The sequence below is a fragment of the Chinchilla lanigera genome, unplaced genomic scaffold (assembly GCF_000276665.1).
Source record: "Chinchilla lanigera isolate Chin_1 unplaced genomic scaffold, ChiLan1.0 scaffold00009, whole genome shotgun sequence".
Classification (NCBI taxonomy): Eukaryota; Metazoa; Chordata; class Mammalia; order Rodentia; family Chinchillidae; genus Chinchilla; species Chinchilla lanigera.
Window position 1 is genome coordinate 27,014,713 of NW_004955410.1, and position 72,089 is coordinate 27,086,801.

The window sequence follows — 72,089 nt, forward strand, 5'->3', positions numbered from 1 at the left end:
GTGTTATAAAAAGCTTCAGGTATAATCAATGTTGCCCATGAACTCCTAGCTCTATCACATGATGATGAATGAATGTTACAACAGAATAGAGAAAGAAGCAAATTGACAAAAGATTTAGAGAGCAAAATAGGAAAGAGCTGAGGAAGGTGAAGCTGTTTGGAGTCCCAAAATTGAGGTTTCAAGAGATTTTTCTTTCTGTTCTGTCATTTGTGCTTCACAAGGTCTACCTACATGGTAGGTGCTAAGGAATAGACAGGGTTTGAAGGTGTGCTGGAAGCTTGGTCAACAGAGTGTGGTGGGAAGTGGCAGAAACTTTGATTGGAATGAAAGGTGATTACATCACTGGGGCCATGACCCTTGGAAGGGATTCATGTAGTTCCTACAGGACCCAGTTAGTTCTCATGAGAGTGGATTTTTACATTGGGGTGCCTGTGGCCATTTCCCATTTACTTCTCTGCCATATTGTGACCTAGCCAGTGGAGCCATCACCAGACGCAGAATAAATGGGTTTGAACTGAGTTTGGATTTTCCTCTTTCAAAACTGTGAGTTAAATAAGACATTTTCATTACAAGTATCTTGTATCCAATGTTTTGTTATAACAAGATAACATAGACTAATATGGTATGAATATTTCACATTCCTACCACATTAGCTTTTGGCCTACTTCATGCTTCCCATGCTGGCCATGACCCAGACTAATTTAGCCACTATGGGTCTGTCCTATAAAATAAGAGCACCTGATGCTCTGACCACTGGGCGTAAAGGAAGAGGAAGAGAAAATGTGGGTAGATTCACTAAAGTCTGGGACTGATTTGGAAAAAGAACTCAGAAATCGGGGCTGGGGATTTAGCTCAGCGGCAAAAGCGCCTGCCTGGCAAGCGCAAGGTCGTGAGTTCGGTTCCTGGTACCGGAGAAAAAACAAAAAAACCAAACAAACAAACAACAGAAAAAAAAAGAACTCAGAAATCATGTTTGGTCTTTCATTTCCCATACCCAGTATCCACTTTCTCATTTCTTTGCCATCCATCCATCAATCTTTCTTTCCTCCTTCCCTTCCTCAATTAACCTGTTGCTATTTCTCTGCATCTACTTATTCCTGTGTCTGCAGCTGTCACATCAAATGTTTATTTAGTGTTTATTATGTCAGGCAGTGACCCAAGTGCTTTACATATGTTGACTTACTTAATGTGGTCCTCACAACAATCCTGTGATCTAGGTGTTATTTTAATCTGCATTTTACAGATGAGAGAATTAGAACAGAAGTTAAGTAACTTTCCCAAAGTCATACATCTTATATCTATATCTAAGTAACTTTGTCTTTACTGCCCTCTCTTTCTCAAAGGAGGACTCATTTTATCAATTACCCAGTTTGTTGGCACTATTTTCTGGATATCTCTCAATATTCCCCCTTTGTTTTGCATTCTGAGTGAGTGCACTTTATTCAGTATAGGTTTCCTCCCCAGCCGCCAGCCACCCAGTTTGGGAGGACTGAAAGTCTCTCAGATGTTAACCTCCCCGTCCTCTTCCTGCACTCATGACAACTAAACTCTGGTGAGTAGGGTGATCTTTCTAGAGCGGTTTTCTCAGAGCACTGTCCAGAGCACTAAGAGGGTGCTAATACCTGGCCTCAGGACACTAAGGGCAATAGCACCTTTCAGTCATTGTGAGAAACAGAAAGGCCCAAGACACTTTCAAGTATCTTCTTTGAGGAATCTCTACAGGAAACACATAGGAACACATGACGTATCTCTTCAACTTTCTTACAACTCTGGAATAAGCTTATTCTTTGAAGTATTTGTTGATCACTTGCCGTGTCAGGCACAGAGCTAGGCAGCAGGAAGCAGTGGTGAACAGGTTGGGCATGGCCACCATTCTCTTGATAAATGCTATCTAAAAGGGCTGACGGAAGCTGGGGACCGTGTCAAGGGTACTGGACTTCATCCAAAGATAAGGAAAGGTGTAAAAATCAAATTCACTGGGGTATAATTCAAATGTAATAAAATGCCTCTATGTTCCATGAGCAGCTCAGTGAGTAGCCAAGATATAGCCCATTGTCATCACTCAAAAATTTCCTTTTGTGTGTACTGCTACTAAGTGGCCTCTCTCCCTATCAGGATAAGCCTGATCCTTTTCTATCACCCAGGATAAAATTCACCTCTCCTGGAGAATATGTCCCACCTATGCCTGCCAGACTGAAGCATTGCTTTCTCTACTTCCTGCAATCTGATTAGTACATGTACAATTATTTGTGTGTCTTAATTCCCCACAGAGTGGGAGCTCTTTAGTGGTAATAAAGCCTGTGTCCTTAACATAATAGGAGCCTGTCCAGAACTCTAGTTAGTGGTCTTACTTCTCTGTTAAATAGATCACTGCCCAACCAAATGATCCCCATCCCAGGCTGCTGTGAAATCATGAAACATTTGGAGGTAACCTTAAGAAAACAGGTATAAATTTATTCTTATTTCCAACCAGTTTGAAAAACAGTGGTGATTCAAGTGAACATGCTTAGGCCTTATCTGCCTGTGACAGGCCTCTGTGCTGACGAGAAGAGCAGCACCTTTTTGCCTGTCATGGGATTGGCTCCATACAGAAGAGACCCCAGAAAAAGACTCTGGAAAGTTTGCTTGATGTGCATCCAGTCCTTTAGGAGTTTACTCAGTTCTGGCCCAGACTGTGTTCTAGATTAAAGCTCCAAAAGCCAAGAGGACTCAGTCCTTGGGAGACTGGCTCACAGGATACACACACCCATGCTTGGGTCACCTCCGGCTCCAGTTCCTGATAACAATAGCAGATCTGTGATCTTGTGCAGGGTCCCAGGTACTTTCTGGGTATGTAAAATCCATAAGAGTTTATTTGTGATCCCTTAATGGTGATTGCCAAAGGAAATGACACTTCCTTTTGTTTATTCCCTGCCCCCCGCCCACTTATGCTTGCTTTTCTACCCAATTCCATTACTCACCTTTGTTTTCTTAGAACAGAGTCACCAGGCTGAGTAAGGAGGTAGCCAGAAAAGGGTATCAGCAATACACACCTCTGCAAGTATTTGAGATTATTCCAAGTCATGTTCTGAGTAACCAATTACTTCTTGCTTCTCATTACTTGAAAGAAGAAAATCCCAAAAGCTGATGAATTTGTGGTATGAAGAAATCCTCAAGTGTATTATATTTCAGACATTTGGACCTTAATGTGGTTGTTTTAACCAAAACCAGATAAAGCTTTTAGCACTCACAGTATCTGAAAACACTGTTCCACATTTTTCACTTAAATTAATACTCTGTGCTCTGTAGCTAAAGGTTACAGATGAGATATGTTTTTAAATTTCTTCTTCATCACAATGTACAAATTTAATTTGGGATTTAAGTTTTTTAAATATATCATCTTGATTAGTTGGACCTGGATATCTTTAATAAAGGGATAGGCCAACTGATATTTTCATGTAAATAGTTTTTTTATGTAAGAACAGCTGCTATACTTTGTATCTGAAATGTCCCCAAAACACCTATGGTGGATTGACAACTGGTGGTCAACTTGTAACACCCAGCTGAACTGAACCAGCCTAGTGCTGCATGTGGGAGGCCCACCTGAGGATTGTTGCCAGCAGTATAAGAGGCAGAACCGGAGAAGAAGAAGAGAAGTTGTTAGGTGCTGTTAGAAGCTGTAAGGAACTATTGGTTTTCCTGGAGGAGCTTGTCATGCTGGCTTTCCTGATGGGAACTTGGCTGTTCTTATCATCGGAGAAGCTCGGGACCTCACTGTTGCTGAGGATGGCTGTGATACTTTTCAGGGTAGCTCTGGTTCTTACTTTGAGCATTGCTTCCTAGCTCCAGCACAGATCCCTCAGCCTGATAGCACAGATCTTTTGTCCCGCTGGCATAGACTTTCTAGCTTCTACCACCAACCTTTGGGCCTTCCCAGAGCATTTCTGTGAAATAAGCCCACATGAGACACTGTTGTGGGCTCTAGGCCTCCAGTTGGACTAGTGCGAGGCATTGTTCTGGGCTCTAGGTCTTCATTTGTACTCATGCAGGACATTTTCGTGGGATCCAGGCCCTTAGCTGGATTCTTTGGTCTTAATGTGTGGACAGATTTCCTGCACTCTCTTGTATATGATTTTTTGGGTGACTATTATAAAATAATCTCACAATTAGATGTCATGTATTGTACTGTTTCCCCCTGCAAACCCCCAAACTACAACCAGACTCATGTGTTAAAGACTTGGTCCCTAGTGTGGGATTCAGTAGAACCTTCAGGAGGTGGGGCCTAATGGAAGGAAGATAGGTAATGGGCACACACACTTGGAGGGATATTGGAACCCCTTCCCTCTCTCTCTATCTCTTTCTTTCTCTCCTAGCTTACTAGTTTCCTCTCCACAGTGTCCCACCACAATGTGTTACCTCCCCACTGGCCTAAAAGCAATGAGGCCAAGTGGCCAGACTGAAACTTCAAAAACTGTGAACCAGTGTAAACTGTTCCTTTCTTTAAATTGGTTATCTCAGGTATTTTGTTATAATAACAGAAATCTAATACAACAGTTTTAGATTTATAGAGTAAAGATAATACAGAGTTCCTACATATTCAATGTCCAGCTTTCTTTACTATTCACATTTCTTACTTAGTAACATTATACTAATTAGTACTATTAGTATATTTGTTATAAGCAATAAGTTAGTATTTCTAATTGTTACCAAAAATCCATATTTTATTCACATTTCCTTCGTTTTTCATCTACTGTCCTGGGGCGGGGGATATAGCTCAGCAGCACATGTCTAACAAGCATAAGGTCCTGAAATCTATTCTGGGTACCAAAAAAACCCCCAAAATCTACTGTCCTTTTTGTGTTCCAGAATTCCACAGGAAATCATATTATGTTTACTCCTCATATCACCTTAAGCTCCTGTTCACTGTGGCAGTTTTCCCCATTTTGATAATCTTTTTTTTTTTAAAGAGAAAAATCTATAACAAAATAACAACAATGAAGACAAAAACAAGATTATCAAAATAACAAAATAACAGCAATGAAGACAAAAACAAGATTATCTCCCTAGGTCCTGGAAACAACCACTGCAATTTGTCTCTACGGATTTGACTATACCAGGTACTTTACATGAATGGAAACATAATATTTGTCCTTTTGTATCTGGCTTATTTCACTTAATATAATGTCATATACACATGTCAGATATATTAATATTTATTTTATTTATACAATACATGGTTGCAGTAATGATTACATTCCTCAAGGGGAGTTGGTCCATTCCCATAATGTATCTTAATTCTTTCTTCATTCTCTTCTCCTTACCCACTCCCTCCATCTTTTGGTCCCTTTCTCATTTGCAAAAGAGCTCTATATTTCCTACTACTCTTTATTTATATTGCAAGTTTCTCATATGAGAGAAATCATGTGATATTTAAGTTTGTGTGTCTGATTTATTTAATGTAATATTATTTACTTCATGTATTACTTTCCTACAAATGGATTATTTATCCTTCTAAATGACAAAGTAATACTCCAGAGGCCAACTGCTAGGGCTGAACACACTGGGACATGGCTCTCCATGGTGTGGCTGTCCTCACAGTGTATATGCTATAGCATATATCAGAATTTCATTACCTTTCAAGGATAGATTATATTGTATTGATTGTATACATCACATTTTGCTCATCTATCCATTTGTTGAAGAATATTAGGACTGTTTATACTTTCAACCTTTGTGATTAATTGATTTTAAAATTTCAGACATATATTATTGTCAAATTACCTCTTGGAAAAATATAAAAAACAAAGATACTAAAACCTACATAGGAAACTTATCCTTTCAGTTAAAATATTTTTAATGTGATATATTTGACACCCTTTTAGTATCTGGGAAATAAGACCATTAATATGTCCAAAACAACTGGGATAAGAGAAAAGAAAAAAGAAAGAAGGGAAAATGGTGTGTGTATGTATATACAGGATAGCTAACATAGTTGTATTACTGACTTCTATCACTTTACTGAAAGGAACAGTTAATGATTACTTATTTGGTCAGTCTTGCATGTCTCTACTTGTTTTCCTGAGAAACCACTTTGAAGATATCAGTACGTAATACAACAACCATTGTTAATTTCCTATCACTTTGTCTGTAATTCAGTATTGCTTGTATTGTTCTTATGCTATTTTGTAAATGGATGTCTGTTTGTTAATGTTTTCCTTCTTTTATTTTTAAAATAAATTTAAAAAATAATATGTCCAAAACAAAGGTAAGACAGAAAAGTAAACAATTTTAGCATTGTGCAATGTGTGTGTGTGTGAGTGTGTCTGTGTGCACACAACCACACGAGGAGGTACGTTTTTAAAGAATCAGGTCAGAACAAGAAGATGCTATATTACACAAGATTTTGAAGGTTGAGTAGGAGTTCCTTGGGTAAACAAGCGGAAGAAATATGTGCCAGGAGGGGAAAACAACGCATGCAAAGTTATTAAACAGTATTTTGTGTGTGTGCACAACCATCCTTCAGGATTTCTGATGTGCGCATGTCCAGGTTCATGAATAGGGAACTTGATGCCAGAATATCTTTACCACTTGAAGTCTGTGTACATTTGAACACAATTTTTCTCTTCACTTTCATTATCTGTAAAAGAGGATATAAGAAAAACAATACCTCTGTTAAAGTACTTTTATGACTATTAAATGAGATAACGCATATAAAACAATTGCCGTAGCATTATATACCATCTAGATGAGAGGAGCTCTCAATAACAATTCTTTTTTTTTTTTTTCTTTTTTTTTGGTTTTTCTCCGGTACCAGGAACCGAACTCACGACCTTGTGCTTGCCAGGCAGGCGCTTTTGCCGCTGAGCTAAATCCCCAGCTCTCAATAATAATTCTTAAGGAGAGAGGAAATGAGGATTTGAGACTGGCAAAGGCCAAGTCAAGAACAACCACGCCAGCCACATTTAGGGAAACCCTAAAATGTTTTATTCCAGGGGATGAGGAGGCACATTTGCTCCTGGACAGCCACATGGAGGACAGATGGAAGAAGGGGCGAGAGAAGAGGTGAAGGGTAGGGGGTCAGCTCTTTCAATAATTCAGGCAAAAGGATGGGAACCTGAATCCAGAGGGTGGGTAACAGCTGATGGGAAAGAATGGATTTGAAAGATATCAAGGGGGTTGGCTGGGCCTGTAATCCCAGCACCCAGGAGGCTGAGTTGGGAGGATTGCCGTGAGTTTGAGGACAGCCTGGGCTACATAGTGAGTTCAAGGCCCAATCTCTAAACAACAACAACAAAAAAAAATATTAAGGGGACAAAATTGGTGGAAAATGATAACCACTTAGATATGAAAAGAAACACAAGCAAGAGTCTGGAACTGATCTCTGGTCTTGCTTGGGTGATTTAGCGGATTCAGGTGCCACTAATCCAGATCATGATGTAAAAGGAAACTGGTTTTTGAGAGGGTGTTGTTTGTTTGTTCATGAGTGTGGAATTTTTGTGTTAGGCTCAATAACTGTGAGGCACCAAAACTATAAGGAGGAAAGGAGATGTGTGAAGGAGTGGCTCTACATGGGCAAAAGCCCAAAGGAGAACTAATTTTATTTATGCATTTATTTACAGACTTTACTTACTTGTTTTGGCAGAGAAAATGGGTTTATTTTTTAGTGCTTCCACTCACCTGCCTTTTGTTCCAGGAGGACAGAATTAAGTTCAGCTGTGTTCAGGCAGTGAGGGAGGGAGACCAGACATGTTCATAGTATTAAGGAAGGAGCCAGAAAGTGGTAGAAAATACAGGATTGAGGGGCATACTTGCAAATATGTGAGATGGAAGACAAAGCAGCAATCCTCTGCAGGGCCTTTGGTCCCTATAGTCTTCCGGGAACAGAAATGGCAGGAAATTCTTGCTGGGAAAGTGAATTGCACCAATTATTATTCAAATACCTGCAGTTGTGGAAAAAAAGGCATGGTAGCTGGTATCTTACTTGGGAGCTGCTTGTTAGAACTGGGGTGAATTAGTTGAACTCTTTGATGAGAATCTGGTTGACCTCTCCCAGCATTAAGCTGAGCTTTGGTCAGCCCTTAACTCTTCTTGTAGGAGAATTGATTTAAATAGCATCAGAAGACGCTGAACAGCAAAATCACAGTCTGTAATTATGCAGGTTATGTAGATGTATTAGATGCTGAATTCTTTTTAAGTAGGGAAAAAGAGCAGCTTTTCTATATCCCACAGCCCTTCCTTCATCTCCCTGTTGGGAAGCTTATCATATTACACTGATTTTCTCATTCATGCCGATTAGTCCCACGATTCTGAAAATTTTCAAGAGCAGAGACCAAATGCTCTCTATTTTCATGTCTTCTAATGCTTATCATAAGACCATTTATATGTAGTACTTGCTACCAGTAGTTAGTCAAATTATTCAATACTGAATGAAATTATGCTAAGGGAAGAGAAGAACATCAGTATATACATACTGATTTTAGTTATATATTGAAATAAGTGTATTTTGGCAAAATGTCAGCAAAGCATTTAGAGTTAAGCGATGAAAAAAGAAATATGTTTTGTGGGGGGGTTTCCCCAATTAGGTTGTGTTCATTACAATTTTTTTAACTTTTTATTTATCTCTTTTTCTAGTACCAGGAATCAAACTCAGGACCTTGCACTAGAGAGGCAGGCACTTGTGCCACTGGGCTATATCCCTGGCCCTAACTTTTTATTTGGAAATAATTTTAGGCACATAGAAAAGTTGTGAAAACAATGCAGGAAGTTGCCATGTATATTCAACCTGTTTCCACACAACCATAGTGCTATTATTGTTTTAAAAGAGGAAATTTATGTATGTATAATTCTAGTAACTACATATCCATAGTATTTAAATTCTACCTATTTAACCTGCTTGTATCCTTTTTCTGCCCCAGGATCCAGTGCAGAATCCCACAGTGTACTTGGTTTTCACATCTCTTTCATTTTTTTTGTTTGGTTGTTTTTTTTTTTTTTTTTTTTTCAGTCTATATCAGTTCCTCAGTTGTTTCCTTGTCTTATGATCTTGACATTTTTGAAGAGGAGTGGTCAGTGATTTTCTAGTGTCCCTCTTTTGGGGTTATCTGATGCTTAATGTTATTAGATTGAGCTATGTTTTGGGGATACCACGGATGTGGTGTACTCCATGCAGTGGACAGGATCAGGATGCACGTGATTTCTGTATTTCTTTTGAGAGATGTTGTTAGTCTTGATCATTAAGGTGATGTCTGTTAATATCAGCGTGTGAGGAACTACCCAGAGACTGAAGCTGTAGGGAAGATCAGATTTTATTCCTCTATCTACAGGCGGCTGGCATCGGAGTGAATCAGCAAATACAGCAAGTTGCCATGTATATTCAATTTGTTTCCACATAACCATAGTTCTATCATTGTTTTAAAAAGAGGAAATTTACATGTGTAGAATACTATTAACTAAGTGTCCATAGTGTTTGAATTCTACTTGTTTAACTTCCTCATATCCTTTTTCTGCCACAGGATCCAGTTCAGAATCCCACACTGAGGACTGAGCATGTATAGGTGTTAAGGTTGGGGTATAATTTTAAGAAATCTCAAAAAATCTGGATAAAATGTTTGAGTTTAAGGTTGTAGCAGCAATCAGCACAAGTTGGTACACAGAGCTTGATTCAGGGGACTGCAAGGTGACCTTAATCTTACACTAAACTTTTTTTGCCCTCGTTTCTTGTTTACCAAGGGCAAGTTATTGCCAGTAATGGAGAGTCCACTGTTTGTACTGGGCAGCTCAATGTCTCTCTCAGGTCTCTCTTAGGCCACTCCTGACAATGCCTGCTGGGTTTTGCAATCATTAATCCATTATCTGAGATGAGATATTTTGTGGCTGTACAATTTTTCTTGTTAAGATCTTTTCCCACTGACTTTAGCATACACTGGTGTATCTTGCCTGCAACAATTATTACTGTAGTAGTTGCCTAGTGGTATTTTCCCCTATTTTCTTCTGTCCTGGAATCAATCTCTTCTCCAAGAAATTCTTGTGCTTTACATTGGAAAATAGTTATTAAGAAAGTAAGATCTGAATGCTAAGTTTTGATGGAGGTCTTTTGTATGCCCTTTGAACCATGAAGGGTGACTAAGGGTAGATTAAAGTTTGACCTTTTCCTGATGATCCAGGATCACTATTTCTTACATCAATTATTGGCATGATACCATGATGATGTCAAGAACTGTTGAGATATATAAGGAGTTGGGGCTGTAGCTCAGTGGTAGAGTGCTTGCCTAGTATGCATGAGGTTATGAGTTCGATCATCAGTACCACTGTCTCTAGTATATACCCAAGGCCCTCCACTGTAGGCAGTGTGGCCATGACATACAAGGTGAAATTTTTAAAATCGTGATAAAATATAACATGAAATTTACCACCTTAGCCATTTTTAAATGTAAATTTCAATAGTGTTAAAGAAATTCACACTGTGAAATAGACTTCTACATCTTTTTCCTCTTCTAAAACTGAAATTCTGTACATATTGATCAATAACTCCCCATTTCCTCCACCCCTCAGCCCCTCATAACCCTGTTCTACTTTCTGACTCCGTGAATTTACTACTTTAAATTCTTCATATAAAGTGCAATCATACAGTATTTGTCTTTCTGTGACTAGACATACTTAGTCTAGTATCTCCAAGTTCATCCATGTTGTAGTATATTTCTTTTTTAAGAGTGAATAATATTCCATTACATGGATAAACCACCCTTCTTTATCCATGCATGCATAGATTTTGGGTTGCTTCTACCTCTTGACTGTTATAAATAGTGCCACAGTGAACATGACAGTGCAGATATCTTTTTGAGAACCCTGCTTCCATTTCTTTTGGATGTATACCCAGAAGTGGGATTGAAGATCTGTGGTAATTCTATTTTTGATGTTTTGAGGAAATGCCACCCTATTTTCCATAATGAAATTCTTGAATCTTCTCTTCCTCTTGTTTTTCGGATCCCATCAGCAACCAAATGCTCTGAATTTTATCCCTCTTATCTGCGCCTTAATGCCATGGCAACACTCTGTGTCTTTCACACAAAACTTTTCATTCATAAAAGTCACTTGTTCATTATGATTTAAAAAATACATGAACTTTATCATCAACATCTGCACTTATGTGCTTACATCAGAAGCACTTACACATTCTTTGCCCTTTCAAACCTTTGCTTCATTCAGGTTCCAAGTTCACTGCTTGGAATCCCATTAGCCCCAGGGTAGATTTTAAGTCACTTACCAGAGCCAGCTTAGCCAAAGCTCCTTTGTGAACCTTCTCCATACCCAACCACAATGTACTTCTTTCTCTATTTTTTTCTATATAGCAGCACCAAACACAGCCTATTCTATTATTTATTGGTGTATTGAAAAGGACAAAATGTTTTAAATCCGTTCCTGAACACCATTAGGGAAAGAACTGTTTATATGTCCTCTTTTGTGAGCCATTTTTATTCAGATACTGGAGGCACGGTGAGTCCACAACATTAGAAGATTTGGAGATAGGATACATTTTTATTTCCTGAAGGACTGTGAGTTCCCTAAGAGACTATGTCCCCTCCCTCCTCAGTACCTAGCAGTCATGTGGTGGGCTCTTAACACCATTTAAATAGACCCTGCACTCACTGTACTTATACTGTTAATGTCAACTCGAATCCCACTGGTTGGTGACAGTAGATGTCAAATGGCACAAAAGAAACAAAATATTAAAAACAGTTTGAAAGAAAATTCCTTCTCCAAAAGCTCAGACCTGTACAGAATGAAAGCCCACTGTGAACTTAGTAGTGGAAACTTGTGGTAGGAGAACAGGTCTGAAAGCCAAGAGATAGTAAGGCACATCAACATTTTGTTGGTTGATGTGCTCGCTCTCCCTAGCAGAGGCAGAGCATGCTGAGGTGAAAGGCTTTTGAGGCTTAGGAAAATCACCACTGAGCTGCTTTCAGTGGAATTCTTAAGATCCAAAATACATGCCTTGGAGGGAGGAAAAAGCTAACAGCTAGCCATTCTGTTTCCTGGGAAGGCACTGTTGGGTGGGGCCTGGGGGGAATCTCATCAACGCTCCTCACCCTATTCCTGTAAACCTGTAAAGGAATCTAATCCCATTTAAATTCCTGACGCAGAACAAAGAACGCAGGAGCTGCTAGCTCACTCTTCTTGCTCTCCTGACCTGTCAACTCTCTCAGTTACTCTGAGAAGGGAGCAGGACAAAGGAGGCCACCATGTGGTGATAGCAGTGGGATGGAAGTAAAAGATTCCACAAAGTACGAAAACTGCAGATGAAAGAATCTCCTTGAATACTCATGCAGCCTTTGCTTACAGAGACTTTTCTATGAGACTGTCTTCTCTGCTTGTTTCTTGAAGAGTTCCACAAAGCAGTCAGAAAACTCATGGTAGGGTCGTGAAGGTCATGTGCGCACCCAGGTAAGGTTTTGTGTGATGGCATTTCTCAGGTAGTGGCCCTCAAATATGAAACTCTTGGGTCTGTAGGCTCAGATACCTAACAGGTTAGTGCACTAAGAGAAAAATCTATCTTTTGGGGACAGATTCACATTAGTCAAATTCACAGACACGGAAGTGTACAAATTCAAGCACCTATGTATTTAATTATATGAGAAACTGAGCTCTTAGGGCGGCAGAGCCTGTTTTATGTGTCACTGAAAGCAACTGGGTGGTTTCAAGCAGAAGAGTGACTCTATATGTGAATATGTAAAACATTTTACATAAGTGATATTTCACATGTAGAGATTATATAAATATTAATTATAGTAAGATTATATACTATTTCTAGCTACTTGTGTTTCAGAGAAAGAGTGAGAGAGAGGGAGGGAGAAAGAGAGAGTCAGGACACCAGTTAGGAAACCACTGCTGTGGTCCAGTGGGGGATGGTGGGAGTCGGAGTAAGAATGACAGAAACGTTAGAGAGATTCAAAGGATTTTAAAGGAGCTGATGGGGCTCCTTCCTTGAATGCAGAGGAAAGGAAAGGACAGGGTTTGCTTCCTGGTTTAGGGTAATTAAAAAAGATATTCGTGTTGCAAAGTTGGAACTGTTAGATATCTGGGTGATGGCTTGCTGAATCCTTCTCTGTCCCCAACTCCAAGTACAGAGACATGGGTCAAGACACTTCTCCCCCGGGCACGTTAGGGATGGAGGGCGCTGCTGAAGCTCCTTTTGTGACTTTCTCTACGCATTTGTTCAAAGGATTTAACTGGCATTTATTAAGCACCTCCTGTATGGCTCACACTGTTTTAGTCTGGGAGTGTAGACAGCAGTGCAGAAATGGCAGCTTCAGATAGCCACAGTTCTTGGAAAGTTTGTGCTCTGTGGAAGACCGCCAGACCCAATCTCTTCCTTCTCCTCTGGTCTCCCAGGTTCCCCTCACCTTCCTTCCCATTCAGTCTAAAGCTTCCTTCAGGTCACCTCTCTCTCAATCCTAACCCCCTAATCTTTCACAATCAATTTCCCCAGGCACTTTCTGTGGTTTTTCCCTCACTGGCATTGGAGCTGTCTTGAGTCCTTTCCAACCTGGCCTGGTAAACCAAAGGTCAGTCACTTCGCTTGTGGGAGCTGAGCTGAGAGACTATAGGAAGCAGCAGAAATGTGGAAGAGTTCGTAGTAACCCAGAAAATTCTTCTAAAACATTATTATATAGCTGTCTCCAAAAAGTCATGCTCTGTCTCATCATCTCTTGTATCTTTCAGCCACCAGGGTCATTCACAAAGGGGCTTCTCTCTCCAGATATTGGTACTGATGAGTCCCCAACTCTTGTTTGTAGGCTGGTTCCCTCCTAGACATCTGTCTCTCACTAAGAACAAACCACTGTATGTTCGTATGACATTCTGCAAGTTAAAACATAATTTTGCCTGTTTGACAAGATCTCATTTTGCCTTTAAACAACCCTGGGAAAGCTGACCATGCAGACAGACAGATGTGCTATCTGATCATATCAGTGGTTTGTCCGAGGTCATGGTCTATATGACCAGTGGCATTTGTGTCGTGTTACATTGCCCTTTTCCCCCAAGATTGATAAAGATCATGTTCTTAGGAACTCCCATATCTCTGTGAATACACACATATCTGCTCCATCTGAATATGGAAAATGTCTGCAATTTGAATTTATGCAGCATGTACTTGCGTTTCTCTACAATGTATTCCTAGAAACTATCTGATAAAAAGGATCCAAGTTTCCTATAGGAAGATATAATCTTTGAGAATTATGTTGCTCACCAGGGACCAGTGTAAATTGAATTATAGATTAAAATCAATATGTGTTGGAAAAACCATGCTGTATCAACTAGGAACTTCTAACATTATTTGATTTACCACTTATGTGGCTGATAATGGAATTTTAGAGCAGGAAGGAAACTTTGAAGGCATCTAATGCAGCACATTTATCTTCTTGTTGGGGACCCCATGACCTTCATTCACAGGATGAAGCAAATCCTGTGAGGTTGTGAGTATTGGGAAGTTTGTAAAGGAAGAAAGCCCCTGGCTCACCACCTGGCTCTCTATACCACGCTGCTCACCTGCTTAATGAAAATCCTAATTTGAGACTGACCACTTAGCATGTGTGAGGCCCTGGGTTTGATTCTGGTGCTGAAAAAAGTCCTAATTTGATGCGCATTGATTATCTGAAAGACCCTAATAAGCTATCCTTCCCCCCTCTTCAACTACTAGCTCTTTATTCAAAACTTCAGAAGTAAATTTTATGCAGACATCTAAGTGAAGGATTTGATGAGGTTTCACAAAAGTATATACTTACGTGACTATTACCTTAATAAAGACAGAGATATCACCTTAGAAAATTCCCTCACAGCTCCTTTCCATTCATTCCCACTTCCCTGCCTAAGCGAGGACAACAATTGACATGCTTTCTACCACTTTAAATGAGTTTTTCCCAATGTAGTAGAAATGGAATCATACAGTATGCAAGCTGTCAAGTGTTGCTTTCTTTCCCTCAACAAAATGACTTTGAGATTTATCTGTGTTATTGAATCTATCAGTAGTTTATCTGTCTTTTTTTTGTAAATTAGTTCCTTTCTGTTGCTGAGTAGTATTCCACTGTATGGATTGTATCAATTTACCTGTTGATAAACATCCAGGTTTTTCTGATTTGGTTATTACTATTGTTGTATAGATTGCTTTATGGAAACATACTTCATTTCTCTTGGGTAAATATCTGTGAGTGGATTTGAGGGTAATATGGTAGGTGTATTTTTAATTTTTTTAAGAAACTGAAAACTAGTTTTTCAAAGCAGCTGTGTTCTTTTACATCCCACCAGCAATTCATGAGAATTCCAGTTTCTCCACACATCTTCACCAACAATTTATACTTGGTCTTTCTAATTTTAACCATTTCAGTTGGTATAAAGTGCTATTTTGTTGTGGTTGTACTTTGTACTTCCCTAGTGATTAATGAATTTGTGTGTCTTTCCATGATTGGTGTTTTATCAAGTGCATACACATAATTTACAGATAATTTATAAATCCAACCAAATGAATAATAAACTGAGAAGAAATGATTTTATTAGCCTCCTTAGATTAAAGTGATTCTATAAGGACATTTGGATATTCTGGTTTTCTTTTTTATAACTCTCCAGGTAAGATTCAACTGATACTTTCCTTTTTCAAAACAAATTACTTGTGGCAAGAAGAGATACTCAGAAGTATACCATTAGTGATTCTTTCTAAAGTAGCTGTTGTGCCAATTAAATATTTAATGATTTCAGTAAGGACATTAGTTATAAAAATTTAAAAGGGGCAGAAATGGAGTGCAGAGAAAAGTATGGGCTTTGAAGTCACAGAAAATTGCATTTGAATCCTGGCTTACAAAAAACTAGCTAGTTCGATTTCTTGCCTGTAAAATGGAGACAAAGATACCTACTGTATTAAGCCTTTATTGTTACTCTAACAAATTACAGCCGTGGTAGAGTCAAACAAATGTATTGTTTTAGAGTTCTAAAGGCCAGAAGTCTGAAAAGGGTCCCATGGGGCTAAATTCAAAATGGCACCTAGGCTGCATTCTTTCTGTTTCCTTGGCTTTTCCAGCTTGTAGAGGTCATGCAGATTCTGTGGCTTCCTTCTGTCTTCAAAGGTGGTAATGGCAGGTCAATTCTTTTTTACATCCCATTATATTGACCAGGCATCTGTTGTTCAAGTTCCTTCTCTCGTTGTGACTGATCTGCCTCCTACTTTCATTGATAAGTGTCCTTGTAATTGCATTGGGCCCACCAGGATGATACAGGGTATCTTCCCATCTTGAGTTCCCTAATTTAACCACATCTGTAAAATTGCATTTGCCATGTAAAGTAATTTACTCACAGAATCTGAGGCTTGGGATGTGAATACCTTTGGGGGATGATTCTGAAATAATTCTGTGAACCACATGCACTATATAAGATTGTTATAAGGATTAAAAGTAAAGATATATAAAGTACCTGGCTCATAGAGACTATGCAAGAGATGAAAGTTGAATGAGCAAAGCACAAGGCTTAAAGCATTGTAGAACTTAACAGTTGTTCTCTCCCCTCCTTCCTCAGAAGGGTCAGCGCAAAGAATAGGACTCTCTTGAATCTTGTTCTTTTGTCAGTCTTTTCTGTTTTTAGCACTAAGGAGCCTTGGCCAGAAGAAAGAAGAGGTCCAGGTGGAGAGTTCAGTAGTGTTCTGGAAAACAGGAAGAAAAGTGATCGAACTATTTTGGTTTAGAGATAATAAGGTACATTTAAAGGTATTTATGACTTCATAGGTCAGAATCTTAGGAGTACAATTGACCACAGCAATAGCAACCAAACAACATTTCTCTGATGGCAGCCCCAACCCACAGAATCACACAGCCTCTCACCCTCATCTCATCCCTACAAGAGCCTCCTGGTTCCACAAGTTGCACACTTCATATTTCAAAGTGCTGCTCCCCAAGTGGGGGCCCCACCTCTGTTCTCCATTGCTGGGTACCTTCTTTCCTCTATGAATATGTTGGCAGCCTCTGAGAAGCCTATGATGCGGGAGTTAAATCCTGACCAGGCCTGCGCACATTTAATTTTTCCAGGTCACCACCATTTTTACCTACTCCGGGCCCCATCTGACACCTTTACTGCCACTGCCCACACCCCAGCTTTGATGGTTGATTGATTGTACCAACTTGAGTAAGAGAAGTTTAACTAACCTGGCTCAGCAATTCCACACTCTAGGGTGTAGAAGATCCACCCTAAACTGGCTTGTCACCTGGATGATATAAAGGGGAATAAATGCTGGGAATGGTGGTGCATACCTGTAATCCCAGAACTCGGGAGGCTGAGGCAGGAGGATCATTGCAAGTTTGAGACCAACCTGAACTGCATAGCAAGACCCTGTCTCAAAAAGGTAATCAATCAATCAATCAATAAATGAGAATGAAGGATGGATCTACATGTGTTTCTCTGGATGAGCTCCAGTCTTCGCCTTTACCTTGATCATCATCTTCTGGCTTCCAGTGCAGATCCTTCAGCTTCCATCACAGACCCATTGGCCTCCTGATATGGACTCACATGGGGCACTGCAGTGAGCTTCAGGCTTCATTTGACTCTGTGGCTGGCTATTGTAAGCCAATCTTGTGAATTCACACATTTTGTATTGATGGGTTTCTGCCCATGTGAAACTCTGCCAGGGCCGTCATAGTGGCGATCCAACATGGTGTTTGATCCCAAAAGTGACAATGTGTCCCTTCAAGCTTAACTTCCTTGTTCTTCCTCTAGTCCCAACAACCCTCCAATCCCCTCCCAACAGGACACATCACCTGCTCATATTAACTCCACCCCTAGTCTGACCTAATGAAAACCGTTCTCCAGCTCCCTCCTCTGAGGGTCCTTGCAATCTCCTGAAACCCTCCCATGCCAGCAACAAAGGCTTGTTTTCATCTCCATCAACATCCCTCAATAGCGCCAAAACCTAACTTGTATATCTTGTGTTATACCTGTTTCTCTAGTAAACACTGACTGAGACAGAATTTGGTACCAGAGAACTGAGTCTTTGCTGTGACATTACCTGACCATGTGGCTCAAGAGCCTTTGGAACTGGCTTCTAAGAAGGGGAAGAGTTAGGAAAGGTTCAGAGATGCTGGCTGAAAAAGTAGAGCTGTACTTGATGGGAAATTCCAGTCAGAGCTCAGAAGACCAAAATGCTGATAGAAACTCTGCCAGTAAAGAGTGGGCTCAGGCAGATTTGCTGGAAAGAAGGACTGCATTGGCTATTGGATTCCAGATGATGTATGTTATATCTTGGCAGAAAGTTTGTCTGCATTTTGCTCATGTCCAGAGACTTTGCCTGAGACTAAGATTAAGGGCGGCAGACTAATTAATCTTGCAGAAGAAATTTCAAGGCAGTCTAATGTTGAGGTGATGGCATAGCTATGGGGGCTTTTAGCCAGATTTATGTTGAGAATCAAGAGCAAAGAGCACAACAGAATGATTCAAAACATTGTGAGTTGGCCAGAAAGGGAGTAAAGTTGTGGTCTGCAAAGATGGAACAGAAGAGAAATTGGTCAAATTGAAAAGGCTAGAAGGAAAAGCCAAACAGAAGCCAGACATGGTGGTGAACACCTATAATCCCAGCACTTGGAAGGATTATTGCAAGTTTAAGACCAGCCTGTGCTACAAAGTGAGCACAAGGCCAGCCCGAACTGCATAGCAAAATCTTGTCTCAAAAAAAAAAAAAAAAAAAAAAAAAAAAAAAAGCCAAACAGAATAGATAGCATGAGGACATCACAAGAACCAGCAAGATTCTAGCCTTTATGGTCTCTGAGTTGCAAAGGTGAAAGATTTTGCTGTGAGAAGAGAGCATCATGTTCCAGAATGGCAGCAGCCTAGAAAATTTGTTCCTCAGGATTGTGTTCAGAGTGTTCAGCTATTCAGGTAGTAGGCCCCTACAGCCAAGAGAAAGGGAAGCCTGGCTACTGCTCCAGCTAGCGGTAGATCTTGGCATCATCCACGTGGCACTGTTTTTAGGTACATGAAGAATGCAAGAGTTGTGAATTGAGGAGGGCTTCCACCCAGATTTCAGGGAGGCCAGGCAGTGTGCTCCTGAGAAGGCGGTGTGTAAAGCTGTAAGTGTGAAGCCAAAGGTGCACTGAAGGCCCTAGAAGTTTGGAGAAGCCAGGAACATGGATCATTTGAAGAAAACTGAAACGGGGGAGTAGAGCAAAGCCAAGAGAGAAGCCATGGGAGCTAAACCACCAGAAGTGCTGTAGAGGTGGAGCCACCCAAGCCACTTGGAGTTTACTTCTTGATACAGATTGTCTCCAGTGCTGGACATAGAACTGCAGGACTTACTGTTTGCACTGTTGGATTTGGGACTTGCTTTGGTCCTATTCCTTTGTACTCCCCTATTTATAATTTTTGGAATTGTAATCTCTATCTTATGTCATTGAATGTTGGAAGTGTTTAACTTTCTTTTCATTGTTCAGGGGCTTGCAGATAAGAATTTGCTGTAACTCTCCGAGGAGACTTTGGATTTAGACTTTCCAGCAGTGCTGAAACTGTTAGGACTTTGGTAACTCTTGGAGATGGACTAAATGTCTTTTGCATAAAGGAATGTGCATGTGTCTTTAGGGGATCAGAATGCTGTGGTTTGTGTCTAGATGTTCCTCCAAAGCCTCATGCAGTCATAGGTTGGGCTTTTTCAGAGGTGGCTGAATCTTGAGTGTGTGATAGACTTGTGATGAAATACCAGGACTAAGGGTGGGTGATTACCAAATCAGCACCCTGATTGGTTTATTACTGGCCTAATCCCAGTATCCTGGATACAGTATAAGGGACAGAAAGAGCCTTGTCTTTTTCCACCCTTGTTGTTTTTGCTACCTTCTGCTATCATGAACTGTTCTTCTCTGTGATGACACCCTGCCTTGGAGCCAGTCAGTTATGGACTGAAACCCCAAAAACTGAACTAAATAGACCTTTCCTCCCTTAACTTGTGGGTGTTGGGTATTTTGTCACAGCAATGAGAGAAAAGTAACTAAGATACCAGCTCTGCCACATTGTGTGGTCTCCTGAACTCACTGAAATCATACCTCACCATCTTCCACTCTTCCACCTCTTCCAACCACACTGCACAATTCTCACAGGCACCATTCACAGCCTTGTCACTGCATGTGCATGTTTACTACAACAATCTAACAGGTGGCAGCAAAGAGCCTTGAGGGAGGGTCACTGTTTCCAACTCACTAAAATGAACCACAGGGCTAACAGCAGTGTCCCAACCAAGAGGCCTTGATAACTTATTACCTGTCTTTGATGTTCATGAAGCAGATTTACCCCTGCAGACCCTAAGATCTTTTACTTGATATCAAGCACAAAGGATCCAGAGAGAAAGTCCTCACTGATGAGCACACAGAGGTCCAGCATCTGCTCTCACATGGGCTAAAAGTGAAGTGTTCTTTCTGTGCTTATCCCCCCTCATAAATCACAATATCTCTTTCTTGTCCCTTCCACCTACTTGGGAGTTGAAGGTCTCTCTCGCTGGAATGCTTGAGGAACGAAGCTCCCCGTACCGCTTCGGCACTCCTTCGTCATTAGAGGTGCTACCGCACAGCTAAATGCAGGTCAGGGGTTGGCTCCAGGTAGCAGCAGTTTCTCCTTTTCTGGTTCCATAGGGCATTGCTTGCACAGGCCCAGAAGAACACCTTGCACACGTCCTTGGATGGCCTTGAATATGCACAGAGAAACAGGCATGAGAATACTCGGGCTGCCTGTTATGGAATAAGTCACGTGGAGCAGAGGCTGTGAAATATTAAACAACAGAGCCCAGAGCACTCTGGCAGTTTAACTAGCAGTCACTGCCTGGGGAGGTGTGCCAGGAAGCCACAGACCACAGGGCTCGGCTGCAGGTGCATGGTGAGAGCATTAGCACAGGGAGAATAAGCTGGCAGCCACCAATTACATTAATTAGTGTCTATGTGGATCCGTGGAACAGGTGACAGCAGAGAGATGATTTCTGAAAACCTTGGTCTGTAGGGAATGAGCTGGTTAGTGACTGTCAAGGAAATTAATGATGAAGTTTCCAATAGGCCATGAGTGGCAACTCGGTTAACATCAGCAGAGATTGCTACAATGGCAAAAACTTCCAGACACTCTTCCTCCTTCCTCCATAGACTACAGACTAATGGAGGGGTGTGTGTGTGTGTGTGTGTGTGTGTGTGTGTGTGTGCCTGCACGTGCATGCACATGTGTACATGCTTATGGGTGCAAACACACACAAAAGCTCAGAGAAAATGGAGACCCTATGAGATTGCTTAATTTTCTTTTATCATGGACATTGTTGTCAGAAAGCAGTTTTAGAGAGAAGCCTCTGTTCTCCATTTCTTGACTATTTCTCTGAAACAGTATGCCTCAGTTATGATTTGCCTTCCAACCATTGCTCTCTGGGAAAATTAATAGCTCTAAAGGTACACAGAAAAGAATAGAGGTATAATACAATGGTACAATAATATCATCTGACTTTAAGTACTTTAAAATTTCTCTCAAACATTATCCCATCTGCAGTTATCAATATGAGGGTACTGTGAAGAAAAACAAATAAGAAGTAATGGCCAAGTACTTTGTAAATAATTAAATACCAGGCATTCATCCTGGTAGAGTTCCAAAGGAAACAGCCTGAGTGGTTTTAAGAGCTTGCACCGTAACTGAGCCACCATAAAATCTGTTAACATCAGTCTCCTCCACCCTTAAATTGTGGTTCTGTCTCCCAAAAACATTGACTATGCTGAGCTGAAAGGAACAGAATAAAGATTTCACAGCAAGTGGGTAGGAAAGGCTTATAACAGGTTCCGAAGGCAGGGACGAAGTGCAGTGCATCATTTAATAGCACAGACTCCTTCACAAAGTCATTTTACGATATTAGCTTTTCCTTGGCTTTTTAGCAGACTCATGCCTCTCCTGGGAAGAATCTCTATATCACCTCACTTCTTGGTAGGAAACTATTGCCAAGAAATCCTATCCCCCTAGCCTCTTAACAACTATGATGATTAGCACATAATTTAAAAGGTTGAAAACCACCTACATTTTGATGGACTTGTTTTCCAAAAGAACAAGTCAGACTTATTAATTAAATTTTGCTCTTTGCCTCTTTACCTTACAGTTAGAAAAACAAGTTTGAGCTTGACTTTAAATAAGTAGAGGCATTCTATACTTTTTGTCACCTTGTTCTTTTAGCTCACTTCATACTACTTGAAAACAACTGGTGATTATATAACAAGGGGCAAATTCTTCCTCCCACAGCAAAGGACATCTACTGTTGACCCCAAGATGCATAGGTCAAGGAAGAGGCCTGGTTCCTCAGGACTCTCTAGAAAGTTCTTGTGGATAAGTGCCCTGGCTCTGATGGGCTTGGTTGAAATGACCATCTTTACATGGATTTATACCAAAAGATTTGTATCATTAAAGGGCTACAGTGTTGGCATGGAGCACCCATACCTGAGCCAACAACAGATTTCCTTTCCTGAGTGACCCAAGACCCACAGGAATTAAGGCAGACCAGAGACTGTGATCTTGGCAGTGATTCCAGGTCATCAAAACCTTTGGTGTGAGGGGGCAGAGATCTTATCAGACTGCAGGATTTTCAGATGCCCTGGAATCACCACAGCTGTTATGACATTGAGTGGAAAGAGGACACCAGGTAGCCCATATTGTAACAAGGTTCTGTGAGGATCCTGGGGGAATGGTTGAAAATCTCTTGTAAGGTTCAATTTGTCCCTGAAAGCAAACTTTTTAAATGGCTGGGGTAATAGTTCAAAGAAATTATTAGTGATCTTGGAAATTGTAAGAACACTGTTTTGAATTTTGAAGAAAATAAGTCTGAATTATTTGCAATAAACTATTAACAAGAACTAAATATTGAAATTAATGAATCTAATTGACTTTTTTGAGAATGCTTTTGTAAGACGATGCCATAACCACTGGTTCTGAGTTCTTATTGGAAGTGTCAGCCTGCAAGAGGATTAAAATGTTAGACAGTGTTCCTCAGCTTTCCATTGCTGTGCAAAAAATACCTGAGACGATCAGCTTACAAGGACGAATGGCTCTTTTTGACATATGGTTTCAGAGGTTTCATCCCATGGTTGCTCATCTCTCTTGCCTTGGGCCTGTGGCAGCGAAGTACCTTATGAGAAAGACTGTTCACCTCACGGTGGCCAAACACCAAAAAGAGAGAAGAAGGAGCCAAGGTCCCAACACCCCCTTCAAAGACACACCCCTGACCATGACCAAACTTTCTTCCACTGGGCCCCACTTCTAAAGGTTCTACCACCTCCCAACAGTGCTACAAGCTGGTAACCAAGTTTTAACACATGAGCCTTTAGGGAATGTAGGACCTAAATCACAACTGAACCATCTGTGTGTTGATGCTAAGATAGTACACGGAAATACATGAAAGCAAGTGGCCAGCTTTACAGGCCCAGGATCAACACTGGTCACTGTCAGCTAATGCTCTGTTTACTATGCCAAACACCAAAAGCAGACCCAAATGTCCTGCCAAACTCTTTCATTCCAGCTCCAGTGACTGAACCATTGTTCAGTCAACTGTCTCTAAAAGTTGAAGCATTGGGGGACACCACATATGCAAACCGCAGCACACGTCCACAGCAGTCTCACAACTGGCACTGACCCCTCTGCTTTGACATTGTGTTCGTCGAAGGGTAAACAAAGTAGATCTTAACAAAGAATATCAGATCAAATCATTCCTCCTTCTCAAAACTTTCCAATGGATTTTATTGCTGTGCCATGAAAATTATATCCAAATGTATCATCCACTTGTTCATGCAGTAAATATTTACTGACTGACCTTCAAATCCCTGCTGTTGGTCTAAGTAAGTGATAGTGGTATAGTCCTCATGAAACTTATTTGTAGCAGAAGAAAATAAAGTGTTAACATATGACTTAATATCAGGTGGTGATAGGTGCTATAAAGTTAAAGCAGGGAAATGGAGAGGTGAGGGCATCTTAGTATGGTTGGAGGTGGCCTGGCCTTTATGGTAAAGCTACCTATGAATTAGACACAAAAGAAGGAGAGGATTCTAATCACGGGAAGTCGTCACTGAAAGCTCATAATGGTCCATTTAGGAAGCCAGTATAGTCACAGTTGGAGTGAATGGGCTAACGAATCAAAATGATGAAGTAGGAGAGACCAGCAGAACCTGGGTCAGAAGAACTAGATGGGCCATGATGATACATTAGGATATAACTTTCATAACACAGGAATAAAATCTATTGAAGAGTTTTGAGAAGGGGGAATGATTTGATCTGATATTCTTTGTTAAAACAACACTCTGTTGAGAAATTAAGGCAACCACACCTTTCACAATAGCATCCAAGAAATTGAAATATTTAGGAATCAGTCTAACAAAAGAAGTAAAAGTTCTATTCAATGACAACTATAGTACTCTGAAAAAAGAAATCAAAGAGGACTTCAATAAATGGAAAAACATTCCTTGCTCATGGATAGAAAGAACCAACATTGTGAAAATGGCCATACTACCAAAATCGTTGTACAGATTCAATGCAATTCCCATTAACCTACCATTAGAATTCCTCACAGATCTAAAGAAAACATTCCTTAAATTCATCTGGAAGCAGAAGAGATCCAGAATAGCAAAAGCAATCCTGGGCAACAAGGACAAGTCAGGTGGAATTACAATCCCTGGCCTGAAATTATACTACAAAGCCACTGTAATAAAATCAACATGGTACTGGCTAAAAAACAGACCAGAAGATCAATGGAACAGACTGGATGACACAGACACAACTACAAACACACTCAGCAACCTAGTCTTTGATAAACAGACCAAACAAACTCACTGGAAGAATGATAGCATCTTTAATAAATGGTGCTGGAAAAATTGGCTTGTCACCTGCCAAAGACTGAAAATAGACCCAAGTTATCAGCATGCACCAAACTCAAGTCAAAATGGATCACAGATCTCAATATTAAAACAGAAACACTAAATCGGCTGAAAGAGAAAGTAGGAGAAAAACCTTGAAGACACAGGGGTAGGCAGAGAGTTCATGAACAAAAACCAAACTGCCTGTGAAATATTTCAAAGAATCAACAACTGTGATCTCATCCTACTGAAAAGTTTCTGCACATCTAAAGAAATAACCAGCAGAGTAAAAAGAAAACCCACAAATTGGGAAACAAAATTTAGCTGACTGTCCCTCGGACAAAGGTCTTCTATCTAGAACATATAAAGAGTTAAAAAACATCAGTCCTCCCAAATTCAAATATCCAATCCAAAAATGGGCATCTGAAATGAACACACACTTCTCAGATAAAGAAATACAAACGGCAAATAAATACATAAGAAAATGTTCGACATCATTGGTCATTCAAGAAATGCAAATTAAAACAATATTGAGATTTCATCTCAGCCCAGTAAGAATGGCTAGCATTAAGAAATCAACCAATAACAATAGTTGTACTATTGACTTCTATCACTTTACTGGTGAGGCTATGGAGAAATAGGAACTCTTCTCCACTGCTGGTGGGAATGCAGACTGGTGAAACCACTGTGGAAATCAGTTTGGAGATTCCTCAGCAAACTAGATCTAGAGGTCCCGTTCAACCCAGCTATTCCCCTTCTGGGTATTTCCCCAGAGGATCTAAAACATTATATCACAGTGATATATGTGCACCCATGTTTGTAGCTGTACAATTTGTAATTGCTAAATTGTGGAAGCAACCCAAATACCCATCCACTGAGGACTGGATAAAAAAATTGTGCTACTTTTATATAATGGAATCCTACTCAGCTATAAAGAAAGATAAACTTGAGGTTTTTACAGGTAAATGGTCACAACTAGAGACCATATTCATAAATGATATAAACCAGACCTCCATGTATAAGCCACATACTGTCTCATTTCTGTAGGAATCTAAAAGAGTGAATAAAAATTAGGCAGTATGATAGACATTGTGAAATGAAAGGAAAATGCTCAACTGGGGTGAGGGAAAAGAGAAAAGAAAGGAGGGGAAATTAGGTTTGTATGTATATACAGGATAGCTAACATAGTTGTACTGCTGACTTCTATCACTTTACTGAAAGGAACAATTAATGATTACTTATTTGATCAATCTTGCATGTCTCTATTTGTTTTCCTGAGAAATCACTTTGAAGATATCAATATGTAATACAACAACCATTGTTAATTTTCTACCACTTTGTAACTCTGTATTGCTTATGTTGTTCTTATGCTGTTTTGTAAATGGATGTCTGTTTGTTAATGTTGGTTTTTTTTTTTTTTTTTGGTACCGGGAATCGAACTCAGGACCTTGCACTTGCCAGGCAGGCTTTTATGCCACTGAGCTATATCCCTGGCCCTGCTTGTTAATATGTTTTCCTTCCTTTATTATTAAAATAATTTTTTTTAAAAAAACCAGTAAAACAAAAAAGTCTGGTCTGTTTACCCTTTGGCAGATTGTGAAGGCAGAGGGGCCAGTGCCAGTGGTGAGGCTGTGCTGTGGACGTGTGCTGTGGTTTGTGTGTGTGGTGCCCTCCATGTTCACAGGCTGGGAATGTGGTCCTCAGAGTAGAGATCCAGCCCTGGAGCAGCCCACAGTGAGATATAGTAGAGGTGAGGAGAATTCTGCCAAGACTAAGGGGAGGCCATGTTGGTCGGAAGTGAATCAGCTGACTGCAACCAGGAGATGAGAGCACCTCAGCAGTTAGGAAGATGCGGTGACCATCAAGGTCGATGAGGACTGGAGGCAACTGGATGGTGGATCTGGCAACATATGATCTCAGGGACCTGGGAACATACTTGTAAATGCCTGACTGGAAAGAAAATGGTAGGAGAGGGTGGTCACAACCAGTGCAATCAACATGCACTTATCTGTGAATGGAAGCAGAGAAGGAAGAAGGCAATGTAGGGTCAAGTGAGGAGTTTATTTATGTATGTATGTATTTTTCTAGATGGGCGATACTGCAGCACGTTTTTTGCTGATGAGAACAATTCAGTACAACCGTGATGATGCAAGAAGGTCAGAGCAAATCCCAAAGCAAATAGCCTAGGGTGTCAGAGCTTTCAGATTCTGGGACACATGCTCCACGGTCTTCTCCATGTGCTCCCCTAGAGTTTTAAAAAACTCACTGGTAACCATCTGATACTTAGAGCAGGCAGGTGGCAGGGACAGGCAATCCATATACTTAAACGTCTGCATTTCTCTTGTAAATTATTGCTTTATTATACCATGACATTTAGCAACAGGATTTTATACTTAGTTTTTATTTATGTTCTTCAACCCTTAAAAAAAAAAAAAAAAAAAAAAAATCCCAAACAGGAAAAAGAGCAGATCACTTAGATTCCAATAGTGACACCTAGTGCCAGAGAATAGCAGTACAGTACCTGAAAAAAATAATTTCCTGACTGAGCCAATTTTTCTTTTTTCTTTTTCTTTCTTTCAGGTGATGGTACCCAGGTCTGACCCCCAGTAATGAATAAACACCCCAAGAGGTTCTTAGAGTTATCTGAGGATGATGGTCCCCAGAGAGATAAGAAAGCCATTTTCTTGGTTGGGAGAATGGAAGGTTGCAATTTAATTTGAATCGTAAGGATAGATTATTCATCTTCATAGTTTAATTGCTCTTCTGGTACTTTAAGGCTTGGGTTCTCTCCTGACGTGAATTTGCTATTATATGCAATTCTTCTGCTGGGTAAACTCAGATGAGGGTCAGAATGGAGTCTGACCAATAGTTTCACCTGATGACTCAAACAATAGGAAAGGGCAGTAGAGGATGCTCAGATTGTGGATTTTGGTTGCCTCTTAATTTATAGCTTCCCCCAAGATACATAACGGAGTATCACAGTCAATTTTGAAGACACCTTTAAATTTCATCTTTTCTGCCAATAACTTGATGCTAGAGAAGGTCTGTAAGAATCTACAATTCTTAGATGCAATAACTCTGCTGATCCCATTATGGCCAGGGACACATCATATTTTTGGTCTTTATTTTAAAACACAAAAAGAATGAACTGTACAAACAGGTAAAAACTTTCAAAATAATAAATGGAAATTCGCACAGTCAAAAAAATGTTTCTGCCTTAGAAGTATTAACCAAAATATCATAAAAGGTCATGAGACATATGGGAATATCACAGGGATTAGAAAATAAATAAGATTTATGGGCTGGGCTTGCAAATCAACTTCCCATTTGGATTCTGAGAAAAATAAAACATGAATTCAAGTGTCAGAACTTGAATTTTCAAATTCTTTGTGAAAATAGAACTCTTTCCAACCTAGCATAATTTTTTTATTAGTTTCATTCTCAGCTTGGTTTAATGTATAGGAAAATATAAACTTTATTAGAAACTGGCTGTTATTTAGACTACAAGACCCCCCTCTAGGGTACCTGATTCTAATGATATGGAAGCCATTTTTTAACTCTGAAAATTATAGATACATGACAGCAAATTTTTTTTACTTTAAAATTTCTGAAATGAAGGGGCTGGGGATTTAGCTCAGCGGCACAGCGCCTGCCTGGCAAGTGTGAGGTCGTGAGTTCAAGTCTCCATACCAGAAAAAAAATAAATAAAAAAATAAAATTTCTGAAATGAGTTAGTATAAAAATGAATAAAAGGAAGTGTATAATAATCAGAATGTTTAGGTGATTGCTAAGCTTCTTCCTGGTGTTGATATTCTGTAGTGTTTTCTACATCTGGGAACAGGAAGGACAGAAGTAAAGCTTCTTGTCTCACATACTTTAAAAATTGTGGTAAAATACACATAAAATGCACCATTTTAATCCTCTTTGAGGCATAAAATGAGAGCTCGGTGAGAAAATACAATTGATGCAGGAAAGAGCAATATCTTAGCTTGTCCCAGTCAAGATGTGACCTGCTTCATTATTAATTTGCTGCTGAATTTTCCTGTTACCAAGCCCATTTTCACAATTTGTAACAAAGAGCATTAATAACCTGCTCCACTTGATTACAAAGCAGGGGCTACCCTACCTCCTACTGCCACTGTTGGAAACCGTAAAACCTTGATTTGAAAAGCAAAATCAGTAATGAAACTCCCTGTCATTTCCCTGCTACCTGTGAGTATAGATAAGCAGGAAGCAAAAATAAAGAGATGCGCAGGAGGCCTGGGACACATGCTGTCTCTGAGAGCCCTTGCTTTGGGCAGTGAGGGGAAAGGATAAGAGCCAGTAGCTTAAAACTGGCCATTTTAGTCATCCGTGTAACTCAAGGCAGAAAAAATGTGGGTGGTTTTATAAGAGAGCTCAGCGAGATTATTTCAATCAAAAGGAATAAAAAGAATGCCTCCTTTCCATATGTTCAGTATTTAAATGGCCCGTGGTGGCAAACACAAGGCTGCTATAGTTGGGAGGCCAACAGGCTGGGAGTTTGGCCATGTGAGGTCTGACCACCCAGGGAGAGCAGAGGACACCCAGTTCTCACCATATCTGTGAGCATTCGCAGCGGGTGAGCCAGGGAATGCTGTCTCCACGATGTAGTGTGGCGGAGAGCGCAGCCTTTAGAGTGTCCAGATTTATGGCACGCTATCGCCATCCTTCTTGCGGCTCACCTGCTAAGCCAATGCACAGTTTTTGGTCTTTCTTGTGGTTGTATCCTTCGTGGTATCAGTTTTTGCATTGTTTGAGTAGTTTCAACTACTGTAATAAACAGAACCGAGATGTGACAGCCCAAATAAACTGTGTTTCTTTCTCATGCCCACATCAGCCCAGCTGTGCATACCAGGATGGCTGTGTTCTTTCCCATGGAGTGACACAATGACCCAAGTTCTTCCAACTTTTGGCACAACCAGATGGGCATGATCAACAGCTCGGTTCTCTGTCCTGTCTTCTGAACAGTTTCAGAGTAAGTGTCCTAAGATATGCTCAGGTCATGGCTTTGTTTATGAACTGTTCCACATAAAGTTTGGCAGAGATTTCTGACAATATGAAGGCTATGCAATCATATAGAAAAATGCTTATGAAATAGGATAAGATTATGAGTGTTTTTTCTTCAAAATGTTCTTTTCTAATCAAATTTTAAAAAATAAAATTAGCAACAAAAGAAAGATCACCTGAAAATACCTTGTGTGTGTTTGTGTGGGCCTGGCAGTTGAACTTAGGGCCTTCTCACTGAGCTACATCCCTAGCCCCATTTTTTTCTTATTTTGAGGCAGAGTCTCACTAAGTTACCAATTTGTCCAGGCAGGATTTGAACTTGCAATCTGCCTGCCTCAGCCTCCCAGAGTGCTAAGATTACAAGCATACTCCACCATACCTAGCTTCTTTAAAAGTCTTCTTTACTCTGTGAGAAGTCGTACATGGGATAATCAAAAAATAAGATGAGTGTGTAATTTTTAAAAAATTTATTACAGTAAAAGACACACTGTCTACTCCTTACACCAGGATCCCAGAAAAAAACAGGGGTAGCTATTCTGTTTGCAGACAATGTGAACTTCAAACCAACAGTGATCAAAAGAGATAAAGATCACTACATACTTGTTAAAGGAAAACTTTAAAAGGAAGAGATAACAATCATAAATATGTATGCACCAAATGTGGGAGTACCCACCTATATAAGACAAATATTGATAGACATGAAAAATCATATAAGCAATAATACAATTATAATAAGAGACTTTAATACCTCACTGTCACAAATAGATCAACCAGACAAAAATTCAGCAAAGAAATATCAAAACCAAACCAAACCTATGAACAAATAGGCTTAGTAGATGTTTACAGAGTGTTCCATCCAGCAACATCAGAACACACATTCTTCTCAGCTGCACATGGAATGGTCTCTAAAATAGACCATATACTAGCCCATAGAGCATGTTTAAGTAAATGCAAAAGAACTGAAATTATCCCATGTATAATACCTGACCACAGTGCAATGAAATTGGAAATTAATGGCAAAAGAAACCTCAAAAATTCCATAAATACATGGAAGTTAAATAATATCCTCCTGAACAACCAATGGGTCACAGATGAAAGGAAAGAAGAAATTAAACAATATCTACAATTAAACAAAAATGTAGATATGACATACTGGAACCTGTGGGACATAATGAAAGAAGTACTAACAGGGAAATATATAGTAGTGAATTATATCAAGAAATTATATCTAAATTATATCAGGAAAACAGAACAAGCACATATAACCTAATGCTGCACCTCAAGCTTCTAGAAAAAAAAGAGTAAGTCAAGCCCAAAGCCCATAGAAGGCAGGAAATTATAAAAAGCAGAGCAGAAATTAACACAATTGAGACTAAGAAAATAATACAGAGAATTAATGAATCAACAAGTTGGGTTTTTGAAAGAATAAATAAAATTCATAAACCTTATCAAAAAAGGAAAGAAAATACTCAGATTCATGCAATAAAGAATGAAAAAGGTGAAATCACTAGAGATCCTATGGAAATTCAGAAGATCATCAATACCCACTTTGAAAATCTTTACTCTCACAGCATGGAAAATGGAGAAAAAAAATCAATAGACTCCTAGATATGTATGAATCACTGCAGCTGAATGAAGAGGATATAAAAATTCTGAAAAACCCAGTATCAGTCAATGAAATTGAAAATATAATGAAAAGCTTACCTACAGAGAAAAGCCCAGGTCCTGATTGATTCACTGCTACATTTTACAAGAAATTTAGAGAAGATTTAATACCAATACTCCTCAAACTCTTTAATAAAATCAAAAGGGAAGCCAGGTGTGGTGGTGCACGCCTGTAATACCAGCACTCGGGAGGCTGAGGCAGGAGGATCGTTGCGAGTTCAAGACCAGCCTGGGCTACAGAATGAGCTCAAGGCCAGCCTGAACTGCATAGCAAGATCCTGTCTCAAAAGACAAACAATAAATAAATAAGTAAAATCAAAAGGGAAGTGATACTGTCTAACTCATTCCTAGTGGCAAGTATTACCCTGATAACAAAACCAGAGAAATACCCAATCAAAAAAGGGAACTACAGACCAATCTACCCTAATGAACACAGATGCAAAAATCCTCAGTAAGATACTAGCAAACAGAATACAGCAAATCATCAAGAAGATAATATACCATGACCAAGTTGTATTCATCCCAGCAATGCAAGGATGGTTCAACATATGCAAATCAATAAATGTAATACACCATATCAACAAAGCCAAAGACAAAAATCACATGATCATCTCAATAGATGCAGAAAAAAACTTGGTAAAGTCCAACATTAGTTCATGATAAAAACCCTACAGAAAATTGGAATAGATGGTCTTTATCTCAATCTCATAAAAGCCATCTATAACAAACCAACAGCCAATATCATACTAAATGGACAAAAACTGAAAGCTTTCACTCCAAAAACAAGAACAAGACAAGGATGTCCACTATCACTGTTTCTATTCAATATCATTCTGGAAACACTAGCCAGAGCAATTAAACAAGAGAGAGCAATAAAAGGAATAAGGATAGGAAAGGAAAAAGTTAAATTATCAGTATTTGCAGATGACATGATACTCTACATAGAAGACCCCAAAAACTCCACCAAAACACTTCTACAGTTAATAACCAAATTCAGTGGCATAACTAAATACAAAGTCAACACTCAAATATCAATAGCATTCCTATTTGTTATACAAACAGCAAACTCACTGAGAGAAAAGTTAGGGAAACCACACCCTTCACAACAGCATCCAAAAAAATAAAATACTTAGGAATCAATCTAACAAAGGAAGTAAAAGATCTATACAGTGAAAATTATAGTACTCTGAAAAAAGGAGATCAAAGAAGATATCAGAAAATAGAAAGATATCCCTTGCTCATGGGTAGGAAGAGCCAACATAGTGTAAATGGTCATATTCCCAAGACTGTTCTACAGATTTAATTCAATCTCAATCAAAATACCATTAGCATACCTCACAGAACTAGAGAAAACATTCCTAAAATTTATCTGAAAACGAAAGAAACCTAGAATAGCAAAGGCAATCCTGGAGAACAAAGGCAAGGCAGGAGGTATCACAATCCCTGACTTGAAATTATACTGCGAAACTACTATGATATCAATTCCTGATACAAAAAAAACCAAAAAAACAAAAAAACTACTATGGTAAAATTACCAAGGTATTGGAAAAAAAAAAAAAAAAAAAAAAAACAGACCTGAGGACCAGAGGAACAGAGTAGAAGATGCAACCACAACTACAAATTCACTCAGCCACCTTATCTTTGAAAAGGGGCCAAACATGTTCACTGGAAGAAAGGTAGCCTCTTTAATAAATGGTGCTAGAAAAACTGGGTCTCTATATGCCAGAGACTAAAACCAGACCCATGTCTATCACCATGCACTAAACTAAAGTCAAAATGGGTCAAGGATCTAAATATTAAAATAGAAACACTAAACGTACTAGAAGAGAAAATATGTAGAAATCTTGAAGACAGAGTAGACAGAAAGTTCATGGACAAAACCTAGACTACATGGGAACAATTTCAAATAATCAACAACTTGGATCTCATTTTATTATAAAGTTTTGCACAGCAAAAGAAATCACCAACAGAGTGAAAAGACAAGCCACAGAATGGGAAAAAATTTGTCCAATTGTCCCTCAGACAAAAGACTTCTATCTTGAACATATAAAGAATTGAAAAAAAATCAGGCTCCACCAATTCAAAGACCCAGTCAAAGAAAGGTATCTGGGATGGATACACATTTCTCAGATGAAGAAATACAAATGACAAATAAATATATGAAAAATGTTCAGCATCACTGGTCATTTGAGAAATGCAAATTAAAACAATACTAAGACTCTATCTCACCCCAGAAAGAATAGTTATCATCAAGATATCAACCCATAGTGAATGCTAGAGTGGCTGTGGGGAAAAAGGAACACTTCTCCACTGTTGGTGGGAGTGTAGACTGGTACAATCACTGTGGAACTCAGTGTGCAGATTCCTCAAAAAACTAGGATTAGACATCCCATTCCACCCAGCTATTCCCCTTCTGAGTATCTTCCCAGAAGATTAAAAACATCATACCACAGTGATATATGTGCACCCATGTTTATAGCAGCACAATTTGTAATAGCTAAACCTTGGAAACAACCCAAATGCCCATCAACCAAGGAATGGATAAAAAAAAGCTGTGGTATATTTATACAATGGAGTACTACTCAGCTATAAAGACAGATAAACTCAAAGATTTATAGGTAAATGGATGCAACTAGAAAACATACTCATAGGTGAAATAAATCAGACTCACATGTATTAACATCGTATTGTCTCCCCGGTGTGAGAAACTGAAAGTGTAAATAAGGTCTAAAATGTCCAATTGATACTGTGAAATGGGAAGAAATTTTTCAAAAGGAAAAAGGAGCTAGGATGGGTGAGAGGGGAAAGGACAGGAGGGAAAAGGAAAAAAATAGCAGTTAGTTATGCTATTAGTGTCTCTTAGTTCATTAAAAGAGAAGTTTTGTGCTAACATCAATTGAAGAAATTTTTATGCCTATATCTTGTACCATGAGCAACTACTTTAAAGATAACATATAATGCAATAACTACTGTTATTCTCCTATTATTTCGTTATGAAATTTTGTTTTACCTTTCTTCCATAAAATAGAAAAAGACACATTGTCATTAATGCCCCTCAAAATGCTCCCTCTCACTTTGAACACACTTCTCCCATCATTCTTGCCACTTCATGAAGCAGCTGAGGAAGTCCTCTTTTATGAGTATCTTTATAAAATGTGTGATAAAAATATGGTGAATGCTCCCGCCAAGTGCCATCCAACGGAAATGCAGACTTGTAAATGCATTATGGTATGTCCTCATCTACCGTATTTACTGAATATGGCACCATGAGACTTCTGGTTCTTCTCCAATTCAAAATAACTGTGAAAGTAAATGTTTTCAATTCATTCAGGACAACAAGGTAGCCACAACAGTGTAACTAAAGACACTAAAGAGACTTCCAGAACTGCTTCAGGAAGTGGAAATAATAAGGGGATAAGTGTGTTTCAAGTGAGGGGGAATTAATGGCAATGTGTCTTTTACTGTAATAAAAGTTTTTATTTAAAGACACACTGTATTTGTTGATCACACCTCACATAGCATTTGGAATTGCTGTGTACTTATTCAATGTTTTTATGCTATACTTGGTGCTATAATGAATGCAGAGGTATAAGAAAGAAGAGGTTCTTGGCCTAAATGAGTTTCATAAGGAAACCTGTTGACTCACAGATGGGGTTCTTCAACTGCGATGAATGAAGAATAATTTCTGTGTGGAGAAAAGGTGTCAAATCTTCGGAGCCCCCTTCTGCTCACCCACTCCCTGATCACCTTTCTCCAGGGTTCTTTCTGTTAGTGGGACTTGCAAGTACTCGGCCTGTTCAGCAGATTTCCTTCCACCAGAGACCAACAGCCTGAGCTGAGAGGGTGTCTTGCTCTGACTCTGCCCTGAGGTGGAAACTGAGGAAAGGGTTTACAGAATATGGTTCGTCTGGAGAAGTGGTTACCACGAAGAGGAGAGGGATTAAGAAGAGTGAAGAAGAAGAGTGCGGCATGCCATGCTAGAGAGCTGAGGCTGGGGGACCCTGCTGAGGCCCCTCAAGAGCTGGGTGAATGCACATCAGAACCGTGTGCTCTGGAGACAGAAGAGGGGGCGTCTACACAGTACCTCCTATTCCCTACGGGGAAGTGTTTGCTCTCCAAGTTAACATTCTGGTTCTTTGAGGTCATTGCAGGTGTCGGATGGCTGAATACTTCCTCCAAGATCAAAGAAGTCCAGGGCCGAAGGCAAGAGGTATAAGGTTCCACCTCCACGAGTTGCTTCAGCACTGGCTGGAGTGAAAGGTGCATGACAGGGCACAAAGCTGTGTGATGTGTGAGAGGAGGGTGGAGCAGCTCTGGGAGGTGTGTTCTGAGTCTTTTCTACTCCGTGGTAGTGTCTCCTCCCCTTCCTACCTCCAGAGTGAGAGCTTCTCATGCCTCCACTGCTTTTCCTGATTTATTCTCATTCCCTTCCCCAGATCTCTTCTTTTAATCTAGTATTCTGAAAGTGAAATTTCGATCCTACAGCTTTCTTTCCAAAAGAGAATCTTTGAGCAGCTATGGGACCCTCTTGAAGAAGTCATTTGATCTCCCCAAACCTTTATCTTCTAATATCTAAATTAAGCAGACTTATTGTCTCATCTAGAAAGATTCTTCTGGGGCTAAAACTATTTGCTGAAGAGGAAGTGGGTGGCTAAAGAAAGGTAGTGCAGCTCAGGTTACCCCAACAGCTCAGACTTAGGGGGACCAGATGAAGATGCATAGGAACCCAGGCACCAGGGCATGGGTGTAGGTCCTGGACTGGATGATGGCCAGGAAAATGGAGGCGGGGAGAAGAGATGTAAGGAACAAGAACAAAAATGTCTTGGTGGTTGGATGGTTATGATGAAGAAAGGATGGAGATAAACCCACACTGGCTTTGAAGTTCTGAGTTTGGATAATTGAAAGATTGTTGTTAGAACAAAGAGCCCCATCAGGAACTTGGAATTTTGAACAAACATAGGGAAAACAGAGAACATTATTTTCATTCATGAAATATGAGAATATAGGAGGAAAAATCAACTGAACATGAAGTAGCAAGGGCTTAAAGCTCAGGATTGGGACATATAAAACAGTCAGTTGATAGAGCTAGAGGTTATTCATTGTTGTGGTCTGTTTTCCCTTACCGATAACGTGATGCCACAAACTGGGTAAATTATAAAGAAAAGAAGTTTATTTGGGCTGACAGTTCTGGTCCTAGGTCAAGGGGCCACTTCTGATTATTCCTTCTTATTAACAGAGTCCTGAGGCTGCACAGGGTTTCACACGGTGAGAGGCAGGGAGCACCCGTATGCATTCTCCCTATTCTCTCTCTTTTTTTAATGGTGTCAGGAATCGAACTCACAACCTCGCGCTTGCTGGGCAGGCACTGTGCCAGTGAGCTACATCCCCAGCCCCTCCCTATTCTCATAAAGGCACCAAAATTCACTCATGGGAACTCTCCCCTGATGACCTCATGTAATCCTAATCGTTTACGAAGACCCCAACTCTACACATCATAACTGGATTAAGTTGCTACCTTAATACCTCACTGTGGGGATTAAATGTCAGTGAGCTTCAGAGCATACAAGCTATTCAAATCATTACATTCATTCACTCAAAGCCTTAGAAGCATCTGCTGTGTGTGAAGCATCAGTTATGTAGGCGATAAAGTTGTCAGGTGAGGAAGATTTGGAATAACAGAGTAAGAAACCAGAGAAGGAGTCTTGGTGATTGCCCTATGCTACAGATTGTGATGAGAAAGAAGGGTCAGTGGAAAAAAACTTGCGGATGATTAATTAAGGAGGAAATAAGAAGCTGAAGGACGAGTTTGAAGAAAAATATCCTTAATGCTAAGGCCACAGAGACTTCAACAGGGGAGGAAGTGTGATTTAAGGGATCCACTGTAGGAGTTGTCATCTTCAAGGCAGACTCGAAGTCCCTCTGCTAAATCTTTCATGATATTTTTGGTAAAATGTGATGCTTTGTGAGAACATTTTACAAGCCGCTGTAATACAGTGTCATGTATGTCAATGGATTAAAAATTTCAGATAAAGGAGAAGTCTATGGTTATCTTAAGAGAGGGAGATCTTAGAAAATGAAACCAGCAACAAAAATTTCAATTCCATACATGCCATATAATGGGTCACTCTTGCTCCTGCCATTGAGAACCAGAAAGGACCAGAGTTAATGGAGGAGCAGCTGCTGAACAAGGACTCAGAGAATGAGAATGCAGACTAATAACGAGGAGTCAGAGGTCCTGTGGACTGGGGTCATGAGAGCCACTCGGAAGCTGAAAACCAGGAGGACCTTGCACAATACCTGTGGAGACTCCCTCGAAGCCATTCTTCCCCTGACAGTACAGGCTGTGGTGGAGCTCCAGAGAAGTCTGTAGCAGGATTCCTGCTGCCTGTGCTGACAGTTGGGGAGAGGACACTAACTGGTTGTGGGGTCCCAATGCAATGGGAGGCTGGAGAGAAAACGCTACAAAAAATGGCTTTCACCCCAGACGGCTCACTTGATCTTTGACAACCCTTAGGCTATAACTACTTGTTAGATCCTTCTTGAGTATCTCTGTCTTCCTGAGAAACCACTTTGAAGATACCACCATGTATTACAGCAGCCATTGATATTTTCCTACTAATCTATCCATAACTCTGCAATGTTTGTATTGTTCTTATCCTATTTCATAAATGGATGCATGTCTATCATTATGTGTTTCCTACAACAACCATTGAGAAAAGTTAATGATTATTCAATAGGTCACTCATGTATAGCTCTATTTATCTTCTTTAGAAGCCACTTTGAAGATACCAAAGTATAGTACAACAACTATTGACAATCTCCTACCTCTTTTGTCTGTAACTCACCGTTGTCTGTCTATTTGTTTTCCTGAGAAACTATCTTGTAGATAACAATATGTAAAACAATAACCATTGATAATTTCTAACCACTTTGTTTGTAATTTGGTAAGCCCCTCCTAATATTATGTTATCCTTCTTTTACTCTTTAAAATAAAAAGAAACATTTCAATTCCAAAATTACTAATAAAAAATCTGTTAAATGCCAGCTGTCATAGTATTTTTGTTATTGCTTTTTTTAAAAATCATCATCTTTCATTCCACAGCAGTCACAGCTGTGGCAAATAAAATTAACTATGTGGAAAGCTGAAACTGCCGCATGACCCTGAGACTCTATTTTGTGATTTGTAAGAAGTGGAGAGGCTTCCTTTTTCCAGGACGGGTCTTTTATCATTGTCATTGTTATTTATGAAATGAAACTGTAGCTTCAGGACACCCCGAGCCACATATTGGCCACAAGAATGCTACTGTCTTGTTCTTCCTGACAAATTGTAGGGCCAAGCATTATTCCAATGGCATCTGCTGGCGCCTGCGCTGTTTCTGCACCTCTGCTTGAAGGTGTGAGTTATAATGGTCCAAATCACCCAGAGCACCAGAACCTGAGTGTGAGGTAGGGGTTAAGTGAGTGAATCCATCCCACTCCAGGCCAGCAAGCCCTTGCCAATGTGAAAATGTGACTGTTTCAAAGAAAAAAAGAGCTTACACATTTTGTTGCTTTTCTTGTTGCAAAAAATTTGAAATGCAAAAGATACACAGTTATAACTTTTAGAGACAGTGATGGCAAGATTTTCTAGTAGAAATATAAAAAATAAGTGGTACAATATTCGTATAGAAAACCTTTCATAGGAAAACTGTAAATATCATAAGTACTCTTCTATGTGATTTTCTATATGAAAATTGTAAATATCATAAGTACTCTTCCTTAGTCTGTATTGCAGGAATACACACAAAAAACAGCAATAGTGCACTGGAGAAAAATAAATCCTCCCAGTCTTATAATATACCAGGCTGGGGATATAGCTCAGCTCACACATACCATATATGCATTAAGTAAAACTGCATATTAATATAACAATTGTATGTATACTAACTATGCCTGTTATTTATATTCAACATAAATAACATTTTCTGCTGTTTAAATTGTATAAAGAATTATATCAATTTAGCATGTTAATTACTGGTATATAATCAGGACCTGTATTTAGGCAGCTTACCAAAAATTCAGTTTAAGGGGAGAAATATTAAAATAGATATAAACATATCTTCAATATTTTATGTTAATGTGTAACATAAAAGAACACTTGCTTTACCAATGGTCTGATGCAGAACTAAACCTCTCCCTGGTCTCTCATCCGTGTATCTGTGTAGTACCATCTTTCTTGCATAAATCACTTTCATATGCATCTTTTGTGGCTTCCAGTTTCCTTTCTTAAAGTAGGACCCAGTACTTAAAGATACCTTAAAACAATCTGACCACAAAAGCTTTGTAAATTTTCTGCCTTCTCCAAAATAGTACAGTCCATTTGATCATCCTCAATATATTCTTAGCCATCCTGTTTTATCATTGTAGGATGGAAATTCTATTCCAAAATAATAATAAACATGGAAGAGTTTGCACAATAAGATGTTGTATGTATTATCATCCATACTGCCAAAAGCAAAATTCACACAGCCTAAGTAAAAAATAGCATACGTGTTTTGGGGGTTTTTTTGTACCAGGAATCAAACTCGGGACCTTGTGCTTGCCAGGCAGGTGCTTGTGCCACTGAGCTATATCCCCAGCCAAAAGTAGTATATGTGTATTTGAGGGAAAACATATAGACATTAAGAGTTTTTACAACTTTATCAATGTCATAGAAAGTGCTTATTATAAAACAAATGAAAAATAGAAAATATACATATATTATTATTTAAATTATTTTATGTTATACACAAAAAATAAAATGAGGATTTAAGTACTAATGTTGCTAGAAGTGTAAGTAGTTTATTTTCTTCTTTCTACTTTATTTTCCTATTTCCTTTGTCATAAATATAAAGTATTAATAATAAAAATATTTCGGTTCCCAGTACCGGAGAAAAACCAAAAAAAAACAAAACAAAAAATAATAAAAATAGCACCTTATTTTGTTTAGCATTTGTTCATTTGTAAAGGACTTTCACAAACTGTACATCATATTTAGAAATGCAGTAGTCCTGTGTGACAAGTAGGGCAGGAAATATTAGTCATAAAGTACAGAAAAAACTGAGGCTCAATTATTTTTCCAATGTCACATAAAGTGTTCTTGTATAACTAATGCATTAAAAGAAATGTCTTTAAATGTCCATGCAACATTCTATCCATGCATTCACTGTGATTAAACCTATAAGTCTATGAAGCTATTTGGATTGCCATCAAACAAGTAATGGAATAATCTTAATAACTACTAATTTCAGTTATGAACAGAGAATAGCTTCTTTTGGAGGGAGGAGGTGCTAAGGATAAAACCCAGGCCTCATTGCTCTATCACTGAACTATATCCCCAGCCCAGAACAGTAAACTCTTAATAAAAGCCAACATTTCTGGGCTCTCATCTAGCTTATCTCACTTAATATTCACAACTTTCTATTTTGAGTATAATTCTTCCCATTTGATCAGAAAGCCGAAGTTCAGATGGGTTAGGTTAAGGCAATTGCCCAAGGTTATACAGCTAATAAGTAGTGATAGAGATCAATGCCAGGTCTTCTGACTTAAAAATCAAAGACGAATCTATTTTTTAAAAAATAGATTAATGTGTTACCTCACACTTGCCCCTTCCAGCCCCAGGGCTTCTCTTCTTCCAGACAAAATACCTAATGTGGCCATCTGCTGTCAAAGCTTACTACTGTCTCTGCAAGATGACCCCCACATCACAGTGGTGGGCAGAGCACCTACCATGGCTCTGGAATTGGGAAAACACTGACAGAGAGAACTGAGACAGCACTTTCTGAGGATCTAAATCATTGCCCGCAAAAACTATCGTAGGTTTTCTCATGCTACCAGGCTCTGAGGGATCTACTCATTACAGGACCTTCAGCACTGGGGCCTCACCTGTGGCTGCACAACAAGACTTAAAATTTTTAAGTGTTTTAATTACAAAAATTAATTACTAAATAGTAACTAACTGATTATATAATTATTAATCTGTATGTGTAAAACTTAAAGGATGAATTTAGTTATAAAATAGTATTTGCTAATAAATGAAACTATTATCTAGAAGCAGAGAGGAGCATGGTAGTTATGAGAGGCTGAGGAGTGGAGGTGAGGGGGGGATGTTGAAAAGTATGAAAAGCTGAAGAAGACATGGTCCTTCTCTTTAAAGGTAGGAAAAAGTTTTCACATATTCTTTCCACTCACACCCATTAGCTAGAGCTTAGTCACACAATACCTCGCTACAAGGAAGGCTGAGAAATGTAATCTTTAATGACTCCAGGTGCTCCAAATGCTGGGCATAGAGCTGCAGGAATTAATGTTTGCCCTGCTGGATTTGGAACTTCTTTTGATCTGATTCCTTTCTATACCTCTATTCCTCTGTTTTGGAACAGGAATGTTTACCCTGTGACATTATATCTTGGGAGTACATAATGACTAGGCATTAATGACTCCATTTGTTTTGTTCAGCTTTCCATTGCTGGAGCAATATACCTGACACTCACAGTTTAGAAGAGTTTATTTTGGGCCAGGGTTTCAGAGGGTTCAGTCCATGGTTGGCTGGCTCCAAGGCAGAAGAGTACGGCTGAGGAAAGCTAACTCATGACATCAAGGAAGCAGGGAGCAAAGAAAGAGCCAGAGTGAGAGATATACCCAAAGGCACATTCTCAGTGACTAACCCCCTCCAAATTGGCCCTACATCCTAATAGCCATTCAGCTATGAGCTCATCAAATCTATTGATGAGGTTAGTGTCCCATGATCTAATCACCTGCCAAAAGCCTCACCTCTGAACCCATGAGCCCTTTGAGGGAAGTTTTTGATCCAAACTATCACATTTTGCTCTTGGCCTTCAAAAGTTCATATCCATCTCATTATACAAAATGCATTCAATCTACCTCTAAAAGTTACTGAAGTCTCAACAATTTAAGAAGTGTTCAATCGTCCAATGCCAAAATCTCATCTGAGACTAAAGGCAAAGTTTAGTTGTGAGCCCTGTAAAAATTAAAAAGCCAGTTATGTACTCCCAAGATACAATGTCACAGGGTAAACATTCCTGTTCCAAAACAGAGGAATAGAGGTATAGAAAGGAATCAGATCAAAAGAAGTTCCAAATCCAGCAGGGCAAACATTAATTCCTGCAGCTCTATGCCCAGCATTTGGAGCACCTGCTGGTGAGATATAAACTCCAGAGGACTTAGACAGCCTTATTCTTAGCTTTGCTGGTTGCAGTCCACCTGGTCTCTCACTTGAGCTGGCTCTCTTCACTGCCTGGGGCTTTTCTTAGCAGATGTTCCGTGTTTCTGACATTGTCAGCTTCCTGGAATTTCCTCTTCAGCTTAAGTGTCACTCTCACAACTTCACTCGATGTGCCTCATGGGCTTCATTCAGGCAAGGAGCCTGACCCTATGGCACATTTTTTTTTCCTGGCCTTCAATGCCTTCCAGTAAAATCCTGGTGGAAGCTTCCAGGAAGCCATACCTCTTGCATTCTGCATACCTGGAAAATCAGCATCACAAGGAGGACGCCATTTTCTGCTTTAAGCTCAAGCAGTAGCTGGGCCCCATTGGCCTGCACGACTGCAGTGGCCTGAATAAGCAAGGCACTCTGAAGGTCTTTTCTCAAAGCCAAGTCTTTCAAAAGGCTATACATTTCTACACCCTTGAACCTACAATTCCTGAGATGTCTTTAAGTCATCTTTCCTGTTGCCCCAATGAAAAATAATTTCCTGTTTTTTGGCTTTTTTCTCTCCTCTCTCTCTGTCTCTCTCTCTCTCTTTTCTTTTTTTCTAGTATTAAGGATTGAACTCAGGGCCTTTGTACTGAGCTGTATGTGGCAAATGATTGCTGAGTGCCCATAGTTTCAATTCTCCTCTTCTTACATATTAGTTTTTTAAAAAGGCTTATCTTATTTGTATTTTGACAGGGTCTCACTCAGTTGCCATGGGTGGGTTGGAAAACATAGTCCTTCTGCCTCAGCTTTCCAGAGTCCTGGGATAAAGGCATGTACCAACCATGTTGTCAGTTTGCTTCTTTTTAATGGTGCTAGCCTCTTCAGCAACCATACTCTCCTTGGCCCCAAATTTATATTTTGTTGTTGTTATTTTCTGGCCAAATCACAAATTTTTCAAATCTTTCTGCTCTTACCATAATTCTTACTGTAAATCTGCTAAAAGCATCCAGATATATTCATGCCACTGCCTGAACATTGGGCTGCCTTGAAATTTCTTCCAACAGATGCATCAGTCTGTTAACCTTAAACTCAGCCTCACACAAAGCTTTAGGGCATGGACATATGCAGACAAATTCTTTGCTAGAACATAACATGAATGGCCTCTAGTCAATTCCTAATAGAACCAATGTGAGCAATATACTCTAAATATACCTAATAATCACCTGCCACATGAAATGACTCAAGTCAGTAATTTCAATAGCTACAGAATGGTCCAAACTATGAATTTATTTAGTCATTTTTCTTCATGGTCATTCAACTTTTTTCCAATTTTATTTTTCCACTCCAAACAATACTGCAATATTTATTCATAAACATATGGTCTACTCACATATCTTATATGCAGGTGATTTTATTGCTTAAGTGTTGAGTCTGAAAAATAGAAATAATGGGGTAAAAGAGGAAATGTATCTCAAAGTTTTACGGCTTACTACATGAGCCCAGTACCGCATATACCTCATGTTGATTGCAGCTAAAGAATGACCAAAACATGTGATTCTCATGCCTTAGCTGCCAAAGTGCTGGGATTACAGGTGTGTACCACATCTGGCTAGTATTTTCCTCTTAAATTTTTATATATATATATGAATATATATGGAGCTCTTTTCTCAAATCCAAGTCTTTCAAAATGCTATACATTATAAATAACACATCAAAGCAAACATGCAGCTGGATTGTCCTATTATTAGATACCAAGAAAGTGTAAGAGTAAAGCCTTAATTCAAACACAGACAGCCTAATGCCAAAGAACTTGCGTAGAAAATTGCGGTGCTAGGAAGAGTAGAAAGAGCCTGAAGCCGCTGAGTGCTACAGATGGAGCCATCAGCCCTTATCTTGGGAGGGGGTAACACACCTCCCCAAGTGTGCCGCTGGCAGCGGAACCACACCTGACAGTGTTTAAGGGCCCTCCCCACCCACCCAACCCCAGGCTTTGACAGATTTCACTTGTCACTGTTACTAATATCCATAAATACAGGGTTGCTTTATTTTCTCCCTGTCAAGGGATCCCAAACATTTCTAAAGGGAAATGTATGTGTGTCTAATTCAGTCTTTGCAGATAAAAATTGAATGCAGTGGGAGGTTTCCTGTGACAGAACGTATGCACATCGATATGCTTAGTAATGCTTCCCCCTCGGCCCCCGCCTCTTAGAATGTGCAAAACGTGCCTGATAAATGTTGCACGATCCTCGCTGCTCTGAGCGCCTTTTCCCCTGAACCTTGCAGGTGCTCTCCACATAATGGCTTATTTTTAAGGGTCCCCTTGAGACCGGAGATGGCACTTGTGCCTTAAATCTAACAGCACAGAGCCAGTCTCTGCTTTAAACATTTCTCTGTAATGAGAAAAGGCCCTGAAAAATGAGCTGTTCGTCGCCTTGGCTTCTCATGTGCTCTACAGAGGTCCTGATTTAGAGAATGACCATCTCGATCAAGTTCAAGGTGCAGTTACCTGACTGGGCTGATGTTTAATATCCCTGAAGTAGGTCGCAAGACTCTGATCTACGTTCCAGGCTTCTCTGGATAACTAGGTGGCATCTTCCAGATCCAAGAGAAAAACAGAGCCAGGCATGGTGGTGAACGCCTGTAATCCCAGCATTTGGGAGGATGAGGCAGGAGGATCACCTCAAGGCAAGTTTGAGACTGGTTTGGGATACATAGTGAGGTCAAGGTCACCTGAGGCTACCTGGTGAGATCCTGTCTCAGAGAGAGAAAGAGACAGACACAGGCACAGAGAAGCATAGAAACAGAGAGACAGAGGACAAACAAGAAAGGCTGAAAATTTTAGAGTTATGAGATGAAGAATTATATAACATTTTCTCTTTAAATATTAATTGCTTTGAATACATAATTTTGGGGGGAAGGTATACAAATTTATTAATCTGCAGATCACCTCGGAAACTTGTGTGCTCTTTGTACCACATTTTGGAGGACAGCAAGTGACACAGAGGGGATTCAGCTGGTTTGGCGAATGACAGTCTGTAGCCCCAGGTCCTGGGTTTAATCAGAAAAAATAAATAAATAACTGGGAGTGGTGGCTCACGCCGGTAACCCCAGCATTCGGTAGGCTGAGGCAGGAGGATCGCCTAGAGTCCCAGGTCAACCTGGGACTCCACAGTGACACCCTGCCTCAAAAGTTTCTAGCTCCCGGGAGCAGTCATTTCTTGTCTCCTCCTGACGTCTGCAGTGCACCTGCGCGTCCAGCGTGGCCCAGGTCGCAGAGAAGTCGCTGCCTGGGGTTCAGCTTCCGTCTCAGCCTAGGTCTCCGCCTCCACCGTGGGGAACGGCAGGTTGCGGCGGGTGTGACTATTTACTTTCGAGCTTTGCTGAGAGACTCTTCGCAAACCTGCGGCAATGGGTGCACGTTCATCTCGGAAGCTGGGGTCTGGGTGCGGTTCCTGCTGATCAGCAGATTGGGGTCTTCCAGTTGCTTCTTGGTGAACGCGATGCGCGAACCCTCGGGTGCCTCTGTAACCACCCCACCCATCACAGCAGAGACTTCAAGGAGCCCTCGTTCCCACGGGTGTGGCGCAGCCCGCGGGGTGCTTACGCTCAGCTTCAGGAAAACCCCGGGACCCTGACACCTTCCGACCTGGGTGTGTCCGGCGCTCAGCTCCCGGGATGAGCCAAATGCATAATTTTAAAGACGTATTTATTGATTTTGATCGAGAGTCCTCTATGCAAATTTCCTTTACTTTTTCTGTTTGTAACCGAGAGGGAATCTAAATAAAAAATCAACAATTTTTCAGGTCAGACTTCTTGGCCTGAAGAGACAGAAGAGGTTAAAACCGTTTTCCTTTCACCAGCTTGCCTGTTCCCTGGGGAGAGATGCCTTTTGTACCCTAAGGAAAGGAACTCACAAGTCATAGGACTTTCTAACCTCAAACTTTTCTTTAGATTCACAGAACCCAGAACATCTGTGACTACAAATAACAGAAGCAGACCTCCCCAAATTTTGTGTCTGATAACAGATTTGTTGCTGTTCCCTCTCCCTCTCTCTCTCCCTCTGTATGGTGCTGGGGTGGAACCCAGGACCTCGTGCATACAAGGCTCTGCCGCTGCACCACATCCCCGGTCCTAAATTTCTAATTCTTGAAATGCCAGGCAAAGGCATCTGTGAGAGAAGGGAAGGGGAAAAAAACAAAGAGTCTGAGAAACTTTGCTTTCTTCCTGGAAGCCTTTTCCGTTTTCACGCTGCAGGAAACAGCTAAATCATCAACCCCTTCTCTATAAATCAGTGTTATTGAAACCTGGAGCTTTGGGTCCTAAGCACATGAGAGTACAAATCCTGATAAATTTTGCAAAAGTGAAGATACAGGATTTTAAAAAGTTGATATAGAGAATGTCATATTGGCTAGGTGTGGTGCACATGCCTGTAATCTCAGCACTGGGGGAGACTGAAGCAGGAGGATCACTGCACATTCAAGGCCAGCCTGGGCTACACAATGAGTTCAAAGCCAGCCTGAACTGCATAGCAAGACCTTGTCTCAAAAAGCAAAAAAAAAGAACAACAACAAAGAAAATGTCATATTAGTCATTAAACTCATTTAAAAACAAATGGTATGAAAAGAAATTCCTTTTTTAAAAAATTTGTAGTACTGAGGATTGAACCCAGGGCCTTCACACAAGGCCTACATCCTCAGACGTTTTTATTCTTTAATTTTGAGACAGGGTCTCACCAAGCCCAGAAATTGCCCACCGGGTTCAACCCGCCATCCTCTGCCTCAGCCTCCCAGAGTGCTGGGTCGCAGATGTGCACCGCCACTCTTGGCTGATAAATTCCTTTTGAAAGCAGATTATTTCTAGGCATTTATTTTCTGAAAATTACCAGAACCTTAACATATCACTGATGTGTGCCATGCTGGTTAACGCCTACTCGGTGAGAGAAATCTAAGTGTAAATCTGAGGTAAGTTAGCACCGGTCACCCAGCCTGCCTCATTAGCATGAAGCACTTTCCCCAGAGGATTACATCCCTCCCGCTGCCCAGGCTTTGCCACCCTTCCCGGGTCTGATAAGAGCACCAGAGGGCCGGTGCCTGGCGCCAGGCGTGGGTCAGGCTTGTCTGAGTGGAGCCACACAGGACCTCATGTGGGCAGTTGTTGAGTCCTTTATTAGAGCTGTCTTCCTCCTCCAGCTCCAGGATAATCAGTGATGTAATTTAGTTTTCCCTCTTGCAGTGAGATTAGGGTGGCCACAAAGTACTTCTTCCCCTCTTACTGCTCAAATGCAGCCAATCAATCGTGGACCTGCTGTAAAAGCACTGTGATCTCAGGTTGTGCAAACACAAACCTTGAGGAAGTGAGACCTACCCAGGCATGCAGAAGCTGCCGGCGCTTCTTGACATGCAGGAGCGGAGGACTAGAGCACACTACACTTAGTGATGAGGCTTTCATTTCACAGTTCTTTGCCATGTATACAGTTGTTTTTATCCATCATATCAATTGGAAAGCAGCCTTATTTGGTGGGGAGAGCATAGTTTAGAGTCAAGTAGGGCTGCATTTTAACTCGGATGCCACCATGTAAGGGCTCTGGGACCTCAGGCGCTGTACACTTTACCCTCTCGGCTCTGTCCATTAGCGTGGGTGATGAGAGACAGACCCTGGGGTTGAGGTGGGGTGGGCATCCCTTCTCAGCCCCTGGAGCACACAGGGACAGCTGCTGACCTACAGACTGTGATCTCTGCCTTGCTTTCAGTCTCTTAAGCAGGATGGAACCCTTCCATGTGTTTTGATATGTGTTGCTTTTATTGCCCCGTCTTCTCCCAAGATTTAATATATTTTTTTTTTTTGAGCAGGGCAAGGTGGCCCATGCCTGTAATCCCAGCACTTGGGATTACCTCAGTCTCTCCTCAGTCTCAGGTGAGCAATAGTAAAGATCCTTCTTAAGCGGTCTGGCTGTGGCGCTAAAGAGTCAGAACTCACACTGGCCCAAGTGCAGAACCAGGGGTCCCCTCTTTAGCTGCTTTGCAGGGCCTTTTGAGGCTTCCAGAAGGGCCATGGCACTGGGGTGCTGACAGGCACCAGGGGCTCGGGTGGGGGCTGTTTACCAACTTGTGTGTGAAGAGTTAATGATTTTGGTGACCGGTCCAGCCATACAGTTGTGGACTGGCTCGGTATCAGCTTTACTGTTGGGGAATAAGAAATCCTCTAGGGCCAGGTCACTAATTAAAATTCAGTCTTACAGATGAGTCAAAATGTTACTCTTTATTTAAGACCGAAGCTTTTCTTCTACTCTAACTTGAGGAAGGGAGCGGAGATCAGCTTTCCCGTCTTCTCCTCGCCTGCGCATCTGCCCCCTCGCTCCCTGCTCTGGGCATCTGCCCTGTGGACAGCCGGACGGACGACGTGGGAAGCAGCAGAGGCCACTGATTAGAATTTCGAGAACCCAGATGTGATCTGGCGCTGGTGTCTGTGACTGTGGCAATATATAGAATGTTATCTGTGAAAAGTGGGTTATTTCCGCCTTCCTAAAACGAGTTAATAAATCAGGTGAGAACAAGGGGTTGGTGGTGAGGACCTAGGTGACCGGCAAAGGGTGATATCGCCACCGCCTGGACACAGCATGTAGTGCAGCCTACGGATCCGACGGCTTTCCCGGCTACGCCTGCAGGCGAGGAAATTAGAGAATCAAAAGAAAAAAAAGAGAATCAATGAATCTGGGAGCTCCGCGTGGGTTTCTTTCCTTAGTTGGGAATTCCCCCTAATACCTGCTGGTCTCTTCTCGATCTAGCTCGCAGACTTCTTATTCCTGCAGGAGTCTAGTTTCTCACTTTCAGATCCTCTTCCTCACAGAGTGCTAAATCTGGGAAGGGAACGCAGGGTCAGCGGAGCATCTCTCCCCTGTCCGGTGGAGGAACAAGTCCCCAGCGCTGGGACGCGCGGCTCGGGTACAGACGGGCCTCCCGCGCTGCGGCTGCGAGACGGGAGTTGGCTGCTGCCTGGGGTAGAGACTTCTAGACCGAAGGAATGAAATAACCCAGGGCAGAGGAGCGCGACCTTGCTGTGTGACCTCAGGCAGAGCACGGGGTTTCCTGAGGCCTCCGTTTTCTCACCTGTCAACAGGGATACATAAATGATTCTTTTTTTTTTCTCAGTATGTGATGACTGTATCATTTGTCCAGCAGAATTCTCCAGAGTCTGGAGTTTGCTCACTGAAGCCTACGGTCATTTCATATTTTTCTTATAAACCGGGAGTTGGAGCTGAAAGTTTCACTCGATCCCTTATGCTGGCTAGAAGTCTCGGGGATGCTCTGGGCGCCTATCAGAGATGAAGAACGTTCAGACGTCTTGCATTTGTGATGTTAGCTGTTAGCAAGTGCCGCTGAGAAGCTGACTTGAGTTACACGAGACTTGTGTTGAACTTCTACAGAACTGCACTTTTGTGTGGTTTTTAAAGCCACTGAATTGTAGTAATTTGGAACAGTAGCAGTAGAGAAGTAGTACAATTGCTGTCCCTATCGATCCTCGTATTGATCTGCCTTGGGCCCGTGTTCTCTCCAGGTTGGCTTCCAGTCTTGAGCTTTCTTCTGATGTGACCAGATGTTCCGGGCCGACTATTGGTGAATTCTTCACTTCTGCCTGGATTCCTTTGCTGGAATTTGTTCTCTTGAATACAACCAGTGAGTTTTTAGAAGTTGAGACAGGGAGACATTATTTTTGCCTTTTTTATAGCATTGGGCACTACTCTTTTCTTGCCCAAATTACATCTGCACCCCCCTATGCCACCCTGGTGTCCTATTTCGTTGCCTTTTTTTTTTTCCTTGTCTTCCCCGCCCCCCTTTTTTTTTCTCCCAGTACCGGGAATCAAACTCACGACCTCGAGCTTGCCAGGCAGGAACTGTGCCACTGAGCTAAATCCCCAGGTCCTGGTCGCCTTTCTTGAGTGTGACTTCCTAACCAACCCCCTAGTGCCGTCCCCGGGCCTGATTTCTTCACAAGAATCCCACCCTCAGGGGCCGCATCTGTGCAAGGATCCCGCCGCGCCAATGGGTCCCACGCCTGTGTCTTCCTCCTCAATGTCTTCTAGATGCCAGTAAGGACCTTATTTTCAGCTGCTCGTTGGTAGCTTTCCCTGCACAAACAGCCTGTACCAAGGCAAAACTCTTCATCTCCATTGTCCCTCAAATCTTTCTTTCTTTTAATAGTGGTCTCTCACACTCAGCTATAAAATCTCAGTGCTATTTAAACACATTCCTCCCTCTGGCAACTCCTTGAAAAGGAAATATAACGGACAGCGAAAATTTATTTCTACTGCTTTCATTTTTGTCCTGTTTTTCGTTCTTGCGCGCTCCACCTTTGACACAGACTTCCGTGAGGCTTGTCAGAGGCTCCTCTGAGAGCAGAACTCGGGAGTTAGAAGAGTGAGTGCGGGGCCTCCAGCTAAGACTGTGGGTCTTCTTATGGGATTGCAGTATTGAAGTATTCTCTAAGGCTCCTTCCGATGCTTCTGCAGCCTTTCTTCCTGTAACCCCATACCTAACCTTTCTTTTTCTTTAGAAATATAAATATCTTTAATATCATGACTGATCAATTTTACAGGCACATAAAGTCATACAATCAACCGAGATGGGAACCTACAGGTAGATCTCGCTAGGAGAGAAGCCGTAAATTTGTTTAATACATGGCATAACTTTTACGAAATATCAATCGGAAATAACCGGGTTTAGAGGCAACGCTAGACCTAGGCCTCCGTGCCCGTGCGTCACTGTGGAGTCTAGCGCCCTCTAGTGCCCTCCAGGAGGCTAAGCAGTGCTGGCTGACCAGGATTTGCCAAAGGGTATTTTAAAACGCATCTCTACTTTTATGAGAGGTGTTAGAATTTGGCTACCAGTTTTTAAAAGCTACTGTCACCTTCAGAATCACATGTACACAGAAACAGCTCCGTGCAAAACTGAGAACATAAAGTTCCCCTGATCCCTTATTTTGTCTTCCATCCAGCTCCGACACTTTCACCATTCACTCCCTCTGGGGCTCCCAGATTATATGTGGTCCTATAATGTGCTTTGCCATCACTCAAATTTAAACTTAAATAGTTTTTTAGGTGTGCAGCAAGTATTGTCATATATTAGGCATTAAAATGTGCCGTGGATGTGTCGGGACGCTTGTGACAGCATGGTTTTCATAGGAAAACATTCTGCGGTGCGTGGTGAGAAGGAAGAACCCTGAAGTCCAGTCCTGACCCTCCCTTCCTGAGCGGATCATTTGAAAGCCTGAACCCCGGGAAAGGCTTGGCTTTTGCAGTGTGTGTGCCTGGAGTGCTGCGACTTAACAAGATTTTCTGTGATTGCCCTATTGTAAAACTCTTCAAAATACCCTTCCTAATGTAAACTACGTTCTGATTTCTAAAGTGGATTTAAAGTAAGTTTGGACCATGAAAAAAAAATATGCTGTGGATGCTGGTGCTGGAAAGAACAAAAGCAGACCCAGGCAGTTGCAGCCTCTGCCTGGCAGAGCATCGTGAAGGCACAGGGCTGGCTGTGATGGAGGCAGGGGAAGAGAACCCGGAGTTGGTTTTACTTTTCTGTGATCCCACAAAGGACACCTCTGTTCTGAGGGAGCCTGGAAGATGACTCACAGTCCACGGACATTGACAGCTGTGGGCTTTAAACCTCTGCATTAATCAGCTTTGCCATTGCTAGGGCAAAATCCCTGACACACACACAAATGAAAGGAGAAAAGGCTTATTTTGGCTTATGGTTCCAGTACATGGCTCTAAGGCAGGAACATCATGGCAGAAGGGCTTGATGGGGCAAAGGTGCTCACTTCAGGACAGCTGGGAAGCAGAGACAAGGAAAGAGCCTGAGAGGACAAGGGACCAGATGCAGTCCCCGAGGTCACATGTTCTTGACCCACCCAGGCACACCCAGAAGCGGGCTTCGCTGACCTCCTAGGTGTCTCTTAAGCCAATCAAGTTGACACTCAGGACTGACCTTCCATTCCTGTTCTCACCAGCTGTGCGAACTTGGACATGTTATTTAACCTTCCTGAGCTCCAATTTTCTAATCTATGAAAGAGTGTTAAGGTCTACCTCATGGGGTATTAGAAGAACTAAATCAAATAATGTACCTAAAATATCAATAACATACAAAATGATGAGAATTCAAGTTAAAGTTTTAGGAAAGAAATAAGGCAAATATAAAAGGCCAGCTCAGGATAATGTGAATGTGCTTACTTGTACAAAAGTGCTACTCTGCCTGACTCTGAAAGGAGAGAACGTACTGTTCTGGTGAATGATCCCTGAAAACGAAATGTCAGAGCACTAGGCTCCAGTGGGAAAAAAAATATGTCACCTCCAAAGCAAGTTGGCTTTTTTGTCACAGGCAGGGAACTTACTGAGAAAAGATGGACAGATTCATAGACTTTTCCCGAATCTGAAAATGGCAATGATAGCCATTAATTAAACAATAGGACATTTATTCCCTGGCTCAATGTTAAGACCCAAACAAATATCCAGGATTTACTAAAAAGGATTCAATAAATTATACATAGTCATGAAATTCTTCTGCCTGTTCCTTTGGGTAGTATAAGCACTTCATTTTAACTCTGCGTAAGGCCGTTATCACTTATGCCACTCACTCACAGGGTCAGGCAGGCCTGCAGCTTCTTCCTGGGGACAGTACCACCCTGCGAGCCGGAACTAAGGAATGTGGGCCTGAGGCTATTTTTGGAGGAAAAGACAGCAACCAATTAGGACAGAAATGGGGACCTGGCTACCTGTGAAGTGGCTAGTTCAAACAGCTCAAGCTATCAGGGAGGATTAACAAGGTCAATTGAATTTCCTCCCTCAGGCCAGAGAGTGGGGGAAAGGTCAGCTAGTCATTATCAGGTGCAGAGAAAAAATAAAAGACAAGCAAAGACCAAAAGAGGAGTCAAGTTAATGATAGCACATTAAAGACCCAGTGACTCCTGCTGCAGGGGTAAACCTATCAATCTGGTCCTTACAGCCGCCTTAACCTTCACATGGAGCTATTCTTAGAGGCCTGTGTGGTACCAGCTTTTCTTTCACAGTAAAACTTTTTTTGATAAGCCCCTGTTGGGCCGGGGATCTAGCTCAGTGGCACAAGTGCCCGCCTGGTAAGCGCAAGATCCTGAGTTCTATTCCCAGTACCCCTCCCCGCCAAAAAAAGATAAGCCTCCATTTCTCGAAGGAGTATAAGATCTCTGGTAAACATAATCAAATGAGATAATTTAATAGCAGGATGAGATGTAAAAATTAAAGAAAGTACCTGTGTCATCACAGAGCTTATATTATACTTGAGAAGATCATGTATATTAATGCATAGAATGCATATTGGTTTACTACTGCCAAGTAAAGTGAGTATTAGAGATACTCAGATAAATAGAATGTATACTGTGTAATCCTAGGGCCCAGAGAACCCTGTGGGAATTAGGCAGTGTGGGGTGGTTGCCCAGCACACAATGGGAGCAGGTGTGGTTAGGGACAGAAGATGTCTCTAACACCAATAACTGTTGCTTCCTATTGTTGGAAAAGAGTATTTCCCAGTGTTCCCACCCGTGTAGAAGAAGCTCACTTAATATAACTCATGGCCTATTCCACATTCTTACTGCTTTTGGTACCAATTTGAAAAGCACTAAAATGGAAGCGTGTGGGTTAAGTCTTGTCTCCTTCCTTTGGGGAACTAGCAACCCAGGATAACAGACTTTCTAACTCTGCGCAGCACTGCCTGCTTATGGGTGCTTACATCTGTCTGTTTCTGGGGTTCAGTTGGTCAGCCTACCTGGCTTTGCCTAAGCTGTCAAACTTCATCTCTACCAGTAAGTTAGGTGACATTTCATTTCCCATCTACCTTGTTCTTAGTTTTATTTTTCATTTTCTTCAAAGCCTGTGTGAGGAAGAGAGATCTTATTTGAACCCCTGTGGAAACACCACCATGGTGTTCCACACTGTGTTAGTTTTCCATCACTATGACAAAATAACTGAGGAAAAACAAAGAAAAAAAAAAGGATTTGTTTTGGCTCACAATTTTAGAGATTTCAGTCCATGGTTGGTCGATTCCATTGCTGTGGACCTGAGAAGAGGTGGAACATCATGGTGGACATGGTGTAGTGAACACGCTCATCCCTGAGTAGCCAGGAAGCAGAGAGAGGGGACAGAGACAACGAGGAAGGGGCCAAGGGCCAGATCTAATCCCCAAGGTCAAGACCCCAGGATCCACTCTCTATGTCCAGGACCCCCTCTTGTTTCCATCATCTCCCAATAATGCCCTCAACTTACAATTTTTTTTTAGACAGGGTCTTGCTATGTAGTTCAGGCTGGCCTTGAACTCACTGTCACCCAAGCTGCCCTGAACTCATGGTGATCCTCCTGCCTCAGCCTCTGGAGTGCTGGAATTATAGGTGTATGCCACCACTCCCTGCTGGTTTTTATCTTATTGATGAATTAATCCACTCAATGAAGTTGGGGCTCTCATGATCCATCTCACTTCTGAAAACATGACACTTTAGCAGCACTTTTTAGATCTAAACCATAACACACAGGGAGGTGTTAAGACTATATGTTCTCTAGCCACTGTTGTCTAGACCACTGGTGTAACTGGACTAAAGTTAAAATACAGACCGGGCAGCACTATATAATTTAAAGTTAGAAAATAAGCGGGCCAATTATATTTTTCAATGAAGCCAAAGAAGGATTTCCCAGGGCGGAAAGAAGTGTGAATTGTGGCTGACTATTAAATAATGGCTTGTGCCTCAAACTCCTGCCAGACTCTGTGAGGGCCATTTGACTTCTAGGAGTTTCATGATACTGTATGGGCATATTGGGAGATTATCTATCCGTTATCTGTCTGTCTATCTATCAATCAATTGATCCATCTATCTCTATACCTATATAAAATCTTTGAACTCCTTTATCTTGTGTATATCTGGAGCAAAGGACAGATCTGTTTGCTGTCCAGTAGACTTAAGATAATGTCTCCTAATAAGGCAAAAGGCTGTCACTCTTTAGCCTATTATAAAAAATCTGGGTTTCTGGCTGGGCGTGGTGGTGTATGCCTGTAATACCAGCACTCAGGTGGCTGAAGCAGCAGGATCATTGCAAGATTAAGACCAGTCTGGGCTACAAAGTGAGTTCAAGGCCAGCCTGAACTGCATGGTAAGACTCTGTCTCAAAAAAAAAAAAAAAAAAAAAAAAAAAAAAAAGTCTGGTGTTCTCTACAGTCTGAGCTCCTTATTTAACGCAACCCACTGTGTGCAGGTACCTCCTGGCCCACTTTGTTGCCCTATGAGAATTGGGAGTTGAGGAAATGACACAAAAATGCTGATACTCTGGCTTCTGCTATTGTAGCAATAAAGGAAGTGTCCTTCATTTCTGGCTGGAAGTCTCCTTCTTTTGTCAGTATCCATGAAGTGTGGCAGGCTGACCTGCTAGATTGCAAGTAGGATACTATGTCAGACTTTTCATGATTGATAGTACAATCTTATTTTTTTTAAAAAAAAACTTTTAAAACTTTTTTATCTGAAATATCTTCATAGAGTCTCTTTTCCTTCCTAGGATCTCTGACTTGAACACATTTTTAAAAATCATTCAGGGAAAAAGACCAATTCTAATTCTAGGAAAGATGTAAAACTGAAGTAGGGGTGGGAGCTAACAGCGCATATGACCTGCCTGGAGCTGAGTCCGTGGAGTTACCCTAACGGGGGACCAGCTTGGTGCTGATGTGGGCCGTGATTCTGCCTTTTCAGCCAAGTCCTTCACGCCTCCCCTTTGCACAGCCCAGCGGTTCCCTTACACCCCGTGAGCAGATCACCAGTGCCCCACCAAGAATCAATTTCCCTTCTTAGCAGTAACAAGTTACTGCAGGCCCCGGCCTTCTGTGTGCGTTCTCGGTCACTAACTAGTTCTTGGGCACAACAGTATATATATATATATATATATTTCTGTACATATTTCTAGAGCACCATGGGGTGTTTTGATTTATGTGCAACTTGCAGAAAGGCAAAATCAAGCTAATTAATATTGCCATCATCTCACCTGCTCACCGTCTTTTTATGATAGAAGCATTTCAAATCTACTCTTTCCGTACTGAGACATATAATACATTATAAACCATAGTCACCCTGCTGCACAATCGATCTCTGAAGTTTTGCGTGCTCTGACCAGCGTCTTCCTGGTCCCCATGTCACCTCCAGCCCCCTGCCAGTTTCTGGTAACCACCATTCTGCTTCTTATTCTGTAAGTTCAACTCTTTAGATTCCACATATATGTGAAACCATGCTGTTGTTGTCTTTCTGAGTCTACCTTCTTTGACTTAGCACAGTATCCTCCAGCTCTATCATGAAGGATGTAATACAATTTTAAAACGCTGTATAGTGTTCCATTGTATATGTATACCACATTTTCTTTATTCATTTATCTGTTGGCATAATATTCTTCAATTTTATTATTAGCCTCTAAAATATTCTATGTGGTCACTGAATCAACTGTTCAGTCACGAGATGGACCAGTCTGGACAGCTAGTTTTCACTGGGAGACCATGGTTAGTTACGATAACTACCCAGTATGTGAAACAGCCTGTGATATCAAATACTGAGAATTAAGGGTCAGGAGGTAGAACTACTATATTATAAAGATCAAGGGCTTTAGGGATTGAGAGTTCTGACTTTGAATCTTTGAACAATTTCACATCCCTCAGCTTCAGTTTCTTATTTTTTGTCAGCCTTGTAGTGAAGGCAAGGTCAGAATTCAAGGCTCACGATGGATAAATGCTGTGAATTCTCCAGACTCTGCTGCATCCCCAAAGACCACATTTTAAGAGTGGACTTGAACCGCTTAGTAATTACCACCACCCCCATATGCACAGGATTGCTGGATATTAAATAAGACCAGGCAGATAAAACATCTGGTACCCAGGAAATTATATGCAAATTACCATAGCTACCTGTATTTAAATTTTTCCCTTGATTGTTTTTAATAAGGATCTTGGACTTTGCTTGGAGAAAGAATCACAAATAGATTAATTTATAATCTATATGACTTAGTCACTTTTTCATTGCTGGGATGAAATACCCAATATCTGTAACCTAAAGGAAGAGAAGTGTATTTCAGCTCATGTTTGCAGTCCATGCTTAGCTGGCTCCAAGGCAGCAGGGGCATCATGGGAGGGTCTGGCAGAAGAAAGCTGCTCCCGTCACGGTTCCCAGGTAGGGAAGAGAGACCAGAGGAGCTGGGGAGAGAGATATACCCTTCCAGCTCACTCCCTCATGACCCACTTCTCACCAGGCTTCACCTTCCCAGCAGACTTAGCAGCTGAACTCATCAGAGTACAGCACCCCATGATCCCACTAGCTTCCAAAAGCCCCACCTTTGAGTTCATGAGGTTTTGGGTGGGATGTTCTCGATTGAAACCATAACACCATCGCAGACGATTCAATCTGTAAGAGGGCTTCCAAGGTTTCGGGGAAGAAAACAGAATGCAATGTATCTATGAGTATCCACATGAATTTCATGTTGTGATTGCTTGGGAGCAAATAGAGCATTTACCCGAGAAGTTTAAGGAGAGAGGTGCTGGGGGCTGGGGATTTAGCTCAGCGGCAAAGCGTCTGCCCCGCAAGAGCAAGGTCGTGAGTTCGATCCCCGGTACTGGGAAAAAAAAATAAGGAGAGAGGTGTTAAAGCACTATAAAATAAAGTCAGGATTGAGAAGGCAGGCAACCCACCTTTGCAGAAAAACAGAGAAAGCCCAAGTGTTATTTACCCTAGTCTCAGGGTAGAATGAAGCTAGTTTGGAGGTACAGAAACAAACATGACTAAGATGCGGCTTCCTGTCTGGGAGTAGTGTTCCTGTCGTTAAGACAGTGCTTTATACCAGGCATTGGTTCACTGAGGAGTGTCACTGGGAGGTGAACCTGCACATCCAGGATAAGGAATGAGGGGTGGGCAGTGGGTTCAGGAGGCCTGATGCCCACCTCTCTCTTGAGCAGCACTGAATGAAGTGGATGAGAATACTCCCTAATGTTTACAAGCCCACCTTTCCGCTGGACGGCATTCAGCAGCATTCACCATATTTTTTATCACACCTCATAAAGACACTCACAGAAGACTTTCAGAACTGCTTCATGAAGTGGCAGTGGTGATGGGACAAGGGTATTTGAAGTGAGGGAGAGTGTTTTGAGGGGGATTAAGGGAAATGTTTCTTCTACTATAATGAATTTTTAATTTTTTTAAGCATTCGCTGTAGTTTTTAATCATACCTCATCATTACAAGACTACAGTACATTTTCCAGCTGTGGCACTTCTTGATGTTCTGGACGAGAGAGTGTTGTGGCTGTCCTGTGTACTGTGGGACACTGCGTAGCACCACTAGATGCCAGCCAATAGCACCCTCCCTCAGCAATGATGACAGCCAAATATCATCTAGACATTGCCAAATGTCCTCTGTGGGGTAAATCCATCCCTCACTGAGAACCACTGAACCACAGTAATGGTGTAGATGGAATACGGTGCTGGCTTGAATTAAGAACTGATTTAAAATAGCAAATAAACTGGGCATGGTGGTGCACGCTTGTAATCTCAGCACTCAGGAGGCTGAGGCAGGAGAATCATTACAAATTTGAGACCAGCCTGGCTACCAAGTGAGCTCAAGGCCAGCCTGAACTGCATAGCAAGGTCCTGTCTCAAAAAGACAAGAAAAAATAAAAATAAAAGTAAAATTAAAATAAAATAGCTAATCAACAGAACTGAAAATGCCCAATAGTGAGTAAAAGAAGATGGAGTGGGACAATCTAAAACATATGACTAGCCAGGTGTGGTGGTGCATGCCTGTAATCCCAGCACTTGGAAGGATTGTTGCAAGTTTGAGGCCGGCCTGGGCTACAAATTGAGTTCAAGACCAGCCTAAACTGCATGGTGAGACTCTGTCTCAAAAAGACAAAACAAAACAAAAAAAGCCTAAAACATATGACAAATTTCTGGATTGGATAACTATTAATAATAAAGATAGACAACGTAAGAGGATCAGATTTTGGAAGAAAATTAATCAATTTGTTTTAGAGATGTTAAGTTTAAGGTGCCAATATTAATTTCCCATTGCCACTGTAAAAAATTACGCAAACGTTATTCTCTTATAGTTCTACAAGTCAGAAGTCCATATGGGTCTCAGCGGACTAATATCAAGATGTCAACAGAACTGGTTCCTTGTGGAGATTCAAAGAGGGCATCCATTCCTTGTCTCTTGCAGCTTCTAGAGGCTGACAGGATTCCATGGCCTGTGGCCACATCATTCTCTGCTTCCTTTGTAACATTACCTATCTGACTCTGACTCCTGTTCATCTTACCTATGAGGACCTTTGAAATTATAACAGGCTGACCCGAATAAACCAGATAAACCCCCCAGCTTAAGATCCTTAACTTGATCACAGTCATAAAATCTTTTTTGTCATACAAATCACCCTTCAAAGGTTTCAGGGATTCAGGCATGGAATTATTCTGGAGGCCCTTATTCAGCCTACCAGTGTATATGGAGGCACCTGAATAAAGATGTCTAAAAGTATAGGACTTTGAGCTCAAGAGTGATTTAGAATGTAGATATAGATGTGAAACCACTGGCAGGTATGTGGTTAAGTCATAGACGTGGCTACTGCCATGGGAAAATATATAGAAAAACACTGAAGGCATAATTTAAGGGAACAGTATTATATAACGTGTGGATGTGTCAGGATTAGAATCACCTGCATGTAACAGGCACTGAAATAGCAATGGGCTAAAAAAATTTTTTACACTGCTAAAGAAATCTGGGCTGGCATGGCAACTTCACCACATCCCCGCTGTGCCAGGCCCTCCCATCTTTCTGCTCTGCCAGCCTCAGCGGTGCCTCCAATCCTAGATGGCTGCCTGGGCAGCTCAATCATCCACCCAGGCTCCAGGCAGGAAGAAGAGGGAAAGCAAGAGGCAAAATGGCAGTGCCCCTGGCTCAGTCAGATCTCATAAGAAAGATTTTGCAGAAGTCCCATCAATTGATTTCCACTTGACCCACTGACCACACCTACAGAAACTGAGGTTCTGTTATTAAAAATGAAGGAAAGAATGGGTATTGAGTAGGCAAAGAGCAATCTTCAGGAGTGGACAAAAAGAAGCTTTTTTAAGATTACATGAGATAAAAGAAGAATGAGCGATTTTTCATTTCAGAATAGTTATTCCTGAAGGGTACATGCTATGTTCCTATGAACTCAAAAGTTGGATTTGGTTATGGTACCTGCTATGTAGAAGGCTGATGGTAACGATATTAGGTCTCCACTTTCAAGGTACTGTATTTCACTGGAGAACCAGCTTGAGGGGTTGGGTAGGGCAAATACATCAGCTAACAAGATCCATTAGAAAATCACACACCCTCTCTATATTTCTTTGTATAAAAGTACAAATAATTAGATGAGATAATAAGAGGAAAACTATCAGAATCCTCAGACAAGATTGCTACAAAAAGAGCCTGACAGATACAGCCTACATTTTTATGATTTAGATCTAAAGTATCCCATAAAAATTTTATGTTTAGAAGTGGGGCCTGGTCAGAAGGGGCAGGTCACTGGGGACATAACGTGGGAGGTTATATTCTTATTCTAGCTCCTACCTTCTCTCTGCTTCCTGGCCCACCATGCTGTGAAGAGCTTTGCTCTGCCATGTTGTTCTGCCACATGGTTTCTGCCCTCAGAAACCAGCTGACCACAGAGTGAACTCACTGCAGTGTGAGCCCAATAAAATCTGTCCTACTTTAAGACGGGGCTGTTGAGTACTTTGTCTCAGTGATGTAAAATAACTAGTACAGAAATTTGGTACCAAAAGTAGAGCTGGTACTGTGATTGTACCTGACCAGGTTGTTCAAAAGCCTTTAGAAACTGTTTGTAGGAGGAGTTTGGAAAGGTTTGGGGATGTGGGCTAGAGAAGCCACAGATGTGAGCAGTTCTTGATGTGAAATACTGGTCAGAGTTTGGAAGACCAGCATACTAATAGGAATGTTGACAATAAAGGCCATGCTCAGGAAGTTTCAGAGGATAACCAAAAATCTACTGGCCTTTGGACAAGAGGTCATATGTGTTATGTTCTGGCAGAAAATTTGCCTAAATTTTGCACATGTCCTAAGACTTTCTGGAAGCCTGAGATTAAGGATAATGGACCAATGGGCCAGATGTGGTGGTACATGCCTGTAATCCCAGCACTTGGGAGGCTGAGGCAGGAGGATTGCTGTGAGTTTGAGACCAGCATGGGCAACAAAATGAGCTCAAGGCCATCCTGAACTGCATAGCGAGACCCTGTCTCAAAAAGACAAAAGAAAAAAAAAAAAGGATAGTGGGCCAATTAATCTGGTGGAGGATCACTTCTCAGACCTTTGGCTAAGATCAACTGTAGAATCCCGTGGAGGAAATTTCAATGTGGCCCAATGTTCAGGCTGTTGAATGGGTACCACTGACTGCTTTTGGCCAGAATTACAGTGAGAACTGAAAAACAAAGCTGAATGATGTGAGGCTTGGCCAAAAGGAAGTACTTGTTAAGTTGGTACAAAGGAACACGTGGTTGCTGGAAAGACTAGCATTAAAAAGAAGTCAAGGACTTTTCATCAGGACAATAGAAAAGATGGCTTGAAGGCATCTGAGGACACAGCAAGAGCTCATCCATTACAGGCCCCAAAGTCCAAAAGTGTAAGTCTTTCATTTGAGAAAAGAGTTCCTCGGATACCCGCTCATTCAGGGTGTATTGGTTTGGGGCTTATTTTGCAAGGGAGAACAATATAATACAGGACACATATTTTATAAGATTATTTGTAATAGTCACCCAAAGACTGATATACAAGAGACTGCAGGAAATCTGTCCATACACTAAGACCAAGGAATCCAGCTGAGGGCCTGGATCCCATGGAAATGTCCTGCAGGAGTCCAGCTGAAGACCTAGAGCTCATAATGATGCCTCCCATGAGTTCACCTGGACGCCTAGAGCCCATAACAATATCTCATGCAGGCCTGTTTCACGGATCTGCACTGGGAAGGCCCCAAGGTCAGTGGTAGAATCTAGAAAGTCTCTGCTGGCGGGATGAAGAATCTGTGCTAGCAGGCTAAGGGATATGCACTGGAGCCAGAAAGCATTGCTCAAAAGAACCAGAGCTTCTCCAGAAGGTACCACAGTTATCCTCAGCAACAGTGAGGTCCCGAGCTCCTCCAGTAATCAAGATGGCTGAGTTCCTATCAGGGAAGCCAATGCAGCAAGCTTGTCCAGGAGACCAGCAGTGCACTCTCTTCCCCTCCAGAGCCAAGAAGTGATGCTCAAAGTGAGGACCATAGCTCTCCCAAAGTGAACCGAAGCTATTCTCAGTGCCAACAAGGCCCTGAGCTCCGTGGAGGAGAAAAACAGACAAATTCACAGGGCCACCTAAAGAAGTGTATATACTCCAATTTAGCCATCTAGGCACTCAGAGCCCACTGCAGCCATGACCCAAAGGGGCCTGGCTACTATTCAAGTTTGCAGTAGAACAGAAGCCAAGAATTAAGGGGTCATAAAGGCTTCCAATCATATTTCAAAAGGCCTGGGAGGCTAGGCAAAAAAGTGTGACAAGGTCATGGTCTCTGCCAGAAACCCAAGAGAAGGCAGTCTCTGAAGCTATGAGAATGAAGCTGAAGGTGGAGTGGAGACCTCAGGAAGTTGGAGATGCCTGTAATGCAGATGTCTACTTAGGAAAGCCTCAGGCACTGCATGGAGCCAGCCCAAGAGAGAGACCACGGAGGCTGCATCTGGCAAGGCCATTAGGATGAGTCGTCCCAGAGCTTGGGAGCTCACATCTCACCACAAACTGCCCTGGGTGCTTGAAAATGCAGCTATAGGATTTAATATTTGCCCTGGTTTTGCTCTTGCTTTGGTCCAATTTCTTTCTATTTCCCAATTCCTTCCTTGAGGAATGGCAATGCATACACTGTTCCACTGTATGTTGGAAGTATTTACCCTTCTTTTTGATTTTTACAAGGGCCCACAGTTGAGTTTGCCTTGAGCCTTAGAAGAGACTTTTCATCAGTGCTGGAACTGTTAAGACTTTGCCAACTCGTAAGAGATGAACTGAGTGCACTTTGTGTAAAGAGATGGAAATAAGCCTTTTGAAGACCAGAAGCAAAATGTTATGGTGTAAATCTAAAATTTCTCCCAAGTCTCATGTTTGGAGGTGGGACCTGTTCAGAAGGGGTGGGCTGCCCAGGGCAAAGCCTTGGGTGTGTTCTCACCTCCTTCCACTCTCTGCTCCCTGACTGCCATGTGGTACAAGGCTTTCCTCCACCTTTGTTCTGCTATATGGTTTCTGCCTTGGAGCCAGCCACCAATGGAGTGAACCCACAGAAACTGTTAGCCGATAATAAATCTTGTCTTCCTTTAAATTGTGGTTGGTGGGTGTTTTGCCCCAGCAATGGGAAAGGGACTAGTATAATTTTGTTTTAGTGAAAGAGAATCTGATTCCTTACCAGACTTTGAGATGCAGAAAAAAAAGCCCTCCTTCATTACCTTCTCTTGACAAGTATCAGTTAAGAGGAGGTGAAACTGGCACTCTGTCATTTCCCACTTACCACTGGTTTTTAAAAATGTGGTAGTTAAGATAGCTATACTATTAATTTCTGTTAGTTCACTGAAAAGGTTTGTGCTTATATCATTTGATCCATTTTTCATGCCTATGTCTTGTAATCTAAGCAACTACTTTGAAGATAATAAGCAATGTACTCTCCATCTTGGTTTGAAATTTTGTATCTTTTTAGTGTTTTTTTTCTTTTAAATAAAACTGTCCTTAATCTAGTCTAATTCAGAAGACTCATAAATTAAAATCCCGCCTAACCTGTGCACTCAGTTTGCTCAGCTAGCATAGTGATTCTGTTGTATCACACGTGGTCCATTTCAGAATTACTGAAGTGCTAATGTTTCAGAACCGTCAGCCGTTAGTAATATTGCTACTTAATATTGCCTAAAGCAAGTTAGCAATTCCCTATGACAGGACAGGCTTTCACAGACTTTCATAGCATGCTAGGTGGCGTGCTGCTAAAACCTTGAAACTCCTGATTGAAAGGTTTTCATAATTCCTTCAGAGTCGCTGTGGCGCCACCTACTGGAGACTATATGCCATGGCCAATATGGCACTGGCCCTTAGAGGCCATGTGCTAAGCCCCACCCAGCCCCCACAAGATTCTCTGTCAATCTTCTCCGTGCCCTCCCCAATAAAAGTGTTTTATTGTTTTATTACTCTCTGTGCCGCCGGCTGGACACCTTTTACTGATAAGTCCTAAAATCTACAAAACCAACTTCCTAAAAATTTCTCAGTTTATCTATTATATTTTATTTGTGGTACTGGGGATGGAACACAAGGCCTTTGCAGGGAGCTACAACTTCACTCCTTTTTATTTTTTATTCTGAGACAGCAAATTTTTTTATTTTAAAGAGAATAAAAAACAATAAAAACGAGAATTTCAAAACAAGATGATAGAAAATTAACAATGGTTATTATATTGCCTATTGTTATCTTCAAAGCAGTGGCTCAGATTACCAGATATAGGCATGTAGGACTGATCAAACAACATAAACACTACCTTTTCCTTTCGATGAACTAATAAAAATTAGTAGTACAATTATCTTAGCTAGCTTGTGTATATATATACATATAGATATACATATGGATGTACAGATACACATATATAGATGTTCCTTCCTTCCTTGCTCCTTTCCTGCATCCCAGTTGTTCTTTCCTTTGAGCAGTTTCTTTCCCTTTCACAATATCTATTATACCTTTTGGATGGTATTTACTTTCACATTCTTACACTAAGGAGCCAGTATGTTTACACATGCAATCTGATTTATTTCACTTATGAGTATGGTCTCTAGTTGCATCCATTTACCTATAAAAGCCTCAAGTTTATCTTTCTTTATAGCTGAGTAATACTCCATTGTACAAAAACACATTTTTTTAATCCATTCCTCAGCTAATGGGCATACCGGTTCTTTCCACGATTTAGCTATGGCAAATTGTGCTGCTATAAGTATGGGTGCACATGGTATGATGTTTTTAATTCTGGGAAGATACCCAGAAGGGCTATAGCTGGGTGGAATGGGCCACCTAATCCTCCTTTTCTGAGGAATCTCTACACTGGTTTCCACAGTGGTTGCACCAGTCTATACTCCTACCAGCAGTGGAGAAGGGGTCCTTTTCCCCACAGACCTGCCAGCATTTGTTACTGGTGATCTTTTCATGATAGCCATTCTTTCTGGGGTAGAAGGAATCTCAATGTTGTTTTAATTTCCATTTCTCAGATAACCCATGATGTTGAATATTTTTTCACTGAGACAGCATAGATTGCTGAAACATGTCACATCCTGCACAGCTCTCGATTTTCCCATGGCAAGGACTGAGAGGATGGAGAAGAAAGGACAAGTCGGAATACAGAAAACTGAGGCTGTACGGAGCCTTCTTTCCTGACGGGAAGGAAGGAGGAGGAAGGAGAAGGAAGCTCCAACAGCTGTAGTGCATTTATTTATTACACTTGGGAGGTTAACTATCACCTGAAATTTCTCTGCCTAACAGCGTATCCATGTGGCTTATCTCAGGGGCCCAGTGTTCTTGAGACGAGAGCAGCTTATTCATGGGACTTGCCTAGGCGCTGTGTTCTTGAGGCCGGCCTTGCTCTGGCTCACACTTGATCAGTCTCCAGCTTCAGCTGCTCCCCACAGAAATGTGGTTTTCCATGCAAAGTTTCTGCACTGAAAGAAACATACCCTTCCACTTTCTATGGGAGAGGGAAGCCAAGAACAAGGGGTTTAGGAATGGGTGTTGGATTGGCCACGACAGAGCACCTGACATCCGGAGCTACTGCTGTGATGTAACTGAACATTCTAAACCACTCTGAATTAACAACATTGCTCAAAGTGCGGGGTGTGGGATGACAAAACCTTTCTTATAGTCAAGAAGTACAGAATTCATATCTCACATGGGAGGCAAGACCATCTGGCACGAGCAGGGTAGGGGAAAGATAAGAAGCTTGAGGAGCATGGTGGACACCTGCAATAACAAGAAAAGATGAGTATATGAAAGGGCAGTGGGACAGGTTCCTGCTGCTTGAGTGACTGAGATGAAGAGTCTCCCATGGTGTCAGCTGGCGGAAGTGTGTTATTTTCTCCAACAGTACTTGGATCTGGTAAGTGGAAAAAGCAGGTGGCTAGGCTGCTTCCAGCCTGGAGTCTGCAAAGCAGATGCTATGAAAGAAAGCACAAGCGATGAAGGCACTGAATGTAGACAACACAGTGATTGAAAAGAAGCACAGCTGGGCGTGGTGGCACACGCCTGTAATCCCAGTACTCGGAAGGCTGAAGCAGGAGGATCGCTGAGAGTTTGAGACCAGCCTGGGCTACAAAATGAGCTCAAGGCCAGCCTGAACTGCATAGTGAGACCCTGCCTCAAAAAGCCAACAAAAAAAGCAGAGGTCCTGGCTAAGAGACCACACCTGGGGTTTTTGATGAGTTCACGGATACAAGAGAAATATAACATGGAACATTATGATGCAGTCAAAGACTGATATAATGGGATTCTTTTTTCAGAGGTGGTGTTGCTTTAGTGATATATCTAAATTGTACTGATGGACAAACACTGAACAGTAAAAAGTCAAGTGAAAAAAATGGTGGCATTAAGGATGGGTCATTCGTGTGATTACTGCCAGGGTAATTGAACAAAAGAGAAGCGGTTGGAGTAAAGATTGTAAATTGGATGAAGTTTTCACTGGATGTGAGGAAGGTCCAGAAGTACAGACGGCAAGGTTCATCAGGTACCTCACCTTGCTTGTGTAATTTCTGCTTGTGAGAGAAAGAGTGATGCCATAACCGGGAGGCTGTTGTTGTGGGCAATGTGGAAAAAGGAGCATGCCCCTACCTGTGGGGTAGGCTTGGAAAAAGCTGTTTCTAAGGAAAGAAGGTATGAGTGTTTTGTTAAGAGATTAGTAGAGATGACCCAGTTTCTGTGGAGTTTCAGAAGGCGCCGTGGAAAGGCAGGTGTCAGTACATATGACAAGACCAACAAGGTAATGCGTCCGAGTGACCTTTGGCAGTAACAGTTTGAGCCTGTGTGCTCAGCTGTAACAGGGACAATGTCTGCCTCATATACCTCATGAGGTAGTGAGGATGAAGTGACATGTGAAGGCACATATGACTCATTACAAAGCAGTCTGAGTTATGTACTAAAATCTGGGCAAAATGTCACACTATAAGTATGCATTTGGATTACAGATTATTACAGCTCCATGGCCATAAACATTTTTATGATGCCTTTTTCATTCAATGTGAATCCAAAGCTAACTTAAACCAAGAGGTAAGAAAGTGAGTCAAAATATTGGCTATTAGTCAATAGATTCGATAATTAGGTTATTGTTAATCAAAGAAAAAGTAATTTTCCCCTATGTGACCTTCAAGGAACTTCATGTAAATATAAAATTAATAAAGCTTTTCCATGCTTAACAGTTAATGGATTTTCACAGGTATCATGCAATGACTTCATTGAGGTCAGGATTATTCCTATTCTCTAAATGGTAAAAATGAGGCTGTGTTATCACACACTGACAAAGCAAAGCTCTTCAGCCAGGAGCCAAGAAACTTTCTTAAAAGTGCCACACAGTAAAGATTTGTGGGCCATATGGTTTCTACTGCAACCACATTGTAATGTAACACAAGTGGCCCTAAACAACACATAAATGAATGTAAATGACTACGTTTTTCAATAAAGTTTTACTTACAAAAACAGATGTGTAAGGCCAGATGTGGCAGCACATGCTTGTAACCCCAGCACTTAGGAAGCTGAGGTAGGAGGATCACTGGGAGTTTGAAACCAGCCTGGGCTACAAAGTGAGCTCAAGGCCAGCCTGAACTGCATAGTGAGACCGTCTCAGAATGACAAAAAAAAAAAAAAAAACGAAAAAATTAAAACAGGTGTAGAGTCAGATTCGGCCTACAGGCTATTGTATATTGACATGTACTACTCTAAACTTCTTCTAAGCCCAGGCCCAGCGTTCTCTGCATTAAGCATTTAAATAATTAATTAAAAAAAATTAAAGACATTGAACTCAACACATTTAAATGTTTATATACATAAAGTATGGCCCAATAAGGACTGCAGCTGCATTTCTAATGAATAAAAGAGAAAAAAAAGGTAGTAAGTTCACTACTGTCTGGGAATAGGGGATTCTGACTAAGACTGAACTGGAGTCAGAGTATCTTGGTTCTAGTTTCCATTATGTTGCTCATGAGCTATACATACCTACTTCAGGTTAACTTCACCTCTCACTTGTAAATTAGCAGTTGGATTGTAAGAAATTTCTAAAATCTCTTCCAGCTCCTACAGCCTTTTTTAATGTAGTTATAGTGGGCATAGTTTACCAAAGTTCTAGTAATTAAGTCAGTCTGCCTCTTGCTATTTTTTTCCCACGTCATTTCTACAAACTGCAAATGATCTATCAATTCTTATATATTGGTCCAGTGTGTTATATATTTCTATGTATGGTGAATTCTGTTTGTTGATGGTAAGTAGGAGGACTGACAATGAAGTTTCTCCCAAGAGCTAGAACATTTCATTTGTTGAGAAATAATAAATCTGCCTGGCTTTCTGAATAAAACACGATAGCCCTAGGGTATGACCAGTCTTTCATAAACCCCAAACTCCAAATAAGATAATATGGAATCTAATTATTTTAAAGTGTAAATCTCTTATTTTGTGTTATACTCCAAGGAGGGATTGTCAGTCTAAGGCACAAAAATGTTCCCAAAGTAACCCACCAATGCGTGGAAGAAATTCATCAGAGACCAACTTTCTTGTCACTATAAAGGTGTATTTGTATACTATGATGCCTAAGGTTTGTCTCTGTGAACTACGTAACTCTCATTTCACGCTCAGTAACATCTTTTTGGCTTAAAAGATACAATATTGACATAGCAAAGGGGAGCCAAAAGAGCCTATGAATATTCTCCATTGTAAGAGAATTGGTTTTAGTTTACTTTTGTCTGAATTTGACCAACATGAAACCACCTGAGCCGTCAACTATGGAGGGCTAGTGCTGGTTAGGCCTCTTCCAAGACAGCTAATGCAGATTCCTTCATAATTTACAACAATCCTAAGTGTTAATGTGAATCTACACAATGTATGTTAATAAAATCCAAGTGCAGAAAAAGTTTGACATGAAAATATATCCCTAGCTACCACCAGAATGTCATGTATCTAAAATGAACTGCCAACTAATGAATGTAATAGGCAAAACATGTTGTAAAAGTAGGGGTGAATTTATCAGTCTAGAAAAAGGAACTGGGAACAAGGGTTCAGAATATTTATAGTATACTTTCTTTAATCCTACATTAATGGGAGTTATGGAAGCACTTGTTACTGATCTGTCTCTAGTGCTATACCCATCCTGTCAATACAACAGCCACTATTTGTGTTACTCTATACCCACCTTGTCGATGTTATAGCCACTGTTTGTTATTTGTGGCTATGGAGATTTTAAATTAATTCAAGTTAAAAAATTCAGTTCTGTAGACACACTAGCTATGTTTCAAGGACTTACAAGTCACATGTAGTTACTGCTCACAAAGATCTGGAAGAAGTTCATCATTACAGGGAGTTCTAGTGGGCAGTGTTCTTCTAAACAAAATTTACAGCATAGGTGGCACTTGAAAGAAATCCTCCTTAAATACACCTGGCTTATACCTTTGGTATCATTAACACAACCATCCTTCAATAGGAATTTGGAAACTTTGGGATGAATTACCTAGAAAATAGGTTAAGTTACAGTGCTAGCTTTTTGTCTGTGTCCTTATTTCTTATAGCTAAGAATGTCCCTTTTTTGCATTAATTATAAGATGATTTACATTCTAAATCGCTGGAGGTGTTTTACTTGAATCTAACTGGCCTAAAATATGGCAGGCGCCACGTGTACCAACATAAGCCTTAGCTGACATAGAAGGCACACAAAATTTTATAACTTGTAAAAAACTAAACCAGTTATTACCAAAAAGTGATGTTGATTAAACCAAATTTCCATGCCTTTCTTTAAAAATGCTTCTTTCTGTATTACCCCTAGAAAGTAAAAACAAGTCTAACCTCTGAAGGATTTACATGGCACATCTTTAAATTCCCAGAGGGCTGGGGATGTAGCTCAGCGGTACAAGCGCGTGCCTAGCAAGTGCAAGGTCCTGAGTTCGATTCCCAGTACAAAAAAAAATTCCCACAGAAACTCAGACCAAGACTTCAAATCTGAATTACAGAAGTTTCCAAACTGATTTCCTTGCTTTCTTCTATGAGTGAAAAACTCATGTTAAAAAGTCAGACCACAGCAGCCTATTTACCCCCTTTACAACCACAGTGAGGGCCTCTTCCAGCTTCTTCACTGTCACCAGATATGGCTTTTACCTCTGTCAGCATGATTTATTTCCCTTACCATCTCCATAAAACTTCCAAGGACTACTCTAAATGTGTATGGCAGATTGTGGACAAAATAATGTAGTACCCGATTATTCAGTTACACACTGCAAATGAAGATGTTCCTAGCATTCCTCTATTCACTTATGGCATATAAATGCTACAGTTCATGTTCTGGTGAAAGAAACTTTAGAGGTGAATTAGTGTTGTTCTAGTTCAGGTTTTCCTGGAGACTACATTAACATCATCTAGAACTTTTACTAGTACTACTGCTCTATAAACATTTGGGGCTATTATCCTTTCTATTTTTTATTTATTTATTTATTTGTCTTTCTGAGACAGGGTCTTGCTATGCAGTTCAAGTTGGCCTTGAGCTCTTTGTAGCCCAGGCTGGTCTCAAACTTGCAATGATCCTCCTGCCTCTGCCTCCCGAGTGCTGGGATTACAGGCGTGCGCCACCACACCCTGTCTTATTATCCTTTTTCATCACTGGTTTTACCATTAAATCAAGAACAACTGAAAAAATCAATCTGATTTGTTTTTAATTAAGTATCATAGTCACATACAAATTTGTGCTCATGTTGTACCTTCCCCACTTTTAATCCTTCTAATGAGCTAACAGGAAGCACCACTACCAATCACACATTCAACAGTAGTTTCAGTCTTGTGTTTTTAAATAGCTGTTTAAATACTATCCTGAATAATAACTCAGTCTGACCTAAAGTATTCAAAAGTAAAGTCTAACTTACTATTATATCATGCTTTTAAAAGGATCTGAACTTACAGATCAACTCTAAAATGTGAGAAATGTTAAATATTCTTTATTTGGTATTATACATACACCACAGTAAAATGCCTTTCTGTAAGTAAAAGGCAGCACTTTTTTAGATACAGGGAATTCTAATTAAATCGGTATAGTCAC

General features: G+C 41.0%; 1 protein-coding gene and 1 long non-coding RNA gene across 3 annotated transcripts in view; both read right to left on the minus strand.

The window, feature by feature from the left end:
* Window positions 1-15,503: 15,503 nt before the first annotated feature.
* On the minus strand, window positions 15,504-20,703 carry LOC102023562. Its single transcript, XR_259869.1, has 2 exons — window positions 20,462-20,703; window positions 15,504-16,660 (listed from the first exon to the last, which is right to left on the minus strand). It is a non-coding gene; the product is annotated as an uncharacterized LOC102023562 (long non-coding RNA).
* Window positions 20,704-71,692: 50,989 nt separating this feature from the next.
* Window positions 71,693-72,089, minus strand: part of LOC102023786 (cytochrome c, somatic) — a 2,851-nt gene continuing 2,454 nt past the window's right edge. For both annotated transcript variants that reach the window (XM_005377428.2, XM_005377429.2), the window contains exon 3: window positions 71,693-72,089. This exon is cut by the window's right edge and continues 626 nt beyond it. The gene's annotated coding sequence lies outside the window, so the exon portion shown is untranslated.